The sequence below is a fragment of the Papaver somniferum genome, chromosome 11 (genome assembly GCF_003573695.1).
Source record: "Papaver somniferum cultivar HN1 chromosome 11, ASM357369v1, whole genome shotgun sequence".
Lineage (NCBI taxonomy): Eukaryota > Viridiplantae > Streptophyta > Magnoliopsida > Ranunculales > Papaveraceae > Papaver > Papaver somniferum.
This window is the reverse complement of record NC_039368.1, coordinates 5,256,141-5,328,229: the sequence shown is the minus strand read 5'-3', so window position 1 is coordinate 5,328,229 and position 72,089 is coordinate 5,256,141. Positions and strand designations below refer to the sequence as shown.

At 36.3% G+C, this 72,089-nt stretch overlaps 4 protein-coding genes across 5 annotated transcripts; 2 read left to right on the top strand and 2 right to left on the bottom strand.

Annotated features, from left to right (window-relative positions):
* Positions 1 to 27,592: 27,592 nt before the first annotated feature.
* Positions 27,593 to 31,889, top strand: LOC113320501 (neutral/alkaline invertase 3, chloroplastic-like). 2 transcript variants are annotated; one of them, XM_026568407.1, is made up of 7 exons: positions 27,593 to 27,892; positions 28,514 to 29,273; positions 29,434 to 29,599; positions 29,710 to 29,921; positions 30,095 to 30,588; positions 30,695 to 30,743; positions 31,155 to 31,889. In XM_026568407.1, the coding sequence occupies exons 2-7, from the start codon at positions 28,596 to 28,598 to the stop codon at positions 31,479 to 31,481; spliced, it is 1,926 nt and encodes a 641-aa protein (XP_026424192.1). In that variant the 5' UTR covers positions 27,593 to 27,892; positions 28,514 to 28,595; the 3' UTR covers positions 31,482 to 31,889. The 2 variants fall into 2 exon arrangements, with proteins under 2 accessions (XP_026424192.1, XP_026424193.1); XM_026568408.1 differs by lacking the exon at positions 27,593 to 27,892 and adding an exon at positions 28,084 to 28,228.
* Positions 31,875 to 34,088, bottom strand: LOC113320502 (4-coumarate--CoA ligase-like 1). Its single transcript, XM_026568409.1, has 6 exons — positions 33,627 to 34,088; positions 32,946 to 33,539; positions 32,680 to 32,875; positions 32,407 to 32,552; positions 32,248 to 32,315; positions 31,875 to 32,170 (listed from the first exon to the last, which is right to left on the bottom strand). The coding sequence occupies exons 1-6, from the start codon at positions 34,050 to 34,052 to the stop codon at positions 31,915 to 31,917; spliced, it is 1,686 nt and encodes a 561-aa protein (XP_026424194.1). The 5' UTR covers positions 34,053 to 34,088; the 3' UTR covers positions 31,875 to 31,914.
* A 24,222-nt stretch (positions 34,089 to 58,310) lies between these two features.
* Positions 58,311 to 62,403, top strand: LOC113321673 (serine/threonine-protein kinase D6PK-like). The gene is made up of 3 exons (XM_026569580.1): positions 58,311 to 58,631; positions 59,467 to 61,305; positions 61,418 to 62,403. Exons 2-3 carry the CDS (start codon positions 59,660 to 59,662, stop codon positions 62,277 to 62,279), a joined length of 2,508 nt encoding a protein of 835 aa, XP_026425365.1. The 5' UTR covers positions 58,311 to 58,631; positions 59,467 to 59,659; the 3' UTR covers positions 62,280 to 62,403.
* An 898-nt stretch (positions 62,404 to 63,301) lies between these two features.
* On the bottom strand, positions 63,302 to 65,502 carry LOC113323268 (60S acidic ribosomal protein P2-like). The gene is made up of 4 exons (XM_026571556.1): positions 65,405 to 65,502; positions 65,192 to 65,287; positions 63,722 to 63,945; positions 63,302 to 63,588 (listed from the first exon to the last, which is right to left on the bottom strand). The coding sequence occupies exons 2-4, from the start codon at positions 65,277 to 65,279 to the stop codon at positions 63,556 to 63,558; spliced, it is 345 nt and encodes a 114-aa protein (XP_026427341.1). The 5' UTR covers positions 65,280 to 65,287; positions 65,405 to 65,502; the 3' UTR covers positions 63,302 to 63,555.
* Between the last annotated feature and the right edge of the window lie 6,587 nt (positions 65,503 to 72,089).

Genomic DNA, 72,089 nt, shown 5'->3' with positions numbered 1-72,089 from the left:
ACTATTGCATTATCTTTAATCGTGATGTTCATGCAGAAAGACTATTTTTCAAAGTATATATAGTACATTAACCATTACATAAATTTTCATGTGATTTTGAATGGAAGTCTAAGAAACCCATAAGAAATCACAAACACTGTACATCAAAGTTATTACACTGCAAAATTCATACTGAAAGTTAACAATACGTACTAAGAAGCATGAGGTGGCACATAGAAGGACCCAAATATGTCTCTTGGATTGGGCTATATTTTCAAGGTTGTGTCAGGCGGCCGAAGGTCGTAATTTTTGTTTTTGTTTTTGATCTTATCAGTAAGTAAGAGTTTGGCTATGTACACATACTATCCTATAATGCACAACCATCATGAAGTCCATGATTTCTTCGAGTGGAACATCAATAGAATCTTCGCCACAAATTAATTCCATAAATATATCAATTGAAATGCAAACAGTTCTAATATTATCGATTTGCGCCGGGGGCGAACCAAGAAACTAACTTTTTTTTTTCTATTTCGAAGTGTTTATTAGCCAATTTGCTTGATAACTAGTTGGCTTGTATATTTAAGCTACCAAAAAGTTTTGACAGGCCGAGAAAAAAACAACAAAAGAAAAACGCCACTGAGTTTTCCATCTCTAAGATGTCTCTTTACATACTGCGGCCCAATTGAATTTAATAGTAAACCCGGGCTGTTGTGTGGGTATTATTTATAGGTTATCCCAAAGTTTCTGTCATTGTATGCAACCAATAATTGGCTTGCTTTATGTTTTGTTTGTAATTTTTTCTTAATTTCCTAAATGGTAGAACTGACTACCATTAATTGCAATATAGTTTAAATATTAGGGTTATTTAGTTTTTGGTACTCGAGTTTTGACTGAAAACTGGATTTGGTCTATCATTTAATCAGCCTTTGTGTTTGGTCTAAAGATCAACGTTGACTTATTTTGATTGGGTTAAGTATAATTTTAATTACTTAACATAAATTAAGGTTTAACGTGGTTAAAGCAGTTCAAAGTTGGCCTTTAGACCAAACGTAAAGGCTGATCAAATGTTAGACCAAATCTAAGTACCAAAAACCCAACAATCCAAAATATTAAAAGCCTTATGTAGAATAAAATCACCGGTCTTTCTTAGTCGGAGTGTTGGGATGGTGCCAACGTTAACAAAAGTTTGGAAGGGTTCACGTTACAGAGTGTCCAAGGACACTGGAAAAAGAGGTGAGCTGCCGTTTTCAGAGCATCGCACAATGATCCAAATACCAAATCCAGCAGGTTTCATGTGATTGTAGTTGGCAAAGTGGATATTAATACCAAAAACATTTGCATTGCATTAGAAAGATATCAGGACCATGTCGCCGACATGCAAAATCACAAACCAAATAACAGTACCAGACGACTACCGCTACTTGCATAAAGATTTATGGATCGAAACATTACACGCTGCAAGTGTCCAGTGCTTTCAAAATATCTTATCCACTTTCTCTCTTTCTAGACACTATTTTCTTTTGCATAATTGCTGACTCATACGATATATCCCGCAAACGGAATATGCACGTATCCGAAGTGGTGGATTTTTCAACAGATTCAATAATGTTTGTTTTTGCTCTGACTCGTGACACAAAAAGAAGAGTCATTTTGAAAGCGAGTCATTGGATTTTCTGTTACATTTTTATAATTCAGCGAGCTCCAAAGGTTTAGAAAAATATACCACTGTGCATTTTTTTTCTCTAAGCTATTTGTTGGAACTTGACTCGCCGATATGAATTTGAAGGGTCAAATGTCTGATCGTTCGATTTTTCATTTTTCTAGTGTCTGAGTCAGAATTTTATTCGAAATTATTTGAGTCAGATATTATTTTGAATATGATTTGATTCAGTAGGCTAAATATATTTAAAAGTTCTACTATTTTATGAGTTGGGAAAGATCCGTTGTCATGGTTATAATAACATAATTTTATGAATTTTGGGCTAGGAATATTGTGTCAAATTCAGATGAGTCAGCTGAACTCCAAGAAAAACATAATATATTTTTGTTTAAGACATGCCATAAACTAAAACATAAGCAGTGCGAGTATGCTTCAAAAAGAAAAAAACAGTGCCAGTCAGACTGACATAATCATATTTGAGAATAGCGCTTCTCTACAGATCGAGGAAAAAAACCATGCTTGATTGGGGTATACCCAAACTAATTGGGGTATACCCAATACAAAAGCTAGGTCATTATGAAGTAAAAGAGCCACCATTTATCCTTGTATTTTCTAAATGGCAAAATTGCCCCGGTAATGATTAACACTAATTTAATTGAAATGATTAGGTTAGTTAAATTAGTTAGATTAGTTAGTTGATTTATAAGTTGGGTTTTAGAAATAATTTAGAGAGAGAAGTAGAATGAAGTAGTAGAGGAAGTTTTGAGGGTATGAGTGATTCTAATCCTGATTTTGAAGTGGGGGAGTCTTCTAACTTTCCTCCTACAGATGAGTACTTGTATGATGACCTACCAAATCATGATCAAATGGATTACATGCATGACCCTCACTTTTATTTTCCTCAAACTCAAGATGGCTATGGAACTGATGAATATCTTGAGCCAAACGTAGAATCCAATGACCCAAAAGAAGAGAATGGAGCTGCAAGTAATCAGGTAGACAACCTACGTGGTGAAGATTGTGATTTTTCCATGCCAATGATCGAGTTTAGTTTTCTTTTTCACTTTTGCTTCTCAGGGTCGGAAAGATCGACACTTGTCGATCATGCCGACCTTAAGGGCCGGCGTGGTTTATATTTGAACAATGCGCCGACTTTTCATGAGAAGTACCCGTGTCGGCAAGGTAGAAAGTTTGAACCATGCCGACTTCCAGTTTTTTGCAACACAAGAGTCGTGACTTGAAAATGCTTACGCCGGCATTGTTGTGGTATCTAGACACTACCGACTATAGTTTGGTCGGCACTGTTTTATTTTTCGACCGAGCTGGCTATACGTTAGCTGGCATTGTTTATATATAGACCCTGTCGACTACAAGGTTTTTGGAAGCACAAGAAACGATTTTGAAACATGCTTAAGTCGGCATTGTTCTGGATACGTCGACCATGCCGACTGATATTTGGTCGGCACTCTTTTATTCTTCATCCAAGCCGGCGGTTCTTTAGCCGATGTTGTTTGATATATCGACCCTGCTAGGGCTGTTCATGGTCGGTTTTGGTTCGGTTTTTAGCCAAACCAAAACCGAAACCAATACTATCGGTTTCTAAAAATATGAACCAAACCAATCCATTAACCATTGGTTCGGTTTCTTAATGGTTCTAGCCGGTTTCGGTTTATTCCAGTGGATATCGGTTAACCGGCTGCTATGTCAGTTTCAGGAAACTGACAGTTCAAATCTAAGAAAAAAAAAACATAGTTTAAAGATTTTTGATTTCTCCTAACTGGCTACATACATTCCCATTCCATACACAATCCAAATTCATAACATTCTTAAACACAATTCAAAAGATAAAGATTAGTAATTCAAAAGATCCACAGTCTCCATAACATCTAAACAACATCGACACTTTACAGCTATGCATCCACAAAATCAACTGATAGCTTCAGACTTTCCAGGGTTGCTGACTGCATGTATATGAAAATGGCAAGCAACTGGTAGTTAGAATCTAATTCACGTATATTTCCACTAATCATGATGGCAAGCAATACATGAAAATGCTAACAGTGAAAAGACGTGACATGTAAACACACCATCAGGAGGACAATGTATCTTTCTTTGCTAACTGAACAGGTAATAACTTAACAGGTTTAAGAGGCACTAAATTAGCACATTAAGACTTTAAATTAAATCCAAAGAAAACATGCTTCCAATTGGTGAGATGAATTACCTTGGTACTGCTTAGTCCTCAACATCATCATCTGTTATGTTTACGAACATGGATTTAGAGAGAGAGAGTCCAAAAATTCTGCAATGAACAAATGCACGATCAGTAGTATACAGTGAGTGTCCAAAAATTCTACAAACAAATTAACAAATGAAATAATACCTGAACTAACTTCCTCTTCTGGTCCCAAGGAAGAAGTATCAAGATCAATCGGCGTCTTCAACCAATTTTGAGCACAAATCAATGCCTCAACTGTTGTGGGAAGTAAAGAACTTCGATATGGATCGAGAATACACCTCCCTGTGCTAAAGGCAGATTCAGATGCCACTGAAGAGATGGGTATAGCCAATATATCTCTTGTGATTAGTGCCAAAGTAGGATACCTAGTCGAGTTCGTCTTCCACCAACCTAAGATATCAAAAGAAACTTTCTCTTTCCGCGGTTCTCGTTTCTCTCTCAAATAAGTCTCCATCTCATTTTTTCCTTCATCATCAAAACTTTCCTGTTCTTCTCTTGCTCTCTCTGCCATAAGGGCGGCTGCAGCACAATCTCCTTCATCATCTGGTTCAGCGCCAACAGTATTACCACCACTACTATCTGTTACAACTGTTGAGTTTCCAGCACTCATTTGGACATCCCAGTATTCTTCAAAAAGTGCCTTAAAGTCCCTCATTACAAGATCCATTAGTTCTGTTCTCAAATAACCACCACCAATTCCTAACTGGCCAAGAAGAAACTTCAATCCTAATTCTTTATCTTGTGGATTCAATAATACAACAATAAACATAAGATTGTTCATCTTTTCATAACGTCCCCAATACTCGTTATATTTACTTTGCATTTTAAGACCCATGCTAGAAAGAAATGTATCTTTGTGATTTGCCCATGTGTTTAAAGTTCGATGAATAACACTCACATGAAACAAGAATTCGTGTGCAGTAGCATGAGTAGAAGCAGAGAACTTGACAGTAAAATCAAAAAATACCTTCAAAAACTTCGCGAAGGCTCTAGCATACGACCAATCTGATGGGTATGGCGCGTGCAAAGGAGGTGCTGATGGGGCCTTATCAGAACTTGTTCTCTTGCATTTCTTTCCTCTCTTTGCAGTAGTAATAACTTCTTCATCAGAACTTAAGTCTGCATCTTGGTTTTCATCCACATCCCAGTCAGGTTGGTTATCAACGGTGGAAGTACTAGAAGTAGAAGAAACTAAAGGAATTTGACTTTCAACAAAACAGAACTTCTTCTTGAATGCCTTGTCCTCATACTCTAACCTCTCAAAAGCTGGCTGATACTTCTCAGCTGAGTCTAACATAGTAAATGTCGAATTCCAACGGGTGTCTACATCTAGGACCAAACCCTTCTTGCATTCAATCTTCTCGTAAGCGACACAGTCCATAAATTTTTTCAATCTTGCAGGAGAACTCATACAATACTTCACTACTGCCCTTATTCTCTTAATTGAGATGTCATACTCCTTCATTCCATGCTTTACAACAAGGGCAAGGACGTGAGCAGCGCATCTCACTTGTAAGAAACTCTTCACTAAATCTGAATTCTTTCTGAGTACTTGGTTTTGCAGATATGTTATAGCTACATCGTTGGAAAAAACGTTATCTAAAGTTATAGTAAACACATTTTCGATCTCCCAATCTAACAAGCATGTTCCTATCATCCTACCAATAGTCTCACCGCTATGACCTACAATTTGGATGAAACTAATGATCTTCTTGTGCAACTTCCAGCTAGCATCTATCCAATGTGCTGTAATAACCATATATCCCAACTTCTGAAGTGAGCTCCATGTGTCAGTGGTGAGGCAAACTCTGACTTTATTAACCTTGAAATAATTCTTCAATCTCACTTTCTCGTACTCAAACAGTTCCATAACATCTCTCCGTACAGTGATACGAGATGGTATCTTGAATCTACTCTCAAGTACCTTGCAAAATTCTCGGAAACCTTCCCCCTCAACTATTCTAAAAGGCTGCTCATCCACTATGATGAATATAATCAATGCTTTTCTACACGAATCCTGACAAAAAGTTACAGCAACTAACTTTTCATCTTCTCCCAGCCTAGCAGGTTCAAAAGAAAGATTCGACTGACCAGAATCCTTAGGAATAAGATTCAGACACTTTCTTAAATGGTTATTCAAGGAGCCGGTCCCATGTGTAGAAGAGTCAGCTTTCATTCTCTGTTTACATTTCTTGCAAGTTACATTATCCAAGGAGGAGGGTCCAGATCAACGTGATCCCAAACCCATGAAGTTTTCTTCCGCTTCTTAGAAGATGGTGCAGTGACAGTGATGGTACCAGCATCGGAAACATTGGCAGCTGGTGCAGATGGAGCTTCACCAGCAGTTGGTACTTTTGCAACTGAACTAACTTCAGTAGAGGCGTTAGAAGATCTTGGAGGAGGATGTAGTGGTGGAAACAATGCATTTGAGTTAACGGAAGCCTGAATATAAACAAGGCAGAAATTCAAATCAGATAACATGTAAAAAAAGCATATCAAAGTGCATTCAAATACTACTTATTAAAAATATAAGTTTCTTGTTTATTAATCCTTCGTGTGTTTCAAAAAGAACAAGAAAAAAAAATCCTTCGTGGGCACAGACGCACAGTAAGCTGGTCATAGATTTCTGAAGGAAGAAAATGAAGAGATCTTCTTCCACTGCATACATTAGATATAGACCTACTAGGAAAAGAAAAAAAAAATCATTTCTTTCTACTCCTTCTCTGAGAGATTGTTGACGATTCTATTTGACTAATTGACTTAACATTAACATTAACATTGATACAGAACTGAAGTTGAACGTGAACATGATTTTACACAAAAAAAAAATCCCTAATTGACTTATACAATAACATGATTAGATTTTGCCAACTTTCCCTAATTCATCCTTTTTTTTTCTTTTTTTGTTGTTGCATAAGCACAAAATTAATGTTATAATTAATTAAGGAGTAGATAAATTCACTGGATGTCCTCTCAGCTAGAGCTAAAAGAACGAATTGACACAGTGGTACCTAGGGCTGTTCATGGTCGGTTTTGGTTCGGTTTTTAGCCAAACCAAAACCGAAACCAATACTATCGGTTTCTTAAAATATGAACCAAACCAATCCATTAACCATTGGTTAGGTTTCTTAATGGTTCTAGCCGGTTTCGGTTTATTCCAGTGGATATCGGTTAACCGGCTGCTATGTCAGTTTCAGGAAACTGACAGTTCAAATCTAAGAAAAAAAAAAATTTTGGTATAAAGATTTTTGATTTCTCCTAACTGGCTACATACATTCCCATTACATACACAATCCAAATTCATAACATTCTTAAACACAATTCAAAAGATAAAGATTAGTAATTCAAAAGATCCACAGTCTCCATAACATCTAAACAACATCGACACTTTACAGCTATGCATCCACAAAATCAACTGATAGCTTCAGACTTTCCAGGGTTGCTGACTGCATGTATATGAAAATGGCAAGCAACTGGTAGTTAGAATCTAATTCACGTATATTTCCACTAATCATGATGGCAAGCAATACATGAAAATGCTAACAGTGAAAAGACGTGACATGTAAACACACCATCAGGAGGACAATGTATCTTTCTTTGCTAACTGAACAGGTAATAACTTAACAGGTTTAAGAGGCACTAAATTAGCACATTAAGACTTTAAATTAAATCCAAAGAAAACATGCTTCCAATTGGTGAGATGAATTACCTTGGTACTGCTTAGTCCTCAACATCATCATCTGTTATGTTTACGAACATGGATTTAGAGAGAGAGTCCAAAAATTCTGCAATGAACAAATGCACGATCAGTAGTATACAGTGAGTGTCCAAAAATTCTACAAACAAATTAACAAATGAAATAATACCTGAACTAACTTCCTCTTCTGGTCCCAAGGAAGAAGTATCAAGATCAATCGGCGTCTTCAACCAATTTTGAGCACAAATCAATGCCTCAACTGTTGTGGGAAGTAAAGAACTTCGATATGGATCGAGAATACGCCTCCCAGTGCTAAAGGCAGATTCAGATGCCACTGAAGAGATGGGTATAGCCAATATATCTCTTGCGATTAGTGCCAAAGTAGGATACCTAGTCGAGTTCGTCTTCCACCAACCTAAGATATCAAAAGAAACTTTCTCTTTCCGCGGTTCTCGTTTCTCTCTCAAATAAGTCTCCAGCTCATTTTTTCCTTCATCATCAAAACTTTCCTCTTCTTCTCTTGCTCTCTCTGCCATAAGGGCGGCTGCAGCACAATCTCCTTCATCATCTGGTTCAGCGCCAACAGTATTACCACCACTACTATCTGTTACAACTGTTGAGTTTCCAGCACTCATTTGGACATCCCAGTATTCTTCAAAAAGTGCCTTAAAGTCCTTCATTACAAGATCCATTAGTTCTGTTCTCAAATAACCACCACCAATTCCTAACTGGCCAAGAAGAAACTTCAATCCTAATTCTTTATCTTGTGGATTCAATAATACAACAATAAACATAAGATTGTTCATCTTTTCATAACGTCCCCAATACTCGTTATATTTACTTTGCATTTTAAGACCCATGCTAGAAAGAAATGTATCTTTGTGATTTGCCCATGTGTTTAAAGTTCGATGAATAACACTCACATGAAACAAGAATTCGTGTGCAGTAACATGAGTAGAAGCAGAGAACTTGACAGTAAAATCAAAAAATACCTTCAAAAACTTCGCGAAGGCTCTAGCATACGACCAATCTGATGGGTATGGCGCGTGCAAAGGAGGTGCTGATGGGGCCTTATCAGAACTTGTTCTCTTGCATTTCTTTCCTCTCTTTGCAGTAGCAATAACTTCTTCATCAGAACTTAAGTCTGCATCTTGGTTTTCATCCACATCCCAGTCAGGTTGGTTATCAACGGTGGAAGTACTAGAAGTAGAAGAAACTAAAGGAATTTGACTTTCAACAAAACAGAACTTCTTCTTGAATGCCTTGTCCTCATACTCTAACCTCTCAAAAGCTGGCTGATACTTCTCAGCTGAGTCTAACATAGTAAATGTCGAATTCCAACGGGTGTCTACATCTAGGACCAAACCCTTCTTGCATTCAATCTTCTCGTAAGCGACACAGTCCATAAATTTTTTCAATCTTGCAGGAGAACTCATACAATACTTCACTACTGCCCTTATTCTCTTAATTGAGATGTCATACTCCTTCATTCCATGCTTTACAACAAGGGCAAGGACGTGAGCAGCGCATCTCACTTGTAAGAAACTCTTCACTAAATCTGAATTCTTTCTGAGTACTTGGTTTTGCAGATATGTTATAGCTACATCGTTGGAAAAAACGTTATCTAAAGTTATAGTAAACACATTTTCGATCTCCCAATCTAACAAGCATGTTCCTATCATCCTACCAATAGTCTCACCGCTATGACCTACAATTTGGATGAAACTAATGATCTTCTTGTGCAACTTCCAGCTAGCATCTATCCAATGTGCTGTAATAACCATATATCCCAACTTCTGAAGTGAGCTCCATGTGTCAGTGGTGAGGCAAACTCTGACTTTATTAACCTTGAAATAATTCTTCAATCTCACTTTCTCGTACTCAAACAGTTCCATAACATCTCTCCGTACAGTGATACGAGATGGTATCTTGAATCTACTCTCAAGTACCTTGCAAAATTCTCGGAAACCTTCCCCCTCAACTATTCTAAAAGGCTGCTCATCCACTATGATGAATATATTCAATGCTTTTCTACACGAATCCTGACAAAAAGTTACAGCAACTAACTTTTCATCTTCTCCCAGCCTAGCAGGTTCAAAAGAAAGAGTCGACTGACCAGAATCCTTAGGAATAAGATTCAGACACTTTCTTAAATGGTTATTCAAGGAGCCGGTCCCATGTGTAGAAGAGTCAGCTTTCATTATCTGTTTACATTTCTTGCAAGTTACCATTATCGAAGGAGGAGGGTCCAGATCAACGTGATCCCAAACCCATGAAGTTTTCTTCCGCTTCTTAGAAGCTGGTGCAGTGACAGTGATGGTACCAGCATCGGAAACATTGGCAGCTGGTGCAGATGGAGCTTCACCAGCAGTTGGTACTTTTGCAACTGAACTAACTTCAGTAGAGGCGTTAGAAGATCTTGGAGGAGGATGTAGTGGTGGCAACAATGCATTTGAGTTAACGGAAGCCTGAATATAAACAAGGCAGAAATTCAAATCAGATAACATGTAAAAAAAGCATATCAAAGTGCATTCAAATACTACTTATTAAAAAGATAAGTTTCTTGTTTATTAATCCTTCGTGTGTTTCAAAAAGAACAAGAAAAAAAAATCCTTAGTGGGCACAGACGCACAGTAAGCTGGTCATAGATTTCTGAAGGAAGAAAATGAAGAGATCTTCTTCCACTGCATACATTAGATATAGACCTACTAGGAAAAGAAAAAAAAATCATTTCTTTCTACTCCTTCTCTGAGAGATTGTTGACGATTCTATTTGACTAATTGACTTAACATTAACATTAACATTGATACAGAACTGAAGTTGAACGTGAACATGATTTTACACAAAAAAAAAATCCCTAATTGACTTATACAATAACATGATTAGATTTTGCCAACTTTCCCTAATTCATCCTTTTTTTTTCTTTTTTTTTTGTTGCATAAGCACAAAATTAATGTTATAATTAATTAAGGAGTAGATAAATTCACTGGATGTCCTCTCAGCTAGAGCTAAAAGAACGAATTGACACAGTGGTACCAATCACTTGAACGAATTAGTAAAAGAAGACTGCAAATTTTAGAATCCTATTTTTCTAATTCTTGAGGAAAAATATCTTACTGGTGTTGATCCTGATTCCTCCATAGTTGAATCAAAGAAATCAACTTAATCCTGCAAAAAAACAAAACATGCAAAATCAAATCATTTTAGTAAACCCTAGATTAAATATAAATCATGTAAATCAAGTAACCCAAGTTACATAAATGATAAATATGATACCTCTTAAAAGAAATTAGATGTTCACTTGTTTATTTCGTCTGAAGAATGAAGATGATACCTTCTACTAGTAAACCCTAGCTAACACTGACAGGTTACAATTACAAACTCATATGAACAGATTTCGCCTGAAAAGAAGGAGGAGGAGAAGGAGAAGAAGAAGAAGAATGAGGGGAGGGGATGATTAGATTCTACTAGAGTTTAGAGAATCGCAACCATGGTATATTCCTTACGCATCTGACATCTCAACTTTCTGTTCTATGAACTGAAGAGTGAAGAAGGAGGCGAAGATGTGAAGTGAAAATTAGGTCGACGAATGTATACTTGGGTTATAACTTAAGAAATATGAAGGGTGTGGATTGAATCTATCTGATATTAATCAACGGTCTATATTTATCGGTTTTCCAATGGTTTTTGGTTCGGTTTTCAGGCCAAACCAAAACCAAACCAATACTGTCGGTTTTTCAAAATTTTTTACCAAACCAATCCAAATCTAAATGGTTTGGTTCGGTTTCTTGCTTATTGGTCTGGTTCGGTCGGTTTCCAACGGTTAACCGACACCATGTTCAGCCCTAGTGGTACCAATCACTTGAACGAATTAGTAAAAGAAGACTGCAAATTTTAGAATCCTATTTTTCTAATTCTTGAGGAAAAATATCTTACTGGTGTTGATCCTGATTCCTCCATAGTTGAATCAAAGAAATCAACTTAATCCTGCAAAAAAAACAAAACATGCAAAATCAAATCATTTTAGTAAAACCTAGATTAAATATAAATCATGTAAATCAAGTAACCCAAGTTACATAAATGATAAATATGATACCTCTTAAAAGAAATTAGATGTTCACTTGTTTATTTCGTCTGAAGAATGAAGATGATACCTTCTACTAGTAAACCCTAGCTAACACTGACAGGTTACAATTACAAACTCATATGAACAGATTTCGCCTGAAAAGAAGGAGGAGGAGAAGGAGAAGAAGAAGAAGAATGAGGGGAGGGGATGATTAGATTCTACTAGAGTTTAGAGAATCGCAACCATGGTATATTCCTTACGCATCTGACATCTCAACTTTCTGTTCTATGAACTGAAGAGTGAAGAAGGAGGCGAAGATGTGAAGTGAAAATTAGGTCGACGAATGTATACTTGGGTTATAACTTAAGAAATATGAAGGGTGTGGATTGAATCTATCTGATATTAATCAACGGTCTATATTTATCGGTTTTCCAATGGTTTTTGGTTCGGTTTTCAGGCCAAACCAAAACAAAACCAATACTGTCGGTTTTTCAAAATTTTTTACCAAACCAATCCAAATCTAAATGGTTTGGTTCGGTTTCTTGCTTATTGGTCTGGTTCGGTCGGTTTCCAACGGTTAACCGACACCATGTTCAGCCCTAGACCCTGCCGACGTTTGTAGTACATATCAATTAACTTTTGATGTTTTGTAGATTTTTGCATTGGTACCGATGACGGATCAGCCTCAAGCTCACAATATTAGGGGTCCTGATACTTCCGCACATTATGCTAATGATTTGGAATGGGAGGAAAAAAAAGACGTGGTCAATTGGATTGTTGAGAAAGCAAAAGAGAAGATGTACGTTCTAGTGAAAAATACCCAACAAAAAGGTACGCGGTTTGAAATGGTATGCGAGTGTTATGGGTCGCCGGACGCAATTTACAAGAGAAAGGGTTATGTGTATGATAAGAAGACGAATAGGGTATACAAGTAGAAGTCAAAGAAGTGTGGATGCCCATTCAAGATTATATTTTGGACGAACAAAGAAACCGATAACGTGTGGAGAATGAATAGAGTTGATGTTGGTTGGCATAACCATAAAGATTCGGAAACTCTTGTTGGGCATTGTCAAGTTACCAAGTCGAAACCGCATGAGTTCGAACAAGTAAGAACAAGTTGGGGAATTAAACCAAGCAAGCTCCTTAATAAGTTCAATAGGGACGACTCGGATAACCTTTCTTCATTGTCTAAAATTTATGCGGCCAAGGAAACTATCAAAAGAATTGAATGGGATGGAAGAAAGGTGATGGAAGAATCACAATGGTTAGTACACAAATACAACTATACGGTGAAACCAAGGTAGCCAATATCTGTTGTACATGACGATATTACAGGTTTTTATCGGATATCGGAAAATACCTATACGATATCGAAAATATCGCCGATACGAAGGCGAAACGATAAAAACGTTCGTATCGGCCGGTACCGACCGATATATCAGTTTTTCCTATACATTGATATTATCAGTTCCAGTATGATTTTTAATAAAGATGAAATCTATGAAAGGAAAATTATGCATTTCAGTATCATCTGTAGTAAAGATCTAGTAAACTAAACACAAACGAGTTAGGGCCTTTTCTTTGTTTCGGAAAACAGATTGATCCATAAATCGTTAATGGTGCGGAAAACTGACTGCCTTTTTTGTTTGATAATTTTTCCGAAACCCTTGACTTGTTAGAGTGTCAGCATTAAGTTTTGATTGTGCATAGGCAATTTCGAGGAAAGGGATTTAATGAGAATGTATGTTAACTACTCTTATTTTAGAAGTTTGAGAAATGTTTATGATTATTATTGTTTTTGATTATGATTTTTATAGATCTTTGAAATTATAATTTTAATAACGTATAACCGATAAAAACCGATAATATCTTTTATATAGGTATATAGGACACGCCCGATATGATACCGATAAGCGATATTAACTACTTTGGGTGAGACACCATGAGTCATCGGAGGGCTTGGTGGATCGTATTTTTCTTGCGCATCCCGATATGATTCAATGGGCACGTTGCTTTTACCAAGTTTTGTTCATGGATTGTACTTATAAGACGAATAGGTACAACATGCCTTTGTTGAACATTGTAGGACAAACCTCGGATAAGCAATAGTTCATGGTGGCACGGTGTTTTATGGATCGTGAGAAGGATGATAGCTATATTTGGGAATTGGAAACTTTTAAGCTTCTCTACCACGAAGACGAGACTCCCAGGGTTATAGTGATCGATAATGAGCAAGCAATAATGAACACCGTGAGGATAGTTTTTCCAAATGCACAAAATTTGCTTTGCACTTGGCATATACAATGTAATCTTATAAAGAATTGTAGGAATAATATCCAAAATCCAAAGGCAAAGAAATGCATTAAACGTGAAAAGGAGTAAGATGAACGTCTTAGCAAACTAACTAAAGAGGAGCGAGAGAAGTAAAAATAGAAAGAAGACGAAGAATGCAAAGAAGCGAGATCAAATTTGGGTTATTCATGAAAGCGTGGGATAAAGTGGTTTGGTCGATGAGTATGGGAATATATGAGTTAAACTTGAAGGATTTCGAGGATGAGTGGGGGACTAATTACCCCAAAGTAGTGGAATATTGCAAGAGACAATGGTTGAGGCCACACAAAGAGAGGTTTGTGTATTCTTTTACTTACGACTATAAACATTTCAAACTTGAGTCCACAAGTATGGTAGAGCAGGCTCATGGGAGACTAAAAGGTCTACTTTTCACGAGTCAAAATGGGATTGTGACGGTGCAACATGCTATCCATGAGTCACTAATAATGATATCAACAAGATAAGAAAGCAATTCCAAGAAAGTAGCTTCCGGAAGTTGAAGGAGTTTAAGGAGGATGATTGGTTGCTTGTTGGTATACATAGAAACGTCTCGCATTGGGCAATACGTTTCATGATGAAACATCTCGCATTATATAAAAAGTATAAAAGGTATGAAGACCCGAGCACTCCTTGTAAGTGTAGGATAATGAAGGCTATCAGACTTCCATTTGGTCATATGCTTGGTAGGTATAAAACTCCCATTCCTATTGAAGATATCGATCCTTATTGGAAGCAACTATCTTTCAAACCGACTCCAGAAGATCCCGGTGAAGAGTTTGGCGACATGGAACTTGGGAGAATAATCCTCGAAAAGTATCCCAAGTTGAATAGGTTGGACAAACAAACTATGAAGCACAAGTTGATGTCGATTGTTTACCCTTTAATGGAAGAACTCAAGAACCGGCGAAACAAGATCCAACGGGTAGACCACCTACCAAAAAGACGAGGGCGTAAGAAATGGAACAAATTAAAGAGTATTTGAGTAAAAAATGTAATCCATCTGGACATGTTTATACCGAAGCGCAATACAAGGAGGAGCCGGCTAAAAAGATGTCGTCCGAGGAAAGAAAAAACTATACCAACGATTTCAAACTTGAATCCAAATAACACTCCACTTCTTGAGAGTCAAGCAAGTATGGAATTTGTTGGAAAGAAAAGGGGTCAGCCAAAGAAGGATTCAACTACACCAACGGTCTCAAACTTGAATCCAAATGACACTCTACCTCTTGAGAGTCAAGCAAGCCAAGAAAATGTTGCAAATAAAAGAGGTCGTCCAAGGAAGGTAGTACAACCGATGTTGCAAGAGTATCGCATACAACTCCCTCCAATTATTCAAGAGTTCGTTATTGGTACCGACGACGTCCCAAAGGATGGAAATTGTGGGTTTCACGTTGTCTCGCAACAATTGGGACACCTAAGTGGAGCGGTTGAGGAGAATCTCACCCAATGCCAATACATAAGAAGAAGATGGCCGCCCGACTAGAAAAAGACAAGGAGTTTCATATCTCAATGATGCTAGAAGGTTCCATGGAGGACAAAGAAGCGACTTTTAAAGATTTGCTAACTAGTGTTAAAGTCCCGGAGGGAAATGCACCGGTCAAATGGGAGCATTGGATGAGAATGCCGGAGTGTGGGCATCTATATATTGGCGGATACGTGGTCATGCGTGGTACATTAGTAAGGGACTATATATAAAATTTGCACCGAAACATGCGGTTTGTGTGGAGCAACTCAAGCATAGAATAATTGTTATGGCTTTGGTGGATAAAAATCATTTTATTGGTCTACAACTCAATAAGGAATTCCATTACCTCCTTTTTGTAGGTTTAGTTTTTGGGAGAAGTTCATAAACAACAAAAGCAAGGAATGGATGAAACTTTATGAGGACAACATGGACCTTTGGAATGTTTTAGATGAGTCTAGGGAATGTCCCATAGATTTGACTAAATGAGGTTTAATAGATTTGAATGAACTCCCTCCAATAGATTTGAGTGATGATTGCTTATGTTTAGGAACTAAGGAATCTTTTTGGAGTACTTTTGTAATCGCATTCGTGTTTTGTGTAATGTAATTTGGAATACTACAAATGAATGAAACGGATGTGTTTTTTTTTTGGTGTATACTCCTTTGGTCAGCATTGTATTTGTTACATGACCCTGTCGACTCCACCAGGGTCAGCATGTTATAAATTCATCAGGTTGCCGACGACACTGCATGACAGCACAGGAAAAAAGGTCTGGGACGGTCGGCAAGGTCTTGGTTTCATCAGGTTGCCGGCATTTCTGTGGTCGGCATGGTTTATGAGGATAACCATGCCGATCAGAACAGAAAAAAAAACTTGTTCCTGGATGTTCTCATACATTATAGTCAGCGGGGCGGATTGGGAGAATCCTGCCGACTATACACCCGTCGGCATGGTTTATGAGGATAACCATGCCGATCAGAACAGAAAAAAAAAAACTTGTTCCTGGATGTTCTCATACATTATAGTCGGCAAGGTGTATTTGGAAAACCCTTCCGACTATACATTCACCGGCATGGTTTGTAAATGGTTAAGTGTTGACTGTTAAGAAGCCGTCACACTTTTAATTTAGTACAATTCCGACTATACATCGAATACAAACCTTAAAAACTTAATTAGAGCATACAAACCTTAATTAAAGCATACAAACGTTAAAACTTTAACCCTAACACATTTGGGACATATATAGTATCTTTTTCCGGTACACAATTTCTTAGAAGAGGTAATTAGCTTCATCTTACCGTCGCAACATGGATCTGTGCATGGTAGAAGGTTGATTTTAGTAACTTCATCTTCATACGGAGCTAGGCGTTCATCTATCCAATAAAAAACCCACAGCAAGTGCATTTTGAAGCATACGGATGATATACATCTCCTACTTTAGCTTTCATGAGAAATAAGAATCTCTTACAACCTTCAATAGTGCATTTGCTTCCTTTAAAGGGACAATCTGTGCAAAATGACCACTTAGTGTACAAAGACTACAAATATTTGGTTGTGTTGCACTTGAAACTTCCATTCTTTATGCAAGGTTGAAGATGAATTTGAGAATGCTTTTACAACACACCTAATATCTTGATTTTGAAATTCTAGTCGTTGAACATTCAATGGGTTGTACTTTGTACCTAAAAAGTGCAACTAACATTTAAGTCGGCAAGGTCGAGATTTAAAACCATGCCGACCACCACTCCCTGACAGCATTGTGGCATATAAAGCCTGGTATGGTCGGAAAGGTAGAGTTTATACACCATGCCGACTCAGTAAAACTCTAATATTGTCTAAAACTGCACAAAAAATAATAAGTTCTAAAGCAACTGAAACTGAAAATTAACATAAGTTTAACAAGTCTAAAATCACAATCTAAGAGTTAAACACAAACATAATGTAAGAGTTCAAACCACAATCTAAGTTTCTAAAGCAAGTGAAACATAATAAAGTTTAAGAATTTCATGGATCCTACTCATTGTTGTTATCTTCCTCCCCATCACTAGCCTTTTCACCATCACTAGCTTTTGCACCAGCATCATCTTTTGTTTTTCCATTATCTGGACTTATGTAGTCACCGGCCTCATTGTAATAGGGGTTCACTCCTGAAAAGTCACATCCCTGAAAAATGTTCTTGGATCAACCTCCTCTTCTTCCTCCTTTGATGATGTGCATTCAACATTGTTAGATCATTGCTCGGTCGAACTCGCATGCGTTTCTATCTCAAGCATGTTTGTCAATGTTAGTGATAAAAACTATAAGTCTTGATTTCTAGTCTACTATAGCTAAGGTCTCAAACTAGGATAGAAAGTGCAGTTGAGCTCAAGAACTACATGGCAATCATCATATAAGACGAAGGACTGCTCAAAGAACCGGTGGATCTTCATCGACTAAAAGGTATGTGGATACTTGAACTTATCTATCACTCAAAAGTCTATTTATCTCCTATCTTGATACAAAATTCGTTTTGCTATATAAACTTAGATTATACACATTTTCTATTTCGAACCGAGTTTATCTCGCTTATCTATTTATCGAAATATGTGTTGGTAACCTTTCTCTTTAACCAAGTTCATCTTTACCTAGTGACGAAAGTCATGAAAAGTTTCAATCACTTTGAAAATTGCTTACTTTGACGAAAAATAGTTTGTGAATAACTACTATAGAATATCAACGTCCTCTAAGAATGTTTCAATGATTGAAATGAGAGTTTAGATTATATAACCATTGGAGGATATAAACATTGTTGTGGAAACACATATATGTATAAGTCCTTATTCCTTGAACTGAAGTTTGCGAACTTTGTTGATCAAGAGAACCGGAGAAGTGGCGTGAGCCTATTCCACGAACTGGCGGAAGTTCTCGACCCGAGAATTTCTGCTGGAGTTTGTGAACTCCATCCGGGAATTTAAGTCCGCGAACTTGAGTAGGTTATATCTAAAAACAATGTTTGTGAACTTATTCTTATATAAACTAAGGAATGCAAATTGCAAACCGTGGCTATATAGTTCATGAACCAATTCAAGTGAATCGAATCGTTTTTGCTTCAATTGTGTCTTGTATAGTTACATAAGATTTCCTTGCAATTGAAAAACTCTCTAACTAGTTCATTTGAGTCACTTGAACTATACGGTGAATAAGTATATGGTTGATATGAAAGTGACCATATGGCTAACCATTTGGTTGACTATTGTTGAACCAACAAATGTACAAGTTTGGGTACAGTTACACAAGCCTAGAAACGTGCATTTCATTTGTGTATAATAAGCTAGCTTTCGATCTAACATTTGAAAGATATTAGATTGAATCTAAATCAGGTTTTCATCTAACGATGAATATTGAATGTTTTTTTACTAAGCTAACATTGATTGCAAACCGTGATTTGAAAGACTATATAAGGGAGAACTCTAGCAACTGGGAAACCTAATCCCCACACTTCCTGTGTGATACTAGTTGTGCTAAGCTAGAGTCGATTCTTCTTTAACCTTTGGTTTTCTTCTTCTAAAACTAGGTTAACGAAATAAAGACTTCATTGGGATTGTGAAGCCAGACCGATACTACTTTCTTGTAGTTGTGTGATCTGATCTTGTTGTTTCTATCGTACGAGTACAATTGTAATAATTGGCTTGAGATTGATATCTCCGATAGGCAAGATATAAAAGAAATCACAAACACTTCGTCTCATCGTTTGTGATTCCGCAATATCTTTTTTCGCTGCGTCGATTAAGATTATTGTGAGGTCATTGATAATACTAGGCTGTTCTTCGGTAATAAAAATCCGGGTTATCGATTGGTTCCTGTTCACCTTGATTTATCACAAGACAAAACAAAACGCGTAGGTATATTATTGGGAGAAGGATTTATCTATTATTTTAGACTTTTCCGTGTGATACAGATTTGTTTATTAAAGTCTTCGACTTTGGGTCATAGCAACACTTAGTTGTGGGTGAGATCAACTAAGGGAATCAAGTACGTAGCATCCTGCTGGGATCAGAGACGTAGGAGCATAACTGTACCTTGGATCAGTGTGAGATTGGTTGGGGTTCAATTAATTCCCAGATCGAAGTTAATTTAGAGTAGGCTAGTGTCTGTAGCGTCTTAATACAGTGTGTGTTCAATCTAGACTAGGTCCCGGGGTTTTTATGCATTTTCGGTTTCCTCGTTAACAATATTCTGATGTCTGTGCATTATATTTTGTTATATAATTGAAATATCACAGGTTGTGCGTTGTTCAATCAATTAGAATATCCGACCTATTGGTTGTTTATTTAAATTGATTGACACTTGGATATTGGTCTTTGGTACCATCCAAGTTATCTATTTGCTTGAGTATATATCAAATCGAGAGATTGAGATATAAACTCTTTCATATACTTTTTATCTAGATTGAGTCTGACTGTCTAGTTGATTCTCTAGAAAGTATATTGGAGTTTGTCCATACAGATTGCTAAGCTAAATATTGGGTGTCGTTGTTGTACCCCTCTTTTTTAATTGGTATCAGAGCAGGCAAACACGTTTGAGACCTTACAAGTCTGTGTTTGTAGCAATCTGACTCTATGGACAGAGGTGTTATCTCAATTAACATACCACTAGTCTTCGAGGGCTCTAATTACTTATGGTGGAAAATTGTTATGCAAGCTTTTCTTCAAGCACGTGATTTTCAATCATGGGTATATATTTTTAATGGCTATAATGCTCCCGTTGTGGCAGTTTGAGATGTAAACGTTCCCAAAGATATTGGTGAATACATCCCTGCCGAGATAAATGCTGCAAAGAAAAATTCCGACAGTTTGAATGCCATTATACATGTCATTACCCCAAATCTTCAGCACCATGTTTCAAATTGCACTAAGTCTAAAGAAGCTTGGGATATCTTAGAAACCGTATTTGAAGGAAATACCAGTGAAAAGGAAGCTAGGCTTCAAAACCTTAATTCCGATTGGGAAAACCTTCATATGACAGATGAAAAAACATTTGATGAGTTTAATCACAAAGTTTCTGAAATTGTTAATGCATCCTTTGCATTGGGTAAGACTATTCCTGAAAAAGACATTGTGATGAAAATTCTCAGATCACTGCCATCTAGATACGATTCGAAGAAGCATGCCATCGTTGAGGGAAATATCCTTGATAATCTCTCCATAAATACGCTGGTTGGGAAGCTTAAGATCTTTGATCACGAACATTCATCAAAAACTAAGGATGTTGTGTTCAAAACACAAAAGGACACTAAATTACTTGATAAGAGTAAAAAAGTGTATATCTCTGAAGATGATCACTCTGAGACAGATCCATCAGTTGAAGATCTTGACAAGTCATTCTCGATGATCACAAGACAGTTTAGGGATCTTCTGTTGAAGAGAAGCAAATGGTTCTCCAGAGATAAGCCTAAAGCATCCGTTAAACCTCATAATCGTATTCCTCCTAAAAACAGGGAAACAAATGAAACTGATGACGAGGATATGCCTCAGTGATTTAAGTGTAAGGGATTTGGTCATTTTGCAAAGGAGTGCCCAAGTCGTAGAAAATACACCGGGAACAAAGGTCTTGCATCAACTCTTGATGAAATGTCTGACAACTATGATCTAATGAAGACGAGAAATCAAGTGTTGCACTTCTTGGTGAAAATGTTGTTTTTGATAATTGTAGCATTACATACATCAATCTCGATATTCTTTCAGAAGAAAACCCAACTAATCTGGAAGAAAAAATTGAACCATTTCTTGGAAACTCTGTTTGTAATGTTGCAGGTTCCACCATGTGTCTAGCTGCGTGCACATCTCAGAAGCCTGACTTTTATCCTAGTTTGACGTGCTCGTTTTGTTCTCTAAAGGGTCATGAACTTTCAAGGTGTTACAAGTACAAACACCAATTGAGGAACGTCAACAAACTTCAACGAAGAGCAAATCAATTAGCAAATAAGCTTAAACTTGCTCGGAAGACCGCTGAGGTATGTAGGATTTTATCTTCTTCTAAGAAGTTAGTTTCCAAGGATAAACCAAGACCATTATAGAAGTAAGTATGGTCGAATCGGTTTGATAGACAGAGGTCTGTGGATTCCTCTCAAGAGGAAAATGGTGGAAAAATTGTTGTTCACCACAACGCAACTTGATTGTGTTGTCTTGAAAATCTTGTCTCATGTGCCTGATCAAAAGAGACAATGATTTTGTAACTCTCAGGATTTAGGAAAAGTTTTTTTTTTCTTTTCTTATTTTTTGTTCTTCCCAGTCTATCAACAAAGGAGGGTTATTATCGACAAATATACTCTTTATAGGGTTATGAGTTGGACGTGTACGAACCTGTTTAAAGGTTTCGAAACCCTACATTCTTTTTTCCTTTCTCAAAACCTCTTTTTATCTCAAGACTACTTGTTGAGTTCAATTTGTGATTTCCTCTAACAAACCCATACGTTATGGATACTCCAAGCATGATGTCTTCTGATGAAAAAGATGTTAATATGATTGTTAAGTCATCAATCATGAAGGAAAAAGAGAAATCTCCGTTAGCTCCGACATTGAAAAGAAAAAGAAGGAATGTGAGGAAGCCAAGAGACGTTCCTTCAAACTCTCAGAAGTTTTCTGATGTTCTTGAAGTGTTGAAACAGATGCGAAAGGAGATTCAAAAAATAAAGGCTTTTGTGTTTAAGACTCATGAAATTCAGAAGGCCCTGGTTCGACAACATCAACCAAGAAGGTTTATTGATATAAACTCCTATCTTAATGAACCTTATTCCCCAATGGCTGTTGACGACAAGGAGTTCGGGGACGATAAAGAATTCTTCAAAGGTCTTATTGCCTAGTAAATCTTCTTTTTTCCTTGTTTTTGTTAGAATAATAACTAGATTTTGGAATAGCCATTGTTGTGTTTACACATAGCTATGTCCAATGTTTTCATCTTCATGTTTTTATATTTATTGGTTTAAATTCTAAATTTGTTTGGAAGATGATTTTTGTAGTATTAATCTTTATGATTTTATATATTGCAATATTGTTATGGGATATGTGTGTTTACGTCCGTGAACTATGATTGTCCCATACCTTGTCAAAAGTAAAGTCTTTCGTATGTCGATATGCATGTATTGATAAAAGAATGAATAGACTTTTGACAAATACAAAAGTTAAGCCTATTATGTCAATTATTGATGGAAGATAGGTTAAAATCTTTTGTTTGTAAGGATTATGTCTATTGAATGTCGTTATGCGAATTGTGATGGAAAATAGAATGAATCCTTGTGTTATTCCGTAGTATTGATCTTCCCTGATCCATATTTTATATATTACTGTGAGGCTCCATAAAGTGTCTAATGTTGAGCACTAAACAACCAAGTTGATTATTTTATGATTAGCTTTGTTGTTGTTACGCGAGATACTTTATGTCGACCATTTTCAACTAAATTAATCATCTTGTTTGGTTATTTAGTTGTTGCTCCATATTTTTTCTTATGTCGATCATGACCAATTAAATTGATTACTTTTATGATTAGTTTGGTTGTGTATTTCGATTAGATTAATTATGGGTTCTCCTGTGATTAATCTAATTGTATATTTTTGAGTCTCCATAAGTTCACTTATATTGAGCATTACCGATTAAATTAATCATGGGTTCTCTTGTGATTAATTTAATTGAGTTTTTTGGATTCAAATTCATACTCGTATGTAATTTTTTATGTCCAAAGAAATCCTTTTTTTCTTTCGAAATTAAGGTCGCTCTTGTTGTTCTTTCGGGAATGACATATTATGGGAGAGAGTTCTTAATTGAACTTGTGCTTAATTTCCAAATCTTTGTGGGGAGTGCGAATGTGGAACATTAGAGGGGTTATCTTGTATCTTTATAGATTCCTTGATGAATGCATTTAGCTTCGGCTTTATGATTGCATCTAAATAAGATGATATGTGTTTCTTTCTTTTGGTCATGAAATGTCTCTTTAGGAAATTTCATTAGGATCCCGTTCTTGTACCTTTGCCAATTTTATTGATAAAAAGGGGGAGTGTAGTTCACACTACAAATACATATGGTTTTCAAATCATTATGTAAGGGGGGTGGTTTCCATGTGAGATGGAGTATTGACTAAGGGGGAGTGATACATATCACCATAGTATTGTTGTTGAAGTTATGATACAATTGAAATTTGACAATGTGTAATGATACTATGACACTGTATAACAATAATTGAGAAATCTTGTTTTCTCGTTGTTATAGCTACGGATTTTCAACAACGATGATGCTAAACTTACAACCTTTAGGATCATTGGAGTACTTGGAAGTGACGAAGATTTCGAGTAATGTTAAAGATTATACATGTGGAATAGGATCTACAAAAGTTAATTTATTTATTTTTTGTATTCCATATGTATTGATAGTTTTGTCACTAAAATTGACAAGGGGGAGATTGCTAGAGCATTGCTCGGTCGAACTCGCATGCGTTGCTATCTCAAGCATGTTTGTCAATGTTAGTGATCAAAACTATAAGTCTTGATTCCTAGTCTACTATAGCTAAGGTCTCGGAATAGGATAGAAAGTGTAGTTGAACTCAAGAACTCCATGGCAATCATCATACAAGACGAAGGACTACTCAAGGAACCGATAGATCTTCATCGACTAAAAGGTATGTGGAGACTTGAACTTATCTATCACTCAAAAGTCTATTTATCTCATGTCTTGAGACAAAAGTCGTTTTGCTATATAGACTTAGATTATACACATTTGCTATTTCGATCCGAGTTTATCTCGCCTATCTATTTCTCGAAATATGTGTGGGTAAGGTTTCGCTTTAACCAAGTTCATCTTTACCTAGTGACGAAAGTCATGACAAGTTTCAATCACTTTCAAAATTGCTTACTTTGACTAAAAATAGTTTGTGAATAACAACTATAGAATATCAACGTCCTCTAAGAATGTTTCAATGATTGAAATGAGAGTTTAGATTATATAACCATTGAAGGATATAAGCATTGTTGTGGAAACACATATATGTATTAGTCCTTATTCCTTGAACCAAAGTTTGCGAACTTTGTTGATCAAGAGAAGCGGAGAAGTGGCGTGAGCCTAGTCCGCGAACTCAGTTCACGAACTGCGGAAGTTCTCGACCCAAGAATTTCTGCTGGAGTTTGTGAACTCCATCAGGGAACTTAATTCCGCGAACCTAGTCCGCGAACTTGAGTAGGTTATATCTAAAAACGATGTTTGTGAACTTATTCTTATATAAACTAAGGAATGCAAATTGCAAACCGTGGCTATATAGTTCATGAACCGATTCAAGTGAATCGAATCGTTTTTGCTTCAATTGTGTCTTGTGTAGTTACATAAGATTTCCTTGCAATTGAACAACTCTCTAACTAGTTCATTTGAGTCACTTGAACTAGTTATGGTGAAGAGGAATATGGTTGATATGAAAGTGATCATATGGCTAACCATTTGGTTGACTATTGTTGAACCAAAAAATGTACAAGTTTGTGTACGGTTACACAAGACTAGAAACGTGCATTTCATTTGTGTGTAACAAGCTAATTTTCGATCTAACGGTTGAAATATATTAGCTTGAATCTAAATCAGGTTTACGTGAATTTTGAATGCTTTGTTACTAAGCTAACATTGATTGCAAACCGTGATTTGAAATACTATATAAGGGAGAACTCTAGCAACTGGGAAACCTAATCTCCACACTATCTATGTGATACTAGTTGTTCTAAGCTAGAGTAGATTCTCCTTTAACCTTTGGTTTTCTTCTTATAAAACCAGTTAACGGATTGTGAAGCCAGACCGATATTACTTTCTTGTAGTTGTGTGATATGATCTTGCTATTTCTATCGTACGAGTACAAGTGTAATAATTGGCTTGAGATTGATATATCCGATAGGAAAGATATAAAAGAAATCACAAACACTTCGTCTCATCGTTTGTGATTCCAGAATATCTTTTTTCGCTGCGTCGATTAAGATTATTGTGAGGTGATTGATAATACTAGGCTGCTCTTTGGGAATATAAATCCTGGTTATCGATTGGTTACTGTTCACCTTGATTTATCAAAAGACGGAACAAAAGTTGTAGGTATATTCGTGGGAGACGGATTTATCTATTATTGTAGACTTTTCTGTGTGATACAAATTTGTTTATTAAAGTCTTCGACATTGGATCGTAGAAACTCTTAGTTGTGGGTGAGATCAACTAAGGGAATCAAGTACGTAGCATCCTTCTGGGATCAGAGACGTAGGAGCATAACTGTACCTTGGATCAGTGTGAGATTGGTTGGGCTTCAACTATTGTCCAGACCGAAGTTAATTTGGAGTAGGCTAGTGTCTGTAGCGGCTTAATAGAGTGTGTGTTCAATCTGGACTAGGTCCCGGGGTTTTTCTGCATTTTAAGTTTCCTCGTTAACAAAATTCTGGTGTCTGTGTTATTTCTTTTCCACATTATATTTTGTTATATAATTGAAATATCACAGGTTGTGCGTTGTTCAATCAATTAGAATATCCGATCTTTTGGTTGTTGATTTAAATTGATTGACACTTGGATATTGGTCTTTGGTACCATCCAAGTTATCTCTCTAGTATTTGATAAAGACTCGCAGATTTCTATTTGCTTGAGTATATATCAAATCGAGAGATTGAGATATAAACTCTTTGATAAACTTTTTATCTAGATTGAGTCTGACTGTCTAGTTGATTCTCTAGAAAGTATATTGGATTTTGTCCATACAGATTGCTAAGGGAAATATTGAGTGTGGTTGTTGTACCCCCGCTTTTTCAAACATAGGTGAGGGGATTGGTAGAACTGTGCATAAACCTTAGGAATTCTTCAGGATCTTTCTTACCCATCAGAAGTAACTTTCTTATAGGGAAATTCTCTTCAGTTTCATCTTTAGGATCTTCTAAATTGGGATAAATTCCGTCAATAAATTCTAATAGCTCTTCTGCAGTTACCGTACACGGTAGATCTTCTTTTTTTGCTTCTGCGAACCTAAACAATGCACAAATAAAAGATATGAAATTTTTACACACTGAAAGATGGTTCTGGTCATATGGTCGGCAAGGTCGAGAATATATACATCGCCGACTAAGATTTACTCGGCAAGGTTGTAATCATCTACCAAGCCGACCAACAAAGAGTCGGTAAGGTCCTATACAAGAAAAATGCCGATGGTTAACTTAGGAAATTAAGGTTTATGTGACCGAAAGTCGGCATGATACAAGTCTAAGACAATGCCGACCAGAAGTAAGTCATCAGGGTTTGTTATTATACCCTGCCGGCCCTGGTTATTGTCCAACAATCGCCATGAATGTTATAAAAAGTCGGCAGGTTATTCATCCTGAGACCATGCCGGCTCTTACAAAATACCAATAGTCGGCGTGGTTTTAAATTATCGACCTTGCCGACCAAAAACCCTGAAAATCATAATTTTCGATTTCTAACCTAATATAACAATCATATAACACATCAGAATAATAGGTTGAGTTTAGAAATCACTTACAGTCATCTTTCACCGGTGAAGGTTTTTTTTCAACATTCCCAGGGATTGGATTTTCGGGTTTGCTAGTTCCAACTTTTTCCTTACCTTTTTCCTCTGATTTGGATCTTCTCATGTTACCTGTTGAATCTTTCTTGCTACTGGATCGAACCATTTTTGGTACAATATCAAAATTGAAGTTTTTTGTTGATTTTTGGTTGATGGAATAAGATGAAGGAATGAGAAGAGGAGAGGGATTAGAGAAGATAGATTAGAAGAAGACTAAACGTTTTTTAATTTTTAAGTTTTAGGGTTTGATTTTAGGTTAATTAGTGCAGGGGTACTAAAGTAACTTCATCCTGTTTTGACCTCCCCTTAGTAAGGGAACATGTCCATTTAAATTTGGGTATACCCCAATCTCGCCAGGAAAAAAAACCATGTAAAAGCCGTCTGTCACAGTTTCTTTTTATATATATATTTGTGAGTCCCAGTAGACCCAGCCCTTCAAAAGACGTGTAGGAAGGTGGTTTGTGCGTGGTGGTCTTTACCTGTTTTTTTTTTCTCGGTCTGCAAAGACTTTTTGATATGAGAAAGAGACTATTTGACATCCGAGTCACATCCGAGTCACATACCTCAGATTAAACCAGCCTAAAACAAGCATTCCTTAGGTTCAACATGAATTTTCATGGATCTTAAAAGACAGCAAAAACTTACCCCTAGAATTAAATTATCCATTTTCTTGGAAATGTTATATAAAAAAACAGGGAAAGAAAATATTGAACCCCAAACATTTATGGAAAAATAAATAAAAATCAAATGCTCAGTTGAGTATCAAGAAAAAGAAAAGCAGTCCTGTGATATTCTCGATAGGGATTGAATAGAAATCCTCCAGACAAAATCCCTAGTTCTTCTCCGATAGATTCTAATCCAAATCTCTGGTCACAAATCATTCATCATCGCTTCAAAGGTAAGACGATTTCTATAATCTTGATTTTCTAGGTTTAGGTTTGTTTCGTGGATGGTGATTTCAATTTTTTTAAGTTTCAATTTCTAGGTTTCTACTCAATTTTGAGTTTAATTGTGCTTTTCTTTTACTTACATTTATGGATTATACCTGAAGAACCTAATCTTTGAAACTTGATTAAGTCATAACTTAGAGAAATCCTCTTGTGGTTTTAGTTTCGGAAGGTGGTTTATGGTGTAGAAGTGCTTGTACTGATAGCTGGATGACGGTAGACTGTTAGCTGTGATTACATTTACTTGCCTATGTAGATTGTTGAGTTTGTGTATGCTATTACTTGTGGTGAGTTTTTTCGATAACCAGATGTTTGATGTTAATAATATGATTTAGAGCTATTGGATCATTTGTTTGCGATATACAGCTTCTAGATCATTTTTCTTGTGGCCCTAGATGAAAGAAATCATAAGGAAAGCGCAATCCGATAGTGTTGTATGCATATATGTGAATTTGACATTTCTTCAAGTTTTAATTTGTAATGTTATTTATGTCAATTCAGTGACAACTGCTTTCCCGAGACTTATAAAGTACAAGGCTTGTATTCTATTTAACTTTTGGTATTTATCTTAGGTACTGCAACTGGATAAACTAAAAGCTTCAGGTTCTGGATTACTTCAAGTAACTGCAAAGGATCTCAAGTGGTGATTGCATTATGTCAATGGGCTCTTCAGAGGCGATTTTTCTGAGGGGGTTTGCTTCTCATGTATTCTGTTATGATCCATGTTTTAGTAAATCAATTTTTCCTACAAAATCCCGCGTGAAGTGTCGAAAGAGTAGAGTGTATGCACAATCTCTTAACTGTTCAAGAACACATTGGAATTCTAGAGGAGGGAATGGTATTCATCAGATTGGCTATGGAAATGATGCAATTAAACCATACAGGTACCTCAGTTGTCGATGCCAACAGGTTGGAAAAAATAATGGGTTAACTGCTGAGGATGTAAATGGAGCCTGGCTCGGAGATAGAACGGTTAAACAAAACCCAAGCAGCGAAGTTAATGCTTTGAATGTGGGAGGGCTTATGGAGGAAGCACAACAGGTACTAGAGGAAAAGAAAAAATTTGCAACTAATGGTAAGATATCTGGAGGCGATCCGGATAGTAGCATGGATTCTCTTGAGGATGAAGCATGGAATCTATTGCGGGATTCTATACTTACTTACTGTGGTAGCCCCATTGGAACAATTGCTGCAAAGGACCCCACAGGTAAAACTACAGCGAACTATGATCAGGTCTTTATTCGTGACTTCATACCGTCTGGTATTGCATTTCTATTGAAGGGCGAGCACGACATTGTTAGGAACTTCCTCCTTCATACACTTCAATTACAGGTAATAGAGTGTTTTCCATTCTAAACATTTCCCATTTGCTTTGTAGTTTTATGTCTCCTTGAGCAGTCTTTGTTTTTCTATCTCATTCTAGTCATTGAGGTGGCTTAAGGGTATTAGCTTTCAACGAATTACAATAGATTGTTTTTCATGTGTGTGATAGAGTTGGGAAAAAACCATGGACTGCCATAGTCCTGGTCAAGGGCTCATGCCTGCTAGCTTCAAGGTTAAAAGTGTTCCAATTGATGGTGATGAAAACAACAAAGAAGAAGTTTTGGATCCTGACTTTGGAGAGGCGGCAATTGGCCGGGTTGCACCAGTTGATTCAGGTACGTAAGTTTATAAACTTGTCAGCAAGTTTTTCTTGGTGAAATTTATTTCTTGATTAACCTGGCTTCTACATATAATTTGTCTCTGTTTTCTATCTATGTAAAATCAGGATTGTGGTGGATTATTCTCTTACGAGCGTACGGAAAATGCTCTGGAGATCTTACTGTTCAGGAGAGAGTAGATGTACAAACTGGAATTAAGATGATTTTAAAGCTCTGTCTGGCAGATGGTTTTGACATGTTTCCAACTTTACTGGTAACTGATGGTTCTTGCATGATAGATCGCCGTATGGGAATCCATGGCCACCCCCTAGAAATTCAGGTATGAGGTTGCAAAGGCGTAGAGAGTAGTCCCAGCTTGCAAAAATGTCCTTTTCTTATATTACATTTCTGTGAGAATTTTGGTTTTAGTGGGTTTCACTATTCAGGAGTTGTTTAATGCTTGTGTTTGAGAAGACATTGAACTGAAATGTGTGAAGTCGTGTGTTCTTCCAGGCATTGTTCTATTCAGCTCTACTTTCTGCGCGTGATATGCTTACCGCCGAGGATGGGTCACATGACCTACTTCAGGCACTCAACAACCGTCTAGTTGCTTTGTCGTTCCATATCAGGGAATATTATTGGATTGACATGAAGAAACTGAATGAGATCTACCGTTATAAAACAGAAGAGTACTCCTATGATGCAGTCAACAAGTTTAACATCTATCCTGATCAGATTTCTCCTTGGCTGGTTGAATGGATGCCCAATAGAGGTGGTTATTTAATTGGAAACTTACAGCCAGCTCACATGGATTTCCGCTTCTTCTCGCTCGGGAACTTGTGGTCTATAACTAGTAGTTTGGCAACAAAAGAACAATCCCATGCTATTCTTGATCTCATTGAAGCCAAATGGTCAGATTTGGTTGCGGATATGCCTCTGAAGATATGTTATCCTGCTCTTGAGGGGCAGGAATGGAAAATAATTACTGGCAGTGATCCCAAAAACACGTAAATTTCAGCTTCTTAATGATTGTTATGTGAATCTCTCAAGGATATTCTAGTATTTGACATTTTATTTTCATCTCTAAATCTAACCTCTTTGTTTCTGTTGCAGGCCTTGGTCGTACCATAATGGAGGTTCATGGCCAACTCTACTCTGGCAGGTCGGTCACTTTTCCTTCAATCTTCTTACTTTTGAATTGTAACTAAACAGTAGTGTTTACCAGTACACATTAGCGTTCTAGACAGGTGTGACTTTAATTTTGCTCATCAATTCTTAATGTAGATCAACAACCTCAACTGGATTTTATAATGGCAGTCTTTCCGCTTTTTGTTGCTAGCTCAACTTAGAATGACTTTTTTTTTTCTTTTCCCTAATAGCATGTAATAATTTTGTACTTCTATTAACTTATTAACTCTAGAACAACCAATGAAAACTAAAACTTTTGTTCTTCTATCTAGGAGTGGGTGAACGGAATTTGTTTCATAAAGGATCAAAGATTTTTCCCATCATTTTGACCCTTTTGGTGCGATGAAAATTTCTTCTTTCTCATTTGTTCTTCAAATTATTGCAGCTTACGGTGGCATGTATAAAGATGGGCAGACCAGAAATTGCTGAGAAGGCTGTGGAGATTGCCGGGAAGCGGATTGCAAGAGACAGGTGGCCAGAATATTATGATACAAAACGAGCCAGATTCGTTGGGAAACAAGCTTGTTTGTACCAGACATGGTCAATTGCAGGATATCTTGTGGCCAAGCTTCTTCTCAAAAACCCTAACACAGCAAAGATTCTAATAAACGATGAGGATCATGACCTTGTTAATGCCTTCAACTGCATGATTGACAACAACCCGAGGAAGAAACGTGGTCGCAAACCCTCAAAAAAGACCTTCGTAGTATGATCTCAGTATCTGGGAGGTGGAATAGTAGAAAGGGTGTGTATACATGTGGTTGACCCGTGATTGGTGAGATGCTCTCTCGGTATGCTTACATTGGATTAACGAAATTAGTAATTTTTTGCTGTAAAAATCTTCCCCCAGTTTTAGATGGGTTGATTAGAAAGAAAATATACTTGCAGGTGTTGCTGCATAACACTCTTGTGTGTGTAGCTTCTGTCCTGTATATACTACTAGTACGTGCTTTCGTAACATCGTTTACACGATTCTTCTCAGGATCAATGGATATTAAAAACATAGTAGTGTCTTACAGTGATTATGTTTCTCGCATAAAATCTGTCGTGTTTCATTAATCATGGATTTATTATTCAGACTTGAAATTAAAAGAAGCTAATGAAAAGTAAAGGTTCCCTCTAATTGCATGTTTTGGCAACCGGATTTAGATAGCTATTGGTGATGAGCGGGACTGACTACTGCTGTTAATCTTCTTTTCCAGTTCTTCTTTGAGAAACCTTCGCATTATTTTCCCAGAGGGTGACTTGGGGATTGAGTCGACAAAGTGAAGAGCTCTAACCCTCTTGTAGGTAGCTACGTTTGAAGCAACGTAGTCCATCACATCCGCTTCGGTCTCTGTCGAGTTTTGGCTCATAACGACACATGCTACTGGAATTTCTCCTGCTTCCTCGTCTGCCAACCTGTTTAGCATTACTTGGTTAAAACCAAAGTCTTGCAACAATGTAAGCACTAAACTGGATAAAGACTATACACTTACGGAACAACAGCAGCATCTTCAACAGAAGGATGTGAAAGAAGGATTGCTTCCAACTCAGCGGGAGCCACCTGCGATGAACAACCGTGACAATTAGCATAAAACCGTATATCAGTGCTCGATCACCAAAAATTCTTTGCAAGAGTATGTGTATAAACTTACTTGAAAACCTTTGACTTTGATCATCTCTTTGATGCGATCCACAATGAAGACGTCTCCATCATCATCAATGTATCCAATGTCACCTGTGTGAAGCCACCCTTTTGCGTCTATCGCACGCTCCGTCTCCTCCTTATTCTTGAAGTAACCTTATTCAATTACAGTATTCATTTCATTGGCTTTCAACATAAAACAATTTCTTAATTGGATTATTCTGGAGAAATGTAAAAGCTAATTAGAATGGATGAGCAAGTGTAAGTATATATATTATGTTACCCAGCATAACGCAGTCACTACGAACACAGACTTCACCATGTGTGTTTTTAGGAAGAGATTTTCCATCCGGGTCGATGAATTTGATCTCCAAGTTTGGGAGTATGAACCCAACTGAGTTCTTTTTAGCAGTCTCATGGCCTCTTTCTGGGTCGCCATGGCTCAGTGTTATGCAACTGTGCTCGGTCAATCCATATGCCTGTTGCAACGTTACACAATCAAAATTAAGTCCTAAGCCACACAAAAAGAGATCAAATTACTACACATACCTCTTGGACTTGTACGTCAGGGAATTTGGCTTCAAATGCAGAAAGCAGTTCAGGAGCAAGAGGAGCAGCAGCAGTCATGACAGCCCTGAGTTTGAGTTTTGTAAGATCGAATTCTTTCACCACCGGGTTCTTAACCAATTCCAGTATGATTGGTGGCACAATAGGTGCAAATGTAATCTCATGTGTTATCAAAGCATTCAAGAACAACCTGAGCCCAAATCTTCCCATCACTACAACTTTACCTTTGTTCTTAAGTGTGGCAAAACATATTCCGGTGATTCCGTAGATATGGAAAAACGGCATTAGACCCAACGTCACAAACTGACCAACCATGTCTGGACCTACACTGAACAGTGTGGAGCTTAGGTTTGCGATCAGGTTACGATGGGTTAACATCACACCTTTTGATTTCCCTGTTGTGCCAGATGAGAATGGTAAGGCGCATAAGTCCGTCCGCGGGTTGATGGGTTCGGTAGTGTTCATCGTCTTGTTTCCATCGTAACGATCAGCTGCCTCTAGTAAATCATCCCACCAGATTGTGCTTTCGATTTTTTCTTCACCGAGCACTATTACTGGCAATCCCAGTCCCTTCACCTGAAAAATGTAACAGTAAAAAAAAAGTTTATTAGTTACCAATTCGGATATTTTAGATTTAATCAGTCAGAATGCTGGCTAATTTACCTTCTCGTAGCTGGACCCGTTGGTGACGATGATCTTAGCCTCGGAATCCTCCACCTGTTTGCGAATCTCAGATTCATGGTTCAACGGATTCGCACCGGAGAAAACACCTCCGGAAGACATAATTCCAAGAGCAATTATGACGTACTCAGCCACATTAGGAAGCACAACCACCACAACACCTCCTTTTCTGAAACCAAGTGATTTCAAGGCCGTCGCAAACCTTCTAACGTCTCTGATCACTTGTCCGTACGTGTATTCTTTACCGGTCATCGTCTCCACCACTGCAACCTTGTCTGCATATAGCTCAGCTCCCTGAAGAACAAATTCAGGTAATGTCATGTCATCTGGAACCTTCACGGCCGGATACTTGCTTCGGAAAATATATTGTTCTTCCTCTGCCATCATTTCTTTTCCTGAAGTTGCCATTAGAATAATTGTGCAAAAGACAGTTACGTTGAGGATATTGAGTTAATTCATAGCAAGCTTTATAGAGGGATAGAGAAAATAGTATGAGAGTTAGGTCACGAGTACATATTCTTCATGGTTTGTGCATGAATGAGTAGCTTTGTGGTAGGATGATGCCGTGAAAGCAGCATGAGGTACGAAGCTAGCTAGGTAGGAGTTAGTTGGCCAGAAAATATGTAGTTGTTGGAAAAGAAGTATGTGAAAAAAAGATCCATGACAGTAAAAGGGTCAATTGCTTTCGAGTCACCTGTCCAACCTGCCCTTCCGGCCACCTGAAAAGTTGAAAAACAGGAAACATTGCTAGGAAATATAGCTATTTAAGACGAGTAGTGTCGGGGATTTCTCCCGGTGATTCCCACAGTCGACTATGTAACCGCTTAAAAATATGTGGACCATTTGTCCTGCCATTGGACCGTTTGGGGCTCCATGGAGATTTTTACTCATATGTATTGAATTGTTTCTCTTGCAAATTAATACTTTCAGCTATTTTTGCTGATCTTTGAATTCATGTTATTTTTGTTATTAAAAAAGGAACAAGTTACCTATGACATGCTTCTTATCCCATCTTCATGGTATATATACAAGTAAACAAGGGAAATTCAGGTCCATCGGCTTCAAATCTGACAGGGGAAAGGTCTAGCGTATGCATTGTTGTTTCATTTTTCTATAATCAATGAGTTCTGTTTTTGAACTTAATATTCTTTGTTTAAGAATTATTCGTGTTTGAAACGGTGGAGTAAACTGAATAACCAAAAGAACAAAAAGCTGATGGTTGGCTATTGTAAGGATTTGAGGAGTATTCGTGTTTGAAATGGTGGAGTAAACTGAATAAACAAAAGAAAAAAAAAGCTCATTTAGGGTGCTGGGAGTACAAAGGTATGATATCATACATGCCTTCGACGAGATAAAAACCCGGAATTTCTCGATGGCTGGAAATCACATGTGGGAGCTGCTTCCATATGCAATCTGCTGGATACTTTGGAAGGAGCGAAACAATAGATGTTTCAATGGTATAGCAAAAGACCAAGAGAGGATTATTTTGGATATCAAAGCCGTTTTGTTGTATTGGTCAATTCCAATAAAACCTCTTGCAGGTTTTGGATTTCAGAATTTGGTATTCAAATGGGCTGATCTGATGCGAAAGTAGAGCTTCCCTCTTGTTTGCGGTTGTTCGGACCTTGTTTTGATTTTTTGTTGTCTCTAACATCTTTCTTTTCCTTTTTTTCTTTTGATTGCATGGCTGGTATATGTCCAGCAACTTGTAATCACTTTTTTTCTTTTATTCTAATATACTATTATAATTTTGTCGATTAAAAAAAAAAAGCTGATAGTTGGATATTGTAAGGATTTGGAACACCTATGTATCTCAGATCTTTAGATTGAGGTTCCTCGTTTATAGGAAGATCTGAGGTTCATAAACTGCGATATTTGTTTGTCTTTTGAAAAAGTTTAGAACAGTACTAGAGTACTAGGGGAGGGGGAAATCTGTTTAAATTAAACTCATAACCATTTTATTTGTCTTCATTGAAAAAGTTGACTTCGTTCAAAAAAAAGTCAAAAGGGTAAAGGAACCGGACCCGAGTATCACTTAAACAAGTTTTAGTAAGTTCCATGAATTTATCAACATTAAAAAATAAAAATTAAAAAATTGTATTAAGAATGTATAATAAGATTATTACAAAGATTAAAGAAGACACAGTTGAGGATATTCTTACAAATTGGGTGATATTCTTCAAAATCAGAAAACATTAAAAAGAAAAAACCAGCCAATTGCAAAACGATAAGAACATTTTGAATCATTTTTTTAGAGCTAATTTTAAGAGGATAAAAACATAACCACATTTCAATCATTATTAAATATGAGATTAGTATGTTCCTTCTATATTGATAATCTTTTCTAGAAGATGAAAAGGAATTATGAGAGAATTCATATCAACGGGAAGTCGACGTAGAACTGGTCCAGCTCCCAGTTGTAGAAGATGTTGCTGTGGAGGACAACATTGATGTACACTCTTCTATCTTCTCCAACATACTCTTTTGGTATTCCTTCCATTTTTTTTCCCAAGGAATTTCACCTGGTAACAAAGCAAATGATCATTAATTCTCTATGTCAGAAATGACCTTTTTTGATGGGTTAGGGCTGTCAATAATTGTGATTATTGACAGAACCTTTCTTTCGGACGGCCTGTGTCAAAAACCTTACTGTCAATAATCATGTAAATAAGCTACTAGCTTTGCTTGTCAATAATTTAGATTTTGAAGGGCATCACTACTAAACAATTTCAGAATTCAATTGCCTCGCAATATATTATTTTTAGATAAATATTGTTTACTTAATGTTTAAATTGCAAATACAAGAAACGTGAAGAACTAAAAACACTCAAACATGAAATGACATATTGTATACTGTAAAAGTTAATTCTCATGTGAAATTTTCATCCAAAGAACTTCCAAGAAACCAACATAGGAAAAAAAAATGATACAAGAAAATAAACCAAGTCTAAGACAGAGTCCAAAATTAATTGTTTAGAAAATTAATCCTAAGTAGCTAAACCCTTGTAAACCATCTGAACAATGACATTCTGGTAACTCAAACCCCTCTAGACCAGGAACTATATGAGATGCTCCAGTCATAGTTACCTAACATGTTGCTCCTACTTCATGATATCTAGTGCCCGAGTTTGTTGAAGAACTGTACTAAACAAACACAAATTGAAAGAATACAATGCAGAATAAAAATTAACCAAAGACTTACAGCATTCAGTTAGCCCTTTTCAACTGGCCGGATGTATTATGAGAATGACATAACAAGAGGAACAATTTAATAAATTTAGGTGTAATGTAAAGAACACTATGGAACATATCCAATATTAATTAGAATTCAATCACCATCAACCAACAATATGACATAATGAAGTTCAGAAACCGGGTCCAAGAAATCAATACAACACAAAAACATATATGCTCGGCATATTATCAATACCGAAATGAAATAAAGGAGAAATCAAACATTAGTTCTGACTTATGATATAGGAAGATGTCCTGACGAAATAAGAAATAAAATAATAAATTAACTCCATTAATGGTAGTTCAGTTGAAGAAATTCCTCGGAACCTACATTGGAAAATGGACGTTGTTCATTGGCTATCCATAGTTGAAGGTTGGAATCATTGGGACTGTTATAATTTACAAGTTAAGGTGCTTCGTACATGACAAATATTAGTCAGTTGATAGCTGAAGAATGTTTGATGTTATTATGCATCAAGAAAGGTATGCAAGAGTTTGGATACTAACCATTATCTTCTCAACATTTATAAACAACATTCATAGTGACTGCAAACGGGTCCTCCCACATCGCTCGATCACCTTCTTGCTTTTGTCGAAGTTTCTGAAAAGATTTCTGCAAGCCAAATTTGAGATGTTAGTTAAGTTTACATGAAAACAAGAAAACAAAGACACTGTTAAGAGTACAGAATGGAAATAATCTTCAAGATCCAATTAGAAAAACGAAGAAGTGAGGATGTGACACCTTGTATAACCTCACAAAGAACAATAAATTCTTCAATGATTTGAAACCACCAAACTTTATGAAAGGAAATAACAATTCGCAGATTCGGTATATAATAATAACATAGAAGACACAACACGTCTTTAAGCAAACAATGTAAAAAAGAACATACCTGAAGTATGTGGATGGGCTTTTTCCTTGCCAGCCCATGTCCTTCCATTTGTTAGATTGTAACCCGTTCTTCGCCAGGATATGAATCATCCCACAAAGCCTTCAATGTCTCTTGAAATTATATAATCGCAACAAAACTAATCAAATAAAATCAAGATGACCAAACATGTGGTACAAAAAATGCAGCCATATTATTTTTAATAAATGAAAACCATTTAATTAAAAAGTGACACAAAAACTCCAGGTCAAATAATAATGTGTAAATTTAGTTTTTATTACTTTAAAAAAAGCCAAACATACCCTTTTTACCTTGTCGTCTTCTTCTTCTTCTCTCCTTTATTTTTTCTATTTCTGCGGTCTTCATCTCCCCACCACTATTAACATCAGCAGAACAAATCTCTCTCCATGAACACCACCGCAACAACTCCGTCACCACCAGCAAAAACACCTCCGTCACCACCAGCAGCAACACCTTCGTCTCCTCCACAAAACCTTCGTATCTTTTTCGTCTATTTCTATTCAGATTTATCACCAAGTAGCTCCGCCACCATCAAACCAACCGACGTGTCCAGATCCGCCACCAACAGAACCTCTGTCTCCTCCATTAACACCATCATCACCTCCGTCTCCTCCATTAACACCATCATCACCTTCTTCTTCTCCGTCTACTGATTTTCCATCAACAACACCGCCTCCTCTTATTTTTGTTTTTCCGAGCAGTACATCAGATCCGCCACCAACACTACTTCTACCTCCTCCTTTTATCATCTAAAACCACCACCAATACCTTCAAATCGGCCACCAACAACACCTCATCTACAATCAACACCAGTACTTGCATATCCGCTCCCAACATCACCTCCGCCTCCTCGTTCAATCCTCTACAATCACCACCACCACCACCACCTTATGATGTTTTCATCACCAGCAAATGATGATACATCTTCAAAGTCGAAATCAATATTGTATTGGGAAATAACAGATATATGATGAAACCAAAATTGGTTTCATCAAATTCTGACAGTTTTGGTTGGTGAAAACAATAAACTAATGATGAAATCAAATTTGGTTTCATCATAAACTTGCCTATTTTCTGTCATGAAACCAAAGATTTTAATGATGAAAATTAAGTTTATGATGAAACCAAATTTTGGTTTCACCTGATTTTTATCTAGTTTATTCGGTCTGACTTGGAAGACGGCGTGTTTGATTTCATCATTGAAGTTATGTTGGTGAAATGACAATATGTGGTTTCGATTGTATGTACAATGGTGGTTTTGATTATATGTGTGTATGAATTGGGAGAATGTGTATAGCAGGGTCTGGTACTGGTACTCCAGGCATTGATGAAGAAGTTCTGTTGGTAGTGGTGGCCTTAACTGAAGTTATGGAAGTGATAAAGAATGGATTAACTGAGTAAGGGTGGTGCTAACGCAATGAGAGTTGTAGTTGAGCTTCAGGTGTTGCATAAAGGACTGGTATGGGTTACAATTAAAGAGGTGTATGTCTGGATTGTTAAAAGTGTAATGAATTGGCTGAAGTTGATGAAACATAATTAGGTTTCATCGTATTTTTTTCATTTTGTTGAATATTAATATCTGTGAAGCCAATTTTTGATGGTGGGATACAGGTGGATTATTTTTTGTTGAAACTGGTTGTAGTTGAGGGGGTAATGGTAGTGGTGGTTGTGGTGCTGGTGGTTGTGGCAGCGATGGGGGTGGTGCAGTTGACGGTGGTGGTAGGTTTCATCTTATTGTGGATTGGTTTTTGTTGAAAGTAGTCTTAGTTAAGGAGGTAATAGTAATGGTAATTGTGGTGATTATGGTTGTGGTGGCGATGGGGGCGGTGCAGTTGACGGTGGTGGAAGGTTTCATCTTATTATGTTTCATTTTTTCTTTTTCTTCCTTCTCCTTTCTTTTATGATGAAACCAATTTTTGGTTTCATCATTTTTCTGGTGGTGGCGCGGTGGTGGTCGGTGGAGGCGGCGGTGGGCGGCGGCGGCGAAGGTGGTCGGTGGCGGTCGGTGGCGGCGGCAACGACGGGCGATGGTGGTTGCTCGGTGGTAGGTTGTTGTTCGTGGTGATAATATAATAAAATTTAAAGGTGGAGTTGATTTTTGTTTTTGTTGGGGTGATTCAAATAATAAAAGGGTAATATAGACAGTTTATGTTAAATGAATTTTTTGTGAACATTTTGTTTTTGTGGAGTTTTTGTGCATGGATGTGACACCTTTGGGGTTATAACTCGCGGACCGTAATCGCAATAAGAAATATCATAAAAAAACTTCTCATAAGTGTCTCCTGAAATTATATACAATTTACATACTCTTTTATATTTATATAAAAGTAGTCATAAACCGAAAATTCATAGCAATTGTAACCAAGTTTCATTCACCAATTTGCCATACAAGATATATAACATACACAACAAAGAAGTTGGAAGCGGAAACATGCCTACACAAAATTTAATCACAATTCTAGCTCCTCATGGAAATCACCTAAGTGGAACTCAATCACCAACACTCCATAAACTCCTCTGTTGGGTTCTTTTAAAATTATCTAACTAGTTCTTCTTTCTCTGAAATTAAATACATTAAGCAACTAATTACCATTCTGGATAAGAAAATGGCAGTATAATCAAAATATATTTCAATAAATATCTCGTTTTCGAATATAGGGAAAAAGAAAAAAGAACTTCTAAAGTATATGGAAATTCAGTAGTCTGTTATAAAGAGAATAAATGAAGAAAAAAAATGTCATTGCAGGCAAACTTTGTTTCAGCATCTAGTAGATTATAAACTTTCCCTAAAACCACGGAGTAACTACAAGTGAAAAATAAGGGGTCTAACAACCACATCCAATATTTCTTTTAGGAAATATATATGGACTAACTCTAATATATTTCAAAGAGAATCAACCAGACAGTTAGACTCAATCAAGGAAAATACATCTAAGAGTTATATCTCAATTTATCAAATCAATCTGCAATCGAACATATAGAAATCTGTGAGCCAGATTAATATGAGAAATAATTTGGATGGTTCCAAAGTCCAATATCCAAGTATCAATCATTTTATATCAACAACCAAAGGTTGGACTATCCAATTGATTGAACTACACACAACCTGTGATATTTCAATTATATAAAAATATAAGGCGAAAAAGAAATAACACAGACACCAAAAATTTTGTTAACGAGGAAACCGCAAATGCAGAAAAGCCCGGGACCTAGTCCATATTTGAACACCACATTTATTAAGCCGCTACAGACTCTATCCTAATACAAGTTAACTTTGTCTAGAAATGTAATTGATCCCTAACCAATCTCACACTGATTAAGGTACAGTTTCGCTCCTTAGGCCTCTTGAAACACGCCGGATTCTGCTCAGTTGATTCCCTTAGCTGATATCACCCACAACTAAGATTTGCTACGATCCAAAGTCGAAGACTTGGTAAAAAAAGTTGTCTCACATAGAAAAGTCTATTGAATAGATAAATCTATCTCCCACATGAATACCTACGAGTTTTGTTCCGTCTTTTGATAAATCAAGGTGAACAAGAACCAATTAATACACCAGACTTATATTCCCGAAGAACAACCTAGTATTATCAATCACCTCACAATAATCTTAATCGTATGGAAGCGAAAGAAGATATTGTGGAATCACAAACAATGAGATGAGGATGCTTGTGACTACTTTTTATCTTATCTATCGGAGATTAAATCTCGAGCAAATATTAGAGAAGATAGTTTTCAACACGATAGAAAAAAGTAAGATAAGAACACACAACTACAGAGAAAATAGTTAGGTATGGCTTCAAAATCCCAATGAATTCTTCAAGTCGTTAACCTATAATGGTTTTAGGAAAAACCTAGGCTAAAGGAGAATCGAATCTGGATGCAACTAGTATCACACATGAGGTGTTGGGATTAGCTTTCCCATTTGCTAGAGTTCTCCCTTATATAGTCTTCAAATCATGGTTTGCAATCAATGTTTCCTTGGTAACAAAGCATTCAATATTCACCATTATATGAAAACCTGATTAGATTCAAGCTAATATATTTCAACTGTTAGATCGAACTTAACTTGTTATACACAAATGAAATGTGACTTTATTTAGGTATGAGTAACCGTACCCAAACGTGTGCACATAGTTGGCTCAACAATAGTCAACCGAAGTTAACCATATGAACACTTTCATATCAACCTTTTTCATCTTAATAACGACTAGTTCAAATGACTCAAATGAAACTAGTTATGTAGTTGTTCAATTGTTTATATTCTCATAGAAGTATACAAGACAAAATTGAAGCAAAATCGATTTTGATTCAGTTGAATCAATTCATGAACATTATAGCCACGGTTTCCAAAAAATTACATTCTTTAATATATAAATATATTTGTTCATGAACAAACCGATTTTATAACTTAAACCACTCAAGTATGCAAACAGGTACGCATACCTAAGTAGCCGGACTTGGCCCGAGTTCTCCAGTATGCGAACAGGTGCGCCGTACACTAACCAAACTCAGTTTAATTTCCGTACTGAACTTCTCATCCCGTACGCATACGGGTATGCATACCATGTTCCCGGACTTCAACTATAAAAACCAGTACGCATACGTATATGCATACTATGGTTCTCGGACTTTGAATAACTAGCAACAATTAGCATATACGCATACTGTGTTATATCCAATTAATGGTTAATAGTCCTAAACTCAATTTAAATAATTGAGACATTCTTTAAAGACGAGAATAGATGTCTCACACAAACTATTAGCTTCAAATCAATTTTCAATTGATCAATAGACTATCTCACACAAAGCATGTAAGATGTTACCAGGCGAAATATTTCGAGTCCACATCAAATGACTGTCTCATACAAAGCATGTAAGATGTTTCCAGGCGATTTTCACATGATCATCTTTTGACTTTCATCAAAAATAAAGATGGACTTGGTTAAATAGAAAGCTTACCAACACATATTTCGAGAATATCTAAGGGAGTGAAACTTAGCTCGAAATCTCAAATTTGTATAATATAAAGTCTATATAGTTATACGAATTTTGTATCAATAGGAAATAGAATAGAAATAGACTTCTGAGTGATAGATGAGTTCAAGTCTCCACATACCTTTTGTTGATGAAGTTCCACATGCTCTCCTTAGTAATTCTTCTTCTTCAATCGATGAACGCCGTGAAGTCTAATGCTCAACTACACATTCTATCATAATCCGAGCCATAGCTATAAGTAGATTAGGAATCAAGACTTATATTTTTGACAACTAAACTTGACAACAAGCTTGAGATAGCAATGCTTGCGAGTTTAGCAGAGCAGTGATCTAACAAAAAGTCTACCACTGCATAATTTTATAGAGGGTTGAGAATGATAGTATGAGAGTTAGGCCAATAGTACATATTCCTCATGGTTTGTGCATGAATGAGTAGCTTTCTGGTAAGATGATGCGTTAAAATCAACATGATGTACAAATCTAGATAGGTAGGAGTTAGTTGACCAAAAAATATGTACTTAGTTAATGTTAAATGACAAGTTTGTTGGAAAACAATAAGTGAAAAAAAGACCAATGACAATAAAATGGTCGATTGCCCACGAGTCACATGTCCAAGCTTCCCTTCCGTCCACCTGAAAAGTTGAAAAATAGGAAACACGTTAGGGAATATAACTATTTAATTAAGATCTAACAAATTACAAATGCGGACCACTTATCCTAGCATCAGACCATTTGGGAGACTTTAACTCATATGTATTGAATTGTTTCTCGTGCAAATTTTGAAGGAATATTTTCTGTAAGAGTTGATTCAGAAAACGTGACCGAACATAAGAACTCTCACAAAAACCCTATAAGATCCAAAGTAGCATCTTCACCCATACGAGATAATGTTTACCACATTATCTATCACAACGAGACGATCTTCTCTGTACACCCTGATATAGATTATCATGGGCGCCTTTAGCTCAACACCAATAATCTAATTCAGCACCACCAAGATGATCTTCTCCTCAACAAGATGGCTTACCAACATCTCCATACGAATACTCCAAAACGACATATCTTCCAACATCGATTAGTATCCCATAAACACCATAATGATGTATTCCTTCCACCATTAGGTCTCTCAGATAACCACCTCAATAGGTGGGATGAATCCCTCACATCTCTACGAGATTTACATTGAGGATTGCATGACTAAAGCACTTAGCCTAGAGCTCCTTATATAGGAGTCACAAACTTGGTTCCCAAGTCTTAGCCTCCTTGGTTTAGGAAACCAAATCATACTAGGAAACCATGGTCCATTAGGCAACCCATATTATATATGGAAGTTGACCCAATTTAGGAAATCCACCGTTTCCTTACATCCAAGCTATCCTATTTGCATCCCCACTGAATTTTAGCACTAGTTTCATATACATTTCAAAGTTATGAATGGGAAATGGAATGAAGAAAAAATAAAAGAAATGTTGATACCTTTAACTTTATTCACCAACCATTTAGCTCCTTCTTGTATGCTGTTTTGCATTGACTATTGCAAATGAAGAAAATTACGTATAAACACAATATTGTTTGGGAAGCTACATATGTATTAGTATTGGTATTGGTCATAATGGTTGAATAATCTTTTATGCATCTACGAAAATGGTTGCATAGCCGGTTATGCAGTTCCGAAAATGGTCGCATAACACGTTATACAACAATTTTTTTGTCACTATTGAAACCAATAAAAACAAAGACGGCATAACTTGTCATGCACCGACAATAATATCTGCATAGCATGTTATGCAGTCGTGAAAATGGATGCATAACCTGTTATGCATCCGAAAATATGGCTGCATAATGCATTATGCACCGAGAAAATTGTTGCACAATCTTTTATGCATCGAGAAAATAAATGCATAACCTTATATGCATCTGTAAATATAGATGCATAATGCATTATGCATCAATTTTTTATGTACGCAATAAAATCAACCAAAACAATGACTACATATCTTATTATAGATGCATAACTTTGTTACGTAGTCGAGAAAATGGTTGCATAATTCGTTATGCGTCTGCAGATTGTGTTACGCATCTTTTTTGGTGGCTGCATAATGGTTATGTATCAAGTTTTCGAAAAATTTTCCTAAAATGATGACACCTCCGATTTTTTCGTGATAAACAAAAATTTGATATTGTTGTTTGTACTCTTTGCGTAGCTCTCTTTAAAAGATTTCCAACGATATAAAATTTGTAAAATTCCAAGGCGCGGTTTTTTAGATATATATGTTATATGCAAGTTGCGTCGCCAATTATAACTCTGATGCATAACCCGTCATGCAGATGCGTAACACGTCGTGCAGACATTTTTAATAATTTCATATAATTATGGGTGTGAAGGAACAAAAAGTTAATTGTGAACCTGACAATGAGAATATTATTTTTTTTGAGCCTGCGCCTAAGTTTCCCGTAATAAGTGAAAATAAACGACACCGAAGCGAACTAAGACTATTGGCTCTTTTTAACGGTGACGTTCTTCCAGACCCGTAGTTAACAATTGTATTGACCGACAGAAATTTAAGGATCTCGGATCGAATTTCGTCATAGAACACAATTTTTTTTTTTCTTTTCTTTTGAAGCATAGAACACGATCAAGGTAAGTCATTATCAAACACCAATATTGCTAAACCAAAAATTTAAAGAGCTCCAACCGGAACAACTGATGAGATATAAAGCTCTTTACTAGTGTCGACATTGATACTGAACACACGAAACAAGAATAAAAGAAAAAAGACAGGTGAACATTGTCTAGAATGTATTTGCTGTAAATAACCACACTGAAAGTTAAGTCCTACTACTACAGAGTCCAGAGAATACTTATTCAAAGAACTGACACAAACAACTAACAAAAGAACTGCCTTCAAAGTGTGAACCAAAGACAAGCAGAAATTTCACCATATCGACCTAACTTGATTAACATTCACGGATAAAACCAAGTCATCAAAAGGTAGTTTACTAACAGAAGGAACGCAATGCTTACTAACATGAGTAAGAACCCTGAACAATGTCAATCAGGGTTCAATTTCCTCCATCCCCCACCTCTGCTAATAACTGGTTCAACTGTAATTGCGCTCTATCCATATGTCCCTGCAGAGGGTCAAGCAACAAATCAGCATACTGCCACTTTGAGTCGTAATGGAACGGCTTGTGGGGGCATAATATCACCTTTCTCCAATGTACGCACCAATTCCCTAGCGAGTGCCAGAGCCTCAACCTGTCTGTTATAATCAGTGACAAAAAAAAAAAAAAAAAAAATGCAGCGGTAACAAAAGGGAAACATAGATGAGCATTGAGTTTTAAGAGGTAACAAACCTGTGTAGGACCTCGTAAAGATCCAAGAGCTGGAATCTAAATTTCATCAATGTAAAAGAATCTTCCCCGAAGGACATCAGGAGAATACGCTCTGCTTCATGCATAGACAGAAGAGCCATGTCTGGACGTCCAAATTGCTTTTGAGCCCTAGCATGGCATTGGTGGTATTGCGCAATAACGTAGTGCTTCTCCCCGAAACCATCAGTCAGCATATTCTGCGCATTCAACAAGCATCCCGTGACTTCTTCTTCACTAGGATCAGATCTGGATAATAAATGTCTTGCCCTAAGCAACTAGAGATTGCGCTTCATACCAGGCTCAGAATCAGGAGGTAAGGCATCATTCATTTCATTCAATAGATCCTGTACCATAAGAGTGCCAGCAATTGGTTTCCCACACACACCAAGCAGCTGCGAAGTATCACATATATACGACGTTGAGCATGCTTCTACCTTCCGTCACAGAATGTGCAATCACATTATCCTCTCTCATCATCCGTCATAGAGCAGCAATACCGGCTATTGCTGCCCTAAGGTCTCTTCGATGGTGATACAGAAGAATTTGCCAAAATCGAATTTGAATTCTGCCCGATAAACTCCCCACCGGTTTAACGTAATCTGTGCTTTGGCGTATAAATTTCTAGAAATGAGGATCTCGATCTCTAGGAAATCAACATCCAACCATACAGGAGAAATTCTAGCTATTCGCATGATAGCAATAGCCATGTTATGGAAAGCCATTGACTCAGATTCGTCACCTTTGAGAAAATAGATTACGGAAATTATTCTTTCGCATTTTCCCAACTGCAACCTGTTCTGGTAAGAATTAACATGATCATAAGCCAGATTCGCATCGTAACTTTTTAACCCAAAGTAGAGAGCTTTATCCAATTCCAATGTTGTCAATGCCCAAAATGCTAATTTACAGTAGTGGAAACCATGTTCTGAATAATCAATCGCAAGATTAGGAGGAAATCCTAAACTATATTCTAATGATTTAGAAAATATTACTTGCCGCTTCAGTTACAGAACCCATCCTTTCCAATACAACACCAGACAAATTAAAAGCACAAATCAACATATCCTTGATAAAAACTATATCTGGCGGTGCTCCTCCGAGACCAATGATCAAGCCTAGTAATAGAACTCTTTAAATGATGATTATAAAGATCAATTGCCTAGTTCAGAAAATAAAGAGCTTCAAGATCTCTAGATAACTTTGAATATAACTCTCCCAAGACTAAAACTACAATCCCTAAACGATTTGAATTATGTGTTAATAATAAATATCGTAACCGTACCTTCACATCCTCAATTAATGTAGTTTGTTCACCAAACGTATCAATTTCGCCTCTCCTCAATCTCCAATGCAAAAGTTTCGGCCACAGCCACATCTACCGCTGCTGGAACTACCTGCACCTGGATAATAATAGGGTTGGATAATAAGCCGCCAGGAGGCTTAAATCTTACTAGGATAGCACAGCTGTAGAGTATTTTTAGTCCTATCCTTCTTATATATATATACTAGAGGATGACCCCGTGCCGGCCCGGGTTTTGAGCTGTTGCTCATACTATTTAACAATCATTAGGTTTTTGTTTGTTGGTGGAAAGAGGGAAAGCTCCTTCCAATTTTGTTTTTGTTGATAGTATGATGTCTATTTTTGATGGGTTTAGCTGGTTTATTAATTGACCCAAGTCACGACCTTATCCATTTCCAATTCTTGATGCATTCTTCGAAGTATTGAGTCATGTTTGTTAATTTATTAAATTTATGATTTTATAAATTATAAACTCAATTGTTTTATTTACTAAAGCTAACAGCCCGAATTTGGATTTTATCTCATAGTAATTGGTAGTTTATGAAGTTCGTCTAACTACTCGCTGCTAACGACCCAAAATTCGATTTTGAAAATCAAATGAAACTCGAATTTTATAATTTAATAATGGGTAGTTAATATCACTATACTTTTACCGATTATATAAGGACACTTAGGTATTCTCCGAACCATTAGAACATTATATAACCGTGTTTATAGGTTGGAAATAAAAAAATCGCCCCTAATTCTTTTGGTATCGCCCCTAAATTTGCAAGATTAGAAATAGAGTTGCAGTCACATTCTTTTAAGTTTTTTTGTCCATTTTCTTTCAAACTGGTAAAACCTGCTGTAATTGTTTTCTTTCTTCTAATCAACAAAAGTATCACAATATTGGTCAATTAAGCCAATAACGATAATTTCTGGGTGAAAAGATATGTAAAATTTGATATTGTTTCATCCTACCCAATCATATTTTTTCTTATTGTTAATTTATATCAGGATGCATCCAATTCATCTTCGTTTTTTTTTTTAAATTTAAGGCAGGGTGAATCCAATTTCATTCATGCTATTATTTTGGTATCCATTTCACCCATACTAATTTTTTCTCGTCCATTAGAATCATCTTTTAGAAATATTCGGGAAAATAACTCATTTTCTGGGAAAAAAATGGATACTAACCGAGCTCAAGTAATTGGTAAAACTATCGATAAAAAGACTTGTAAGTATGATGTGGGAAGGGACTAAGTATGACATTTTTTTCTTCTTATCAACAAAAAATTTGGTAAAATTGTTGATAAAAAAGACATATAGGTATGATGAGGGAATCACATAATAATACACAATTCGAATGCGTCTCATCACTTAGACAAAACAAACACCTTGTAAGTTTTGGTAGAATCCATTGAGAGATTGCAAAATAAAACTATGAAACGTTCCTAGCAAATAATGCAAATGAAGGACAAAAGCCAACTGTAGCTATGAAAGTGTTACCGAGGGTGGAATTCCTTCATAAACACCTCACTCCCAATTTTAGGTATAATAGTGGAACGGAGGGATTGAATTCTTGACCAATATTATGCCGTGAAAACGCGTTAAAAGGAGTCACGAAATAGTTATTTTGCGATTTGTGAGCATTTAGATGCATCTCATCAGTTGGTTTGCTGTCTCAATGTCGGATCTTTAGCAATTCTAGAAGTTTTCCTTGATTCCAAAGCTCCCCTGACAAAACCAAGTTTGGTTTAAGTCAATGATGCCTTTCAATACAAGACATGTAAAAACGAGAAACGTTCTTGATATTAGTTTCAAGTGTCTTCGGCTAAATATCCCCCAATTAGAAAAAATATCTCCCAGCATTTGCTCTAACTAAAAACAACTTGAATTTTGTGTTCAGGGTACGTGAAAATCCCGTTTTTGATTTTTCTAATTGTAGTCCACTGAGGTTGCAAAATAATATCAGGATACAAGGAGCGCGCAATTGTCCTCAACATTATAAAGGTTGGATCATATCTGAGAAATCTTGAATGATTAACCATTTTAGTGTTATATATTGAATTTAATTTTAGTGTTATTTTACACAAGCATTTCATTTCCCAAGCACCTAGTGATAGCACACTTTTCATTTCCTACTCAGAATATATTGTTCTTGTACAGTATTCAGATGTTGCTTGATTATGAGGAGAGGTTTCTCATCCAAACACAATACAATCATTTTCATCATAATCACTTATCCTCTCAAAATTATTCCCTCTTTTTCAAACTCATAACGGTAGAAATCATCTTCATATTCTTCAATTCTGTGATAAAATCACAAAGACCAACTATGGCATCTCTCTTTGACTGCAAGTGTTTGATGTAGAATCTTTGTTGAAGATGTGTCTAATATGTAATAGGAATCAGTTTTTGTAATTGAATGAATGAAAGTTAATAGTTTAGCAACCTCTTGTCATATTTTTCAATATTTCGCTCCCATGACAAAACTAAGTTGGGTGTATGAAGGGACATAGGCAGATGATGTGATCAGCAATTTAACGGACTCAATTCATTTTGACCTGTGTTTAGCTTGTTTGTTCCGGGTTGGTATTCACCCGCCATAACTCGCACTGCAGATTGACGAAACTTTGTCATCTGAGGGAGTTTGGTACGTACGTAATAAGGGGTTTGGGCCACAATGGCTTGATCAGGTTAGTCCCTAGGGTTTACTGTTTAGCAAGATGACCCTTATATAAACTCAGAGATCTCTCTATCCACACCCACTCCCATCGAGCACCGTCTCCGCCTCTCTTAGTCTCTGTCTGCAGATCTACCGTGTAATTGATTTATAATGATACTAGAGATACAGGTTATGAATGAGATATTGGTTTAGAGAGAAACGGAATACAATGATTTTCGGCATAACGACTTATCCTCTCAAAATTATTTCCTCTTTTCTAATATGAACCCAAAGATTGACGTAAAGATCATCTTCACCTTCTTCAACTCGGTGATGTAATTACAAAAAGTCACGGTGATATCTCTATGGTATTCCGAAATGTTTGCTGGCTGTGGAATGTGAATAGGCTAATAAGAATCAGTTTATGTAATAGAATGAATGAAAGTGAATGGGTTGGCAATCTGCTGGATTTTGAATGATTTTCGTATGTTTCACAATTCATTCTTTATTTAATCTGCTTTTCAGATATACTAGAGGGTCACCAAGGGTACAATTCAATCTTCATTCTGAATATGCATTTACTCTCGCTTATAACAGTTTCTAAAATTTGTGTTTAAACTAATGTGAGATTTGCGTTCCGTAGAGATAGAGGTTGCAAAACATAATGAGGTTACACACATGACATTATGCACTTCGAATAAATGAACATTTATACTTTGAACTCTTAAATTTTTAGCTATACTAGAGGGTCACCAAGGGTAAAATTCCGTCATAGACACCTAATCAACACTAGCCGGATATTGGATTCCGTTCTAGTATTACCCAGCAAAAAAGCAGATGGTGTTAAAAGGTTCTGCAAAGTCACAGAATAGTTATTGAGAATGTGAACATTTAGATGCATCGCATCACTTGGTTTGTTGGCTAACGCTCTCTCAATGTGGGATTTCTAGCATATCTAGAAGTTTTCCTTCATTCCAAATTAAGCTTCCATGGAAAAACGGAGTTTTTTTGTAAGACAGTGGCTTTCGATACAAGACATATAGAACGAGAAACATTCTTGATATTAGTGTAGATACCGAAATACGGTTTTCCACGTGGCTGAACGAGGAAAGGAGGTGCATGCATGATGGGACTTAACAGAAGATTATATATCATTCCCCAAGATCTCGTCGGTGATAAGTCTAATGAACTATTTTGATGCGAAGAGTGATGCGAAGAGTGAATGAACTATTTATACCGGTGAAACAAGGGATATCGTAATAAATTAGTGTAGACATTTTGTTCTTGAAAAATTAATTTGCTGTTTTGTAATCTTGATTTCGTTATTAACTAATGTTGTAACTGTGCATTGAGATGGTGGCGAAAACCAAATAACCCCAAAAATGAAACAGTCATTGGCTATAAAATGCAGATTCGGAAAATATTAGAGTCGATTATGACGTTCTAATGAATCCTCTAATTGGAGTTTCAAAGTTGGCTCATACAAAGTGTGACAATAGATTGTTCGTAGTTACCCAAGTGTTGTGTCTCTCCCACATTAGCGGAATACTTTTTAATATTTTGATTTGGAAATGAATTTTTTTCTTTTGCAATGCTAAGTCTTTTGCAATTGACACAACTGAATTTGATGTAACCGTGGATTTAATACATGACAATCATCTTAAATGAGAAACGCGTTGACATTATCCAATTTAGAATTCCAATTATTCAAGATGATAACCAACGGTCCATGCTTCAAACTTTATGAGACGCTCGTTGTTGTTCCAATCCAGCCACAACACTATCAAGCTCGTGCCGCCTTGATAGCTTCTAAAGACAGTTCGACAAAAACCCATCTAACATACGCCATATGCATTTCCAAATGTAGAACTAGAGATGTGGAGGTAATGCCATGAAAGTTGAATCGAGCAGGAACGGTCCAAGAAGTTATGGCTTAATTATTTAGTGCAAATCGTTGACCAAGTCTCCGGTAATACTTTTCCCCTAGTAAAGGTTGACACTTTCTTTTGGATATGTGAATGTTAATGACAGGTGAAAAAGACACAATGCTTATTTCTAGGTTGTAACTTATTTGATGTATATGGTTTCAACCATGGAAAGCAGGAGCAACCAAAGACTTTCAAAAAATCATAATTAGGAGACTTATGAAAGAGAAATTCAAAAGGAGATACAAAGTTTAGAGCTTTTGCTGGTAATCTATTGATTAGATAATTTGCAGTTTGAAAAGCCTCTACCCAAAACATGGCAGGGAGACCAGATTGAATCAAAAGAGTTCTACCAATGTCCAAAATATGTTTGTGTTTTACCTCAGCAACCCCATTTTGCTCAGGTGTATTGGGACAGGAAAAATCATGAAGTATTCCTTTTTGAGTAAGATAAGCTTTAAGAAGATTACCAGTAAATTCACCACCATTATCAGTTCTAATGCATTTAGCAGACAAAGAAAAGAAGTTTTCAATTTGAGTGACAAAATTAATGAAAACTTGTCTGAAATCAGATTTATTAACTAGTGGGAAGATCCAACAACACTTGGGGTACTCATCTACAACATTAGCATAGTAGTATGAGCCTGAAAGAGAACTAACATGACAGGGACCCCATAATTCCATATGAAGAAGCTCTAAAGGTTGAGCAGCAACAGTATTAGAAAGACTAAAAGGAAGTTTGTGCATTCTTCCAAGTTTACAGTCATTACAAAATAAAGGTGTGCTAGAGACTTTTGGTAGTTGTAATTGATGACACAGTCTTTGCAAGGTTTGAAAAGATGGATGTCCAAGTCTTTTGTGTAGAATATCTCTAGTGATGAGAGAACTGGAGTATGCAGCAGGAGAAGTGGGTGAATTGAATTGAATAGGGTAAAGACCATTTTTATGTGGCCCTTGCAAAAGGATCCTCTGAAAGGTCAAGTCCTTCACATAAAAACCAAAAGAATCAAAAGTTAAAGAGCAGTGGTTGTCTGTTGTAAATTATCTGTGGAGAGAGTGTTAACTAACAAACAAATAACAGCATCACTTGGTGCAAGTTTTCTTTCACGCATCTTGCGAAGAAATTGCAACGCCTTGTCAATTTCCTTTTCTACGAGAAAACCCTTAATGATGGTATCATATGTGCTAGGCTCTGGTACACAACCCCTCTTTTCCATTTTGATGATTAAACTGTTAGCCTCGAATAACATCTTGCTATCAAAGAGGCCACTTATCATTGTGGTATATGTTACTACATATCGCATCTTCGAACTTGCCATCTAGGAATAAACCCCGAATAAGCAACCACTTATACCCTCATCATTTAGAAAAAAAAAAATGGTTCTCCGCCAAAATGCCTATTAGAGCACACACACACATGATCAGATGTGGATATCTACTTCATATATGTATCTCAGCATTTGGAACTGTGGATGGAAGGGAAATGTGTAGCAGTGGAATAATAGAAACGCTATTCAAAATAGCTTTGAACGCTAATCTTAACAGCACCAAAAAAACGTTATTATGAATAGCGTTTGACCACGTCAACGGTCAAGCGCTAACAACAATACCGCTAAACGCTAATAACAATAGTCCTAAACGCAATTCACAATAGCGCTAAACGCAATTCACAGTAGCGCTAAACGCAATTCACAATACCGTTTTTTAAGTTATCTTTACAGGAAGAAACACGGGTTCTCTTCATCTACTACTCTTCTTCTTCTTAAAAAAACGAAAAAAAAAACCCAAATCCCACTCCATTTTTCTTTTTCTCCAACAAGAAGGTCATTAAAGCAGTTGAGAAAGAAAGTTGGATCATCAAAGAGTCTGATTTGCTTCCTATCTGTAAACAAAGTAAGCATCTTTATCTAATTTGGGAAAGAGGATTTTAATTTTGAAATTAGGGTTCATGAAGTTCTACTGTTAATTTGAGAATTAGGGGCTTCATTGAGTTCTACTGTTAATTTGGAAATTAGGTCGATGAAATTAAGTTGTTCTACTGGAGATTTGAGAATAGGTTTCAACTGGGTTCTATAAAAAAAATCCCCAAATTAAAAATTAGGGTTTCAACTCAGTTTTTTTGTGAATTACTTTTAGATTAATTCTTTTATTTTATGTGTTAATATACTACCTAATCCAAATTGGGAATCAGGGTTTCAATTCTTGTATTTGGGTTGTTTAGTTGGTTATGTATTGGGTCTAACTCCAACTATGGTTGATTCTTGATAAACAGGTACTGTATTCTTATTCAAAATGAATGATCTTATGACCAAATCATTCACAAACTAGGGATACTTCAATTTCTCAATTTGATTGAGAATCCAAAGAGAGGTTAGTTGATTTGTAAATTCCTTGTAATTTGGATTTTTCATGATTTGATATTGTTTACATAATATTGTTTGATGAATGACTAATTTGACATGAAACTTAGGGTAACATAGTTTCAGGAGGTTAGAGATCATGAACAAACCCTTTGACATGAAATTACCATGAATTGAAATGTTTTAGTTTACATTATGTAAACAATTTGAGTGCACTGTGTGACTATATTGTTTTTATTTGATGATTTTGTATAGATTATGGATATGGATGTGTATATGATGTTGAGTTCAAAGGATTGGGATGAGAAACATGTTGCTACAAGTATAAACCCACTTGATAAAAACCATGATATTCAGTTTAGAAGTAATTTGGAGGACCTTGAGGAATTATATGATCGTGTGGTGATTCATGAAAGAGCTAGGGAAGTTCTTCGAAATTTCGGGCTTGCTAGATTATTAGAAATTAGAATTAAGAGATGTGATCAACAACTATCTTATGCAATCATATAGAGGTGGTGGTATACCTTTTGAAATTAGAATTAAGATGATTTCATTATATATTTCTTTTAATTTTGATGTGAATTCATTATATCTTCCTTTCGATTTGATTTCAATGTTGAGATGAATCGAAAAACATGTTTGTTGAAGTGGAAAAAATGAAAGAGTAGAAAAAAAAACTAAGTATAGAATTTGGAAACTTGAGAAGGTTCTATATCTTTTTGGAGAAAAGCGCTAATCAGAATGGCTGTGAGCGCTATTCTCGATAGCGCCAAACGCTATTCAAAATAGCATTTGTTGCCTAACCATTGGATTTTCAACGTCTCCTTCTAATCAACAGATCAAAAAGAAAGATAATAAGAACAGCGCTTAGCGCCATTCGGATTAGCGTTTCATCGACATTTTTTTTAATTCAAAATTTTCTCTATAAATTGCCTTCTTTAGCTCAAAAAACCATCCCAAAATCTCAAGATTTTCTTTGCTTTCAATCTCTTTATTTTTTCTAATTTCAAATCTTCTTTCAATTCTTTGCAAGTATGGCATACACTACAAGTGAAGATTTGGCAATCACAAGAGCTTTTTCAAGAGTTAGCCTCATTCCAATTGTTGGAAATGATAATATCAACAACTTTTGGGAGAGGGTTTTTCAAGTCTTTGTACAAGATGGTGGAAATGAAAACGGAAGAACAAGGAGTAGTATACGAAATAGGTGGATTGTGTTGAAAAGAGAAACCAAAATTTATATGGGCATGATACAATCAATTTATGCAAATATGCCTATGGGAGGATATATGTTAGAAGAATTTGTAAGTAATATTCAATGAGACCTCTTATTTTCAATTACATACGTATCTTACATCATTGATCTTTCTAAACATGTGAGATTATGTTTATTTATTTTGTAGGAGGCGCATGACAAAACTCTCTATTTCGGAATTAAGGGCATAAATTTCGCACATGATGATGTCTACCAATTTCTTAAGAGCCTTCCCGGAGCTTAAATCTTGCGATCATACCGATGATGTAGCTTGAAAATGAATATCGGATCATGTTTAAGTCTAAATTTTAGTTATTTCGGTCCATGTAATTTTAAGTTATTTCAATCCATGTTTAAGTTATTTCAATCCATGTAACTTTAAGTTATTTTAATCAATGAAATGAAATTCGGTTCACGTAATGTTATTGGTTCAAATAAGCTAATTTTAAATATTTAATTCAAGATTTTTTTTCTTTTTTTTTTGAAGATTTTGTTTTGAATTTTTTAAGTTTTTTAATTTCAATTTATAAACAAAAACATGAACATTAAAAACAGAAAATTCATTCATGTGGTGTAAGAAGTGTGTAATTAAAATAAATTTTGGACGACGATATTCTCAATAGCGCGCAAAGCTATTCTGAACGGCGCTCAAAGCTATTAATAATAGCGTCAGTTCAATGCTAATCGGATTGGCGCTGAACGCCATTCTTATTAGCGCTTGGCTTACGCTATTCACAATAGCGTTTTAGCGATATTCTGATTGGCGCTCAAATGGATTCCACACAACGTTCCGCGAAACTTCGGAACCTTACTTGGATTTTTTATGGAAAACATCAATTTGGAAGCCACTAGACTTGACATTTCAAAATTTTTCCACACTTGAAATATGATGGATACCACCATAAGACTTGCTCTTACAAACATACTTTTCAACCACCCAAGACGGACTAAATTATATAATTAAGAGCTAAAAAAGCTAAAAGAAAACTAATTCAAGATAACCGATAATCAACCATTTTGCATGGCAGCTACGACATATTTGGACACCAGAAATATTTTTGCTTTTGCTTCTCAAGAAGCATAAGTGCATAACTCAGTTTCAAAAGTTAAAAACAATGGCAATTTTCTTCGTAAACAGCTGATTCTTTTTCTTTCTAAAATCCACTCTGGAATATTGTTTCCGAATTAATTTCTAATTCTTTTTACTTTCAAAAATCAAAATTAACCTCTAATATCTTAATAAAAGACTTTTTTACTCAAAAAATTTTTAAAACTAACTTCCGAATGGTTTACTCACACAATCCGCGATACTATAAGCAACCTAATTATTTTTTGGTCACTCCTTGGAATGGTGAAAGGAGAGAAACCATACACTACAATCTTGATAGCTGCACTTCAATTGGAAGAAAATTAATTTAGTATTACATTTTTAATTAATGTAATGGTGCACTCACTCTAAAAAATATTAAATACCGATGAAAGTCTAATCCGACTCATCCCATTACCAACATTCTGAACATACTTTTCAGCCACCGAAGACGAACTAAATTTGATGATTAAGTGCTAAAAAAACTAAAAAAGAAACTAATTTAAGATAACTCACAATCATATACTTCCTCCGTTACTTTTTAATAGGCCAGTTTCTTTTTTTGAGAAAATTAAGGAAATTAAGAGAACTAATTATTGAAAGTGGTTCTCTAGACACTTGTCAATAAAAGAAGTGAAGTGAAATGGTCCCCATGACACTTGTCAGCCAAAGAAATAAGTAAAATGGTCCACATAACACTTGTCATCAAAAGAAGTTAAAAGAAAAGTGGTCCCAGAAAATTAAAGTAACATTTGACTTTCCCAATTAGAAAACTGGCCTATTTTTTTGAAATATTTATTTATAGAAACTGGCCTATTAAAAAGTAACGGAGGGAGTAATTTTCATGGTAGGTATAACATGTTTGGATATCAGAAGTATTTTTGCTTTTGCTTCTTAAGAAGCATAACTCAGTTTTAAAAGAAAAGTAAAGACAATTTGTTTCAAAAAGGCCGACATTTTTTCCTTCTAAAACAATTAGCTTCACCCTGATCAAAAAAACAAAAACAATTTGCTTCACAAAAAATTGATTTTTTTCAATCTAAAAATCATTATGAAATTATACTTTCAAACTAATTCCTAACTTTATTACTTTCAGAAATCGAAATTAACTTCTGGTTCCTGACATTTGTACCCCGCACATGCACAACTCTATAAGTTAAGGTTAGATACACCAAAACTTTATACTTCGTTTTGTCCCGAAGGAAATCCGACGGTTTCAAACCTTGCATTCTTAGCATTGGAATCAGTAAAGACAAAACTAGACCCTGCCACCCTCACGGTGTAAACTTGGGTTTTATTTTTGGGTGTGTAAATCACTTCCGGTCAGCTTGTGTAGTCTCACTCCGTCCTTTATAGCTTCATTCAAACTTCAAAGTAAAAAGGGTTAAAGAGACAGCCCGACCGACAAAAGCCATATTAACATACACCCATATGCATCCAAAAAGTGGATGTAATCATCTCTCGAGTCGCGTCTCCCTTCTCGTCCGTTCCTTTATCTGTTCTTGTCTTCCTTAAGGTAGACATAAAACATTCCCGTCCTCCCCATATCTTTACCCTGTCGAACTGTCACTTTACTAAACCACACAAACATCCTCCTTGGGATGACGCTATTCTTCATCTTTCCGCCATTTCTTTTCTCGTGAATTGTATTATAGGCTGTGCTGTAGCAGCTCCTCCCTTTCATTTTCCAGTTCAATTCCCGTGCCCTACTTTCATTTACTACTATTCATTCTGGAAAACCTAATAAATCCCTAAATTCCACAACCCTTTTTTCTTTCATTTCTTGATCTTCTTCTTCTTCTTGTTTTTCATTTTTGTCTTTATCAAATTCACAACTTTTTTTTATTATCTGTTGGAGTTTAGCTGGATTGAGTACAAGAATCCCGTATGATTCAGGTAATTTTTTTGATTTTTATCTGTATAATGGGGTGTTGGGACACAAACTATTTGATGTTTGTTCAGTTATAGAAGTTGGTTATGGTGAGGATTATTTAGTTATACTTTGTACTTTGTACGCGGAATCTTTACAATTTTAGTAATCAAGTAGTAGATCGGCGTATTATGATTGTTACTGTGGTGAAATTTTTATTGAAATCATAGTGAAATTGTTCAGAGAAACGTGAATTTGATTGTTTGTTTTTGCTGAATTTAGCTAAAACCCTGGTAAAACCTTCGCGAAATTGTGTTTTAGATCAGTGTGTTGTGATTGTCTATGGTGAATTTTGGTCATATCCAGGGTGAATTGGTTGATTTCTTCCGAGAAACATGAGTCCCAATTTTGACTTGCACTTTTGACCTTTGCTAACTTTGGCTAAAACCCTGGTGAAACTTTAGTTGTTATGCCGATTAACCTAACTTCTTCTTCTTCCTCTTTCATGAATTTGGCAACCTAACTGTTTGATAATTTTAGGTTTTACAAAGATAATTTGTTTACTTTTATGTGCAATTCGGGGGTTACAGAATTAAGAAATGACGTGGTTAGAAATTTGATATTACAGTTTTCAATTTAGTTACTGACTCACTGTGGAGTTGTCTCTCTGAATGCTCATTTACATGGCAGAATGAAGGTGAAGTGTTTTGGTTGTTTTACATTTTATGTAATATCCGGCGTTAAGGAATTTAGAAATGTGTGGTTGGAAATTGAAATTACGGCTTTGTATATTATTAGTTGCTGATTATAGGGGAGTTCTTGTTTGGCTTACGTCTATCTGAATGTTGATTTGCATGGCAGAGTTGAAGTGATGCGGTTTGATTGTTTTCAATGGACCGGTCATGTCTCTGAATTCAGAATGACGCAAAAAAGCCATGTCCTGCATGTTGGGCATTTCTGTAGGAAATTGTGGTTGCGGGACCAAATTCTTCTATTTGTTGGTGTATTAACTTGATCGTGTGGAGAAGTAAGATACAAGCTGACAGCATTATTAATGGATCCTTATCCTGGTACTTGTGAAATTGTCGAAGCAATGGAAGAATTTGATTGCATCCAACGGCATAGAAGAGCTAGTCCCCCGAGTTTTGAGTTGGGTATGGAGGGAAAAGTTCGAAAGCTTCCGTCAGCAAAAGCTGGGCAGTACTATTCGATGGAAGATGAGCTTAATAAACTATTTGAGGCAATCGATATCAGAGTTTCGCGGAAGAGTGCCTTAAAAAGGCCAATTAGAGTTTGTCCTTCTCAGGCATCCGGTATTAGTATTTCTGAATGTGGTACTTTGAAGCAGGCGCTGAGGGGATTGTCGATTTCCCATGCATCGGAGATGGCTGCTATGAAAAGGTTATCAAAGCCCACAGGACTAGCTAGGGTTTCAGAAGCTGGAGCTATCAAGAGGTTGTATAAAACAGTGGTCATCAAGGCGGATGGCTCTGGTCTTCTCCCGGAGGAAGGTAAAGAAATTTTGGTTGAAATATCTCATGTTCCTGAAAAATACAGCACGAATACCTCTGAGAAGGTCTCTGAATCTAAACAAAAGCCTAAAATAAAGTCATCAAAGAAAATTGCCCATTCATCATCTCAGTCTACTGGTGCAACTACAAGAACGGTATCACTTAGCAAAGCGTCTTCAGAACAGGGCAATGCTTCTATTCCATCTGACCGTGGAAAAGACATGTCAGTGCGGAAACTAAAGCAGAAGGAGAAGCTGAATTCCAGCACCAGTAGAAAGACATTACAACTAGAGGAGATTGTTCCTACCTCAACAGAAGTTGGGGGCGAAACACCATCTATCTCTAGCTCTCCTTGTAGCAGTGCAATAAACAGATCCGCGACCAACACTGTCCGCAGAATGAAGCCTCTTTTCATGAAGAAGAGTTTGATCAAAAAATCAAAGCAAGTTTCAGCTACATCACCCTCTAGGTGTAATTCAGAGGAAAAAGGAAATGGCGTTGGCTTGCATCCAAACCAGAAGAAGCCCGTGAAGAATTCTGATTCTCCAGCATCCAGCAGTACGAATCTCGGTATTGATGCGGATCAAATTAATACAGTCCCTCTTTCAAGTAAACCACCTCTTAGTACATACAATTTTGGTGATGGGACTGCAGATGCGAAAGTGGGTAACTGCTGCTCAACATCAGGAGAAAAGGGGGAATCCTCCCTTAGCTCTAAAAGTAGCATGGGTGACTACAGCACTAGCACTATGATCAGCGAGGAGAGTAATCAAAGTGCGGTAGCGTGTATTATCAGTAGGCCTCACATGTCGAAGGATTTAAGATGGGATGCCATTCGCCTTGTTGAGAAGCAGCATGGAAGCTTAGAATTGAAGCACTTCAAGCTTGTGAGGAGGCTTGGTTGTGGAGACATTGGGACAGTTTATCTCGCAGAATTGAAAGGAACAAATTTTCTATTCGCTTTGAAAGTAGTCGATAATGAACTTTTGGGTAGCAAAAATAAACTGCTGAGGGCTCAAACTGAAAGAGAAATTCTACAAATGCTTGATCATCCTTTTCTTCCTACACTATTTTCTCATTTTTCTGCAGAAACATATTCATGCTTGGTGATGGAATATTGCTCAGGGGGTGATCTACATATCTTGAGGCAGAGACAGCCCAGTAGAAGTTTCTCTGAACCAGTGGCCAGGTATAATGTATGCCTTAACTTTTTTTTTTTTTTAAGATTCTAGCTGGAATTGACCATCCATTTGCATCGGAAATTTCTTTGAAATAATTTGTTTTCATTACATTAAGCGCAGGTTCTATCTTGCGGAAGTCTTACTTGCTTTAGAGTACCTGCACATGCTTGGGGTTGTATACAGAGATTTAAAACCTGAAAACATTCTGGTTCGAGAAGACGGTCATATCATGCTTTCCGACTTTGACTTATCCCTAAGATCTGCAGTAAGTCCAAAACTTCTTAAATCAACTTCAGCCATCAAGGAACCTACCAAAGAATTATCTTCACGCCCATGCATGGCATTTAGGTGCATAGATCCGTTCTGTCCTCGACCATCCTGGGTCCAAGTTCCATGCTTCACACCTAAAGTTAAATCCTCAACAGATAAAACCCAGCAAAATCTAACCCCAGATCCAGCAGATTTTGGCAATGGTTTACCACAGCTCGTGGCAGAACCAACTAGTGCACGCTCAAACTCATTCGTTGGCACCCTTGAGTACTTGGCACCTGAGATAATCAAAGCAGAGGGTCATGGCAATGCAGTTGATTGGTGGGGCTTTGGAATCTTTATGTACGAGCTTTTATTTGGTAAAACGCCTTTCAAGGGAGCAGGAGATGAAGAAACCTTAGCCAATGTAGTATTTCAAAGCCTCGAGTTCCCAGAAACTCCGTCCATCAGTTGTCATGCAAGGGATCTGATTGCAGGTCTTCTAGTGAAGGATCCTGATAACCGTCTTGGATCAACCAAAGGGGCTACTGAGATCCGACATCACCGGTTTTTTGAAGGTTTAAACTGGGCTTTGGTAAGATGTACAATTCCACCAGAGCTGCCGAAAGCTCAATATGATGTACTTCCAACAACCGATTCACCAGAAGAGATGCAGTGCAGCCGCAATTGTCCAACTTCCACAACAGAATGTCTCAAGTTGGAAGACTTTTAGCGGAAAGCCTTCAATTTGGTTATAGATAGGATCAGAATCACACTTAGGTTTTCTTGTTTATTGCTTTTGGATGTCTGCAATAATGTTTGTGAATCCTTTAGTGAAATTGCAAATGTTCATACCAGTATATGTGTCTAGGTTAGATTTTGTAAATGCAAGTATTGAGAAAATTGAAAATAAACTGGTTCTGAATATTACCATCAGAATAATATATCTAAATAGAAAGAAAACGAAAACTTGTTCCATAATGTGCAGAAGTGTGTCGAATGAATGTGCACTTCTACAGTGAATGAACTGGACAACATATTCTTTACTTGAAATGTTTTATGAAAATTACAGTTGGATCACAAACCTAGAAATGAACAACCTGCTGCCAAGAGAAACCGAAATCATAATCTGTAACAGAAAAGTTTTAATCGTGAATTTCCTCTCTGCAATTTTTGCTTCAGAATGACTGCAAAAGTTTAACATCCAACTCCCGTGAAACATCATGATGAAAATGCATCGCGAAATTAATAATATGCAGGTGGCGGTAGTGGAGTTGAATAGACAAGGAGGAGGTGGAGACTTGTGGTTGGCTCTGGGGTAATGTGGTTGCACCAGTGCCCGGGATAGTATTAAGTTGCTGGCTGAGGATGAGAATATATAGGTGGAGGAGCATGCTGGCTGTGGAGATTTTTAGCAGACTAGTAGCATCTAAGTGGTGGCAATGGGAAGATAATAAACTGGTGAAAGTGAAGTTCAGAATGTTCTTAATAGTAAGGTCGTGTGGGATCAAAACATACAAACTGGCTTCAATCAAATCCAATACTACATAGATTTGAAACTGAAGAAAAACTTGAAAACTTGTGGAACTGTGAAGTTAGGAATGTCAGGTGGTAAAGGATCAAAATGGCTGCAACCAATTCCTAGACACGATTGCACAAATGTGAAACACTTCAGAGTTAGGAAGTGCCTTTATCACAATTTAGGTTTAGGCCCCTGAATAAATGGAAAATCAGTTAAAAACAAGGTAATAAATGGACAGCCGACGAGAGCAATAAACTTTGTTTAATTTTGTGCATGGATTTTGGATACGCATCAATTACAATCTCTGCATAATCAAAACCAGTACTACTAATAATCTCTACCATCTTCCTCCTACTGAAGGAGAAAACAAAAATTAAACATAGGTTCAAAATTAAAGCTGTAGTCCAATAAGTCGATCTTAAGCTTTATAACTAATATATCTAACTACGTTTCATTTGGAACAGAAAGCAGCAACCAACCCATCAATCTACTCATCATCGAAAAGACTGAATCCCATTTCCTGCAGGTAGTAAGAAAAGAAATTAGAATCAGAAAACAAAGCAATAAAAGATGATCCGAAATTACTTCCAAAGAATAAGAGTAAGCCTACTGGGGTAGAAGAAACTAGAGAAGGGAGAAGAACAGGGATTTACCTCGTCGGATTCTTCTTTGTCTTCTACTTTCTCCTCTTTCTTGGCCTCAGCGGCAGCAGGAGCTGAAGCACCACCACCTGATGCAGCAACAGCCATTGGTGCACCACCACCAGAAGGAACAGCAGCCAACTTCTCCCTTCCACTTGCAATTAGCTCTGTGATGTCCTTGTCCTTAACTTGGGAAAGAAGAAGCTGAATCCTGGCATCATCAGCTTCAGCTCCAACTACAAAATAGAAACAATACTTAATCGTTAGATCTAATAGATTCAATCAAACAATGACAGAAACAACCAATTACACAAAATAAAAACAATCTAATAGATTCCACAAACAATGACCGAAACAACCAATTATACAAAATATGAATCAAGTCTGACAGCTAATTTTCTTGGTTTAAGGTATAACATGCACAAGCAAATGATGAACATTATGGATAATCATATTTCAAGTACAAAAAAAAGAGAACAAATCAATTGTCACTCTTCCAACACTTACTATGAAAACTTAAGAATGGATTGATACTTTCCAGCACATTTAGATAGGTATTTTTGCGGACATAGACAACTCTCATGAGTCCATCCACCAAAGCCTAAATTTCTAACTAGCCACAAGTGAATGATAGAAAATGGAAGCACAGATGAGATATGAATTATGAAACATCATGTTCAGAACAGCTACAGCACTAATAATCACAAGGAAGATCAGGTCAATTAACTTACATACCCAAGTTCCAACAAAGGTATTGACCATATACAGACTGAAGCCCAAATAAAAACTGAAAGTATTCCTCTGTCCAATTAAGATTAACAGTGTACCACATGAACAGAACCTTAATGTCAAAGGCACAAGATAGATGCGACATCTAAATACAGAACGTACAAAAAAAAACCATACAAGACATCTAAATACAGAACGTACAAAAAAAAACATACAAGTAAACGAAATTGAAGATATATATACATCTGATTCAGCTCTAACATGAGTGTAAAGAATGGGAGAACTGCTGAACACGCATTGGTACAGGATTCACCGTGTTGAAGAACAAGCATAAGTCCAACAAAATGCATATTCTAAGCAGAACCCCATGTTTCTAAATCCCACAAAAAGCAACAAAAAAGAATCCAATCCAACCCCTTGATGAAAATTGAAGCAGATCTCATACAAACATATAAAACATAACAAAACCAACAAATAACTCCATTAATCAAGATCTAGCAGGTAACCGTACAACGACTACCACTCTAAAAGTCTACCAGAACTCAACTCCATCACAAATCTAACACTTTATCAAATTCCAATCTGTTAAACACCAAAACCCTAGAAAATAAACATACACAAAAACATAATCCAACTCATTCAAACAAACAAAACAAAACACCTTTCATATCAAAGAACAAACAAAAAGCAAACATACAATAGATTTAACAAGAAAACTGACATGATTTTTGAAAAAGTTCAAAGAAGACTAACCTGACCCAAGGAGTTCCTTGATATCTTCAGCAGTTGGTGTAGTGTTTCCACCCAAAACTAAAAGCAAGTAAGCACCAATAACCTTCATCTTTACCTCTTTCAAAATCAAAATCAAACAACAACAGATGTTTCAGCATCTAAGTGAGATTCAAAATCAAAACCAAAATCTAGATCAACAAGAGAAATCAAAGAGGAAGATAAGATTTTACTCACTTGTTAGCTGGAAATTTTCTTGAGCGGTAGAGAAATTAGGTTTGCCTACAGAGCGGAAGTGAGAGATTTCTTTTCTTTCTAGGGTTTATAAATGAAGAGAAGGTTGGTTTATATATCTAGGGTTTTTTTTTTCTCATGGAGATATTGATCGAGTGTTATGTGGTTCATTGTAGTATGTAACTATACGGTGTGTGATGGTGTTGTGTGTAGAATCCAACGACTGGTATACACCGTTAAAGTGAATTAGTTATGGGCTTTGTAACGGGCTTCATAGCTTAAAAATTAGAATCGGTTAGCTCATGGTGTGCGGCCCAACTGCGTCCGCATTTGGCAGGTGGCCAGTTGGCAGCCGTGAAGCAGTGATCCGGTTGATCCGATCGTCTCGCATGGATTGTTTTCATTTTTCGGCTTACCGATGCAACTGACCGACCAATAAATAAGGGTGGAATAGTGCACCCCCATTTTAACCTTCGCAGTCCGAGGAGTAGTCATTTTATTTGAGGTCTGCTACTACGAGACAAAAATAGATATTTAGAAGTAAAATGGAAAATCTTTTATCCAACTATTTTATTTAATGATTAATTTATCCCTAATTAATTAATTTCAATTTTATTAATTAATCGATGTTTAGTCATGTTTGCTTAGAAATCAATTAATCTTAAATAATCATCAAAATATGTGAAAATTTTGGTTTTCTTTGAAAAATTCCATCCCAGACTCGTATACGTTGATGCACTTGTAAACCGGGTCGGTTTATAAGACTTGGAACATAGACCGATTGTAAAATTCAAGAGTTTTTTTGTGATTTTTTCAATAGCGGTATACATATATGCCCACGGAAACCGATTGTAAATCTGGAATTTCTTCGACTGTTTTGATCATACTTCTTCGTGGATGTCGGAATGACCTCTTTCTTTTTGCGTTCAATTCGTATTTTCATGCTCTATAATATAGAGATAAGATTTGTGCAAAAATTCAAACATAGTTAATGAATTAGTTGAATTATTTCCTTTTGAAACTACATATTGAAGAATGAGCTCTGAGGATCGGGAGATTTACGAGTCAACTCGTAAGAAAAATCGGTTTTGTTTTCAAAAAAAAATCCGCCATTTTAACATTCTCTGATGATATCTGGACTGTTTTTGATCTTATAGTTATGATATTTGTTCCTATATTGCATAGATAACATACTTAACGATCGAGGAATCGTATTAGTATTTGTTTATATCTTGGATTTTAGTAGTTCAATATTTTAGCCTTGTTTTTATCATTTTCTTACAAAACCTAATCTTATTGTTTAATCAATGGCAGGTTGATTTCTCTGTGCAGATCTTCTGACTTTCGCTTGTGGGGAATCTAGTGGTGGAGTTTCAGGATGTATCTTGCTTCTGAAATACAGGCAGTGGTGCTAACCATCTTCTCTATGTGGGTGGTCCATACTAGTAGTATTTTTGAAAACGCGGGAATCTAACAACCACACCAAACAATTCGTTTGGCAATCTGAGAGGACTTACTCCAATATACTTTCTAGAGAAACAACTAGACAGTCAGACTCAATCTAGAGGAAAGTATATGAAAGAGTTTAATATCTCTAACTCTTAATTCAATCCGCAATCAGCAATTAGAAATCTGCGAGCCCGATTGAATATAAGAGGAGTAAACTTGAACGGTACAAAAGACCAATGTTCAAGGATCAATCAATCTCAATCAACAACCAAAGGTTGGATTTCCTAATTGATCGATACAACGCACAACCTGTGATATTTCAATTATATAACAAAATATAATGCGGAAAAGAAATAACACAGACACCAGAATTTTGTTCACTAGAAAACCGCAAATGCAGAAAAACCCCGGTACCTAGTCCAGTTTGAACACCATACTGTATTAAGCCGCTACAGACACTAGCCTACTACCAATGAACTTCGGACTCGACTGTAGTTGAACCCTAATCAATATCACACTGATTCAAGGTACAGTTGCGCTCCTTACGTCTCTGATCCCAGTAGGATACTACGCACTTGATTCCCTTAGTTGATCTCACCCACAACCAAGAGTTGCTACGACCCAAAGTCGAAGAATTGATAAACAAATCTGTCTCACACAGAAAAGTCTATAGGATTGAATAAATTTGTCTCCCACAGAAATACCCAAGAGTTTTTGTTCCGTCTTTTGATAAATCAAGGTGAACAAAAACCAATTGATAAACCAGACTTATATTCCCGAAGAACAGCCTAGTATTATCAATCACCTCACAATAATATAAATCGTATGATGGCGAAACTAGATATTGTGGAATCACAAAATATGAGACGAAGATGTTTTTGATCACGTTTTATCTTTCCTATCGGAGAAATTAATCTCGAATAGATCTTAGAGAAGATAGTACTCAAACGATAGAATTGAGCAAGATCAGAACACGCAACTACAAGAGAAATAGTTGGGGATGGCTTCACAATCCCAATGAAGTCTTTCAAGTCGTTAACCTACAAGGTGTAGGAAAACCTGAGGTTAAAGGAGAATCGACTCTAGCGTATGCAACTAGTAACACACAGAAGTGTGGGGATTAGGTTTCCCAGTTGCTAGAGTTCTTCTTTATATAGTTTTCAAATCAGGTTTTGCAATCCAAGTTACCTTGGTAAAAAAGCATTCAATATTCACTGTTAGATGAAAAACCTGATTCAACCAAGCTAATATCTTTCAACCGTTAGATATAACTTAGCTTGTTACACACAAATGAAATGTACCCTCATTTAGGTTTATGAACCGTACCCAAACGTGTACACTCATGTTGGCTCGATAGTGGTCAACCGAAGTTAGCCATATGATAACTCTCATATCAAACATATTCATCTTATCCATCACTAGTTCAAATGACTCAAATGAAACTAGTTAAAGAGTTGTTCAATTGCGATATTCTCATAGAAGTATACAAGAACACAATCGAAACAAAATCGGTTTGATTCACTTGAATCAATCATGAACATTATAGCCACGGTCTGCAAAGATTTTATTCCTTATGATTTAAATGTTTAAGTTCATGAACTGACCGATTTGATAAAGTTATCAGCTTAAGTATGCGTACGGGTATGCGTACTTAAGCAACCGGATTTGAGTTTGTTTTAGTTTCCAAACTCAGCAGAATTTTTGGTTTGAAAACTTCCGCCAGTATGCGTACGGGTACGCATACTTAAGGTAACTAGTTAAGAGTTTGTCAAAAGAAACTCAGTAGAAATTTTCGGTTGAAAAATTCCGCCAGTATGCGTACGGGTATGCATACTTAATTTGTCTCCTTCACCAATTTCGTATACACACATATGCATACACTTGGCTCCCGGTTTATGAATTTATACACTAATGCGCGAACACACTATATATGCTTATATCCAAAGATGGTTACATAATCAACTCTTCATTTCAATCATTGAAACTTTCTAAGAGGACGTTATATAGTTGTTGTTCACAAACTATTTTTCGTCAAAGCAATTTTCAAGTTATTGAAATTATCATAATGAAACATTCCAAGACAACACCAAATGATTGTTTCACACAAACCATGTAAGATGTAACTCAGCAATTTTCATATGATCTTATTCGGACTTTCTTCACGAATGTAAGATGAATTCGGCCGAAGGGAAAGCTTTCCAACACATATTCTGAGAAATACATAAGTGAGATAAATTCAGCTTGAAATCTCAAATGTGTATAGTAGAAAACTATCGTAATACGACTTATGTCTCAATTCAGGAGATAGAATAGAAATAGGCTTTCCAAGTGATAGATAAGTTTAAGTCTCCACATACTTTTTATCGATGAAGTTCCACAAGATCCTCTTAGTAGTTTTTCTTCTTCAAAAGATGAACGCCGTGAAGTCTAAAGCTCAACTACACAATCTATGTCCTAGTCTGAGACATCTAAATAGGCTATAAATCAAGACTCATAGTTTTGATCACTAACATTGACAAACATGCTTGAGATAGCAACGCACGCGAGTTCGACCCATCAATTCTCTAACAATACCCCCCCCCCCCCCCCCTTTCTCAATTTTATTGACAAAACTATCAATACATATGGATTATAATGAGGATAAGCTTTATACCCATGTGTTGTATACCCTGACATATTTTCATAAGATGGCAAGTCATTTATACTCCACACGAGGATAATTCTGCAGATAAAAGCTTCTTTTAGATGCATATTGAAAGCAGTGAAGCCATCAATCGAAAGTCTTCTCAACTTATCTATCAAGGGCTGAAGAAACATACATATGTATTGACCTGGCGCTTTCGGTCCCGGTATTAACAACGACATTATCTGAAATTCTTCTTTCATACATAAAGAGGGTGGTATATTGTACATCACTAAAATTACTGGCCAACAACTATAGCCAGTGCTCAGAATTCCCTGCGGATTGAAACCATCAGTCGAAATACCAAACCATACATTTCGCGCTTCAGCTGCAAATTTCAGCCACTTTTTCTTCATAGTTTGCCACTGGAGCGAATCTACTGGATGATGCATATGCTCAAAAGAAGTTTTTGCTTCATGATGACATTTCATATAGCGTGTTATCCATGATATTGTGTAGTATCTCTTAATTATCTTACAAAGCGGAAAATTTCTCAATACTTTGCGAGGCTCTTTTGTAGTTACTGGTTCATCTTTACGCTCTTTCACCACAAACCTTGATTCTTTACAGATAGAACACACAGTTGCATTTTCATGTTCTTTTCGGAACAAGACACCGTGATTAACACATAAATGAATGGACTCATCCTTAATTCCTAGATATATATATCAGCATATCTTCCATTGTTGGGTGTTTTTCAGGCAAAGTGTTATCTTCTGAGAACCATTTTTTCAGTCGTCCCAAGAGGTATGTAACACTATATTCCCTGACCAACCAAACATCTATTTAATATGATGTAGTTCTAAAATTACACTAAGTGTTGTTTCATCATCCTTATAACCCGGATAAACCTTTTCCTTAGCTAACTTCTTATACCTGTGGTATTTCTTACCTAAGTCAAGCGAATTAGTTTCATATACATCCTTGTCTAACCCTTAAAATACTCCATAGGCCTTGTCTACGAAGTCCCCTAACCCGCATTGTTCATCTGTGATATTCTCTTTTGCGTGTTCCTCGACTAATATTTCTTTATTTATATTTTCTACATCTACGTTTTTCTCTATATTTTCCTTTACATGTTCCTGCACTAATTCTGATGTGGATTTATCCCCATGTAGAGACCAAATTACATATGACTTGTCTATTGAGTGTACTTCCAAAAAATACTTCACTAAGAAAAAAGACAATGAGTTCTTATTTCGACAAATACGACAAGGAAAAGGAAATAATAATGAATTTATTATCCTATTAATTACTATATGCAAAATCTATAAAATCAGACATTCTGTTTCTATAAACGTCACTAAACCTATCTTATTCGTTCATCCAACCTTTGTCACCTACTTCCACAATTCTATAACAACACATAACATAGTATGTCAATCAAGGACCCCTCCCCCAGAAACATAATTAAATTCATACATATAAGTCATTCTGACAGCTTTTTAGAGTACAATTATCAAAAGATATACTCTTACTTCAACCTTTTAGAGATAACATTTCATATAAGCACAAAAATTTCAGTGACCTACGGAAATCAGTAATGTTTTACAAACAAGTTCTTACTGCTCGCCAATGAAATACTCAACGAAGGAGACAAAACAGAAACACATAAAACATAAATGAATTGACAAACCTAATTAGCCACCAGTAATCTAAATGTCTTTATACAATCCTAGTATGAACATGTTTGGTTTACAACTAAGAGCAAGCAGGCTTTAAAATAAAGGCCTAATTAGCCACCTGTTCTGCACCCATTAAGTTTCAAATTTTCCATCAAAAAGAAAATTCGAACCAAAGCCTAGCATAAAAAATACAATGATGATTTCATGAATGTAAACTGATTTATATATGTAAGTTCTGAGGATTGGTATTTTAGTCACCGATTCAGCCCTAATGATGATTGAAACTGAGTATACAAATTCATACACTCAAATACTAGGAAACCAAATAGCTTACAATAACCAGAAAACATGTAATATATAATAATCCCCTATCATACTCTAACCATCACTACAGATTAAACATATTATAACCAGCAAAACTCACAGACCCATGCTTAAATCACAAACATAGAGAGAAAAACACAAACAAACAAGTAATAATTAGTTTATACCTGAATCTTCAAAACTTTATACTTGAATCTTCTATATTTCTTGATACAAACAAAACATAAGAAAGAAATCAAATTTTCATAGGGTTTGCTTATGTCAAAAGAAAACAACAAATTAGGGTTTTCAAGTCAAAGTTATTATGATTTCAGTAAAAGAGGTTTAGATTTCAATTCTACTACTTCAATCTAATTCTTATAGGAATTGAAAATCAATTTCTAGGGTTTCTGTAAATAGGATTTTTCAATCAGGCTTACTAACACAAAATCAATATCTAGTTTTAGATGAACTGGACGAGGTTTGATCTCTTTATATCTCTTACATTCTCTCTGATTTTTGGTCTCTCTCTTTCTTATTAAACTGAAGAGGAGGAACTGAAGAAAAAAGAAAAATGAGAAACAAAAGAAAGAGAACAAAAGGGTGTGGTGAAAAAAAAAAGTTTTTT

Coding starts and splice junctions, on each gene's coding strand:
- LOC113320501 (XM_026568407.1), top strand. CDS start 28,596: ATGTCAATGGGCTCTTCAGAGGCGATTTTTCTGAGGGGGTTTGCTTCT. Junction 29,274..29,433: donor TTCATACACTTCAATTACAG/GTAATAGAGTGT, acceptor TGTGTGTGATAG/AGTTGGGAAAAAACCATGGA. Junction 30,744..31,154: donor GGCCAACTCTACTCTGGCAG/GTCGGTCACTTT, acceptor AAATTATTGCAG/CTTACGGTGGCATGTATAAA.
- LOC113323268 (XM_026571556.1), bottom strand. CDS start 65,279: ATGAAGGTTATTGGTGCTTACTTGCTTTTAGTTTTGGGTGGAAACACT. Junction 63,946..65,191: donor CAAGGAACTCCTTGGGTCAG/GTTAGTCTTCTT, acceptor TCTATTTTGTAG/TTGGAGCTGAAGCTGATGAT. Junction 63,589..63,721: donor ACAAAGAAGAATCCGACGAG/GTAAATCCCTGT, acceptor TACTACCTGCAG/GAAATGGGATTCAGTCTTTT.
- LOC113321673 (XM_026569580.1), top strand. CDS start 59,660: ATGGATCCTTATCCTGGTACTTGTGAAATTGTCGAAGCAATGGAAGAA. Junction 61,306..61,417: donor TTCTCTGAACCAGTGGCCAG/GTATAATGTATG, acceptor CATTAAGCGCAG/GTTCTATCTTGCGGAAGTCT.
- LOC113320502 (XM_026568409.1), bottom strand. CDS start 34,052: ATGGCAACTTCAGGAAAAGAAATGATGGCAGAGGAAGAACAATATATT. Junction 32,553..32,679: donor TAGTGACTGCGTTATGCTGG/GTAACATAATAT, acceptor TAATTGAATAAG/GTTACTTCAAGAATAAGGAG. Junction 32,171..32,247: donor GAAGATGCTGCTGTTGTTCC/GTAAGTGTATAG, acceptor AATGCTAAACAG/GTTGGCAGACGAGGAAGCAG.